Source organism: Rattus norvegicus, chromosome 3 (genome assembly GCF_036323735.1).
Source record: "Rattus norvegicus strain BN/NHsdMcwi chromosome 3, GRCr8, whole genome shotgun sequence".
Taxonomy (NCBI): domain Eukaryota; kingdom Metazoa; phylum Chordata; class Mammalia; order Rodentia; family Muridae; genus Rattus; species Rattus norvegicus.
In genome coordinates, this window is record NC_086021.1 from 85,627,031 (window position 1) to 85,699,119 (window position 72,089).

The 72,089-nt window shown below is 40.0% G+C and overlaps 1 protein-coding gene across 3 annotated transcripts; it reads left to right on the forward strand.

The window, feature by feature from the left end:
- The first annotated feature begins 9,859 nt into the window (after positions 1-9,859).
- Dnajc10 (DnaJ heat shock protein family (Hsp40) member C10) lies at positions 9,860-52,590 on the forward strand. 3 transcript variants are annotated; one of them, NM_001106486.2, is made up of 23 exons: positions 12,559-12,672; positions 14,013-14,363; positions 15,697-15,859; positions 17,684-17,734; positions 21,742-21,824; positions 22,074-22,205; positions 22,685-22,778; positions 23,704-23,781; positions 25,140-25,183; positions 29,365-29,502; positions 31,595-31,684; positions 32,916-33,029; positions 34,650-34,764; positions 39,489-39,616; positions 39,822-39,938; positions 42,925-43,026; positions 43,930-44,085; positions 45,296-45,429; positions 46,126-46,179; positions 46,386-46,533; positions 47,599-47,718; positions 48,992-49,096; positions 51,079-52,590. In NM_001106486.2, exons 2-23 carry the CDS (start codon positions 14,160-14,162, stop codon positions 51,088-51,090), a joined length of 2,382 nt encoding a protein of 793 aa, NP_001099956.2. In that variant the 5' UTR covers positions 12,559-12,672; positions 14,013-14,159; the 3' UTR covers positions 51,091-52,590. The 3 variants fall into 3 exon arrangements, with proteins under 3 accessions (XP_038960426.1, XP_063139350.1, NP_001099956.2); XM_039104498.2 differs by lacking the exon at positions 48,992-49,096 and having other exon boundaries at positions 9,860-12,672; XM_063283280.1 differs by lacking the exon at positions 51,079-52,590 and having other exon boundaries at positions 9,860-12,672; positions 48,992-49,564.
- Positions 52,591-72,089: the final 19,499 nt, after the last annotated feature.

The window sequence follows — 72,089 nt, forward strand, 5'->3', positions numbered from 1 at the left end:
AAGAACCAACTTTTGGTTCTGTTGATTCTTTCTATGGTCCTTTTTGTTTCTACTTGGTTGATTTCAGCTCTGAGTTTGATTATTTCCTGCCTTCTACTCCTCCTGGGTGTATTTGCTTCTTTTTGTTCTAGAGCTTTTAGGTGTGCTGTCAAGCTGCTGACATATGCTCTCTCCTGTTTCTTTCTGCAGGCACTCAGAGCTATGAGTTTTCCTCTTAGCACAGCTTTCATTGTGTCCCATAAGTTTGTGTAGGTTGTACCTTCATTTTCATTAAATTCTAAGAAGTCTTTAATTTCTTTCTTTATTTCTTCCTTGACCAGGTTATCATTGAGTAGAGCATTGTTCAACTTTCATGTATATGTGGGCATTCTTCCCTTATTGTCATTGAAGACCAGTTTTAGCCTGTGGTGGTCTGATAGGACGCATGGGATTATTTCTATCTTTCTGTATCTGTTGAGGCCTGCTTTATGACCGATTATATGGTCAATTTTGGAGAAAGTACCATGAGGTCGTGAGAAGAAGGTATATCCTTTTGTTTTAGGGTAGAATGTTCTAAAAATATCTGTTAAGTCCATTTGGTTCATGCCTTCTCTTAGTCTGTCTATGTCTCTGTTTAATTTGTTTCTATGATCTGTCCATTGATGTGAGTGGGGTGGTGAAATCTCCTACTATTATTTTGTGAGGTGCAATATGTGCTTTGAGCTTTAGTAAGGTTTCTTTTATGAATGTAGGTGCCCTTGCATTTGGAGCATAGATATTTAGGATTAAGAGTCCATCTTGGTGGATTTTTCCTTTGATGAATATGAAGTATCCTTCCTTATCTTTTTTAATGACTTTTGGTTGAAAGTCAATTTTATTTGATATTAGAATGACAACTCCAGCTTATTTCTTCAGGCCATTTGCTTGGAAAGTTGTTTTCCAGCCATTTACTCTGAGGTAGTATCTGTCTTTGTCTCTGAGGTGTGTTTCCTGAATGCAGCCAAATGCTGGGTCCTCTTTACGTATCCAGTCTGTTAGTGTATGTCTTTTTATTGGAGAATTGAGTCCGTTGATGTTGAGAGATATTAAGGAAGAGTGATTGGTGCTTCCTGTTATTTTCATTGTTAGAGGTGGAATTATGTTTGTTTGTCTCTCTTTTGGTTTCATGGAAAGGAAATTATATTCTTGCTTTCTGTACAGTGTAGTCTCTCTCCTTGTGTTAAAGTTTTCCATCTATTATCCTTTGTAGGACTGGATTTGTAGAAAGATATTGTGCAAATTTGGTTTTGTCATGGAATATCTTGGTTTCTCCATCTATGTTAATTGAAAGTTTTGCTGGATACTGTAACTTGGGCTGGCATTTGAGCTCTCTTAGGGTCTGTATGACATCTGTTCAGGATCTTCTGGCTTTCATAGTCTCTGGTGAGAAGTCTGGTGTGATTCTGAAAGGTCTGCCTTTATATGTCACTTGACCTTTTTCCTTGACCGCTTTTAACATTCTTTCTTTGTTTTGTGCATTTGGTGTTTTAACTTTTATGTGATGGGAGGAATTTCTCTTCTGGTCCAATCTATTTGGAGTTCTACGGGCTTCTTGTATGTTTATGGGCATCTCTTTCTTTAGGTTAGGGAAGTTTTCTTCTATAATTTTGTTGAATATATTTACTGGCCCTTTAAGTTGGGAATCTTCACTTTCTTTTATACCTATTATCCTTAGGTTTGATCTTATTTTGTCCTGAATTTCCTGTATGTTTCGGGCTAGGAGCTTTTTGCCTTTTACCTTTTCTTTGACAGTTGTGTCAATGTTTTCTATTGTATCTTCTGCCCCTGAGATTCTCTCTTCTTTTATATTCTGTTGGTGCTGCTTATATCTACAGCTCCTTCTCTTTTCCTTAGGTTTTCTATATCCAGGGTTGTCTCCCTTCTTTATTGTTTCTATTTCCATTTTCAATTCATTCACCTGTTTGGTTGTGTTTTCCTGTAATTCTTTCAGGGATTTTTATGTTTCCTCTCTAAGGGCTTCTTCTTGTTTAGTTTTGTTTTCCTGCATTTCTTTAAGGGGATTCTTTATGTCTTTCTTAAAGTCTTCCATCATTATCAAAAAAAGTGATTTTAAATCTAGATCTTGCTTTTCTGGTGTGTTTGGATATCCAGTATTTTCTTTGGTGGGAGTACTGGGCTCTGATGATGCCAAGTGTTCTTGGTTTCTGTTGTTCAGGTTCCTGCACTTGCCTCTAGCCATTGGGTTGTCTCTGGTGTTTGCTTGTCATGCTGTTTCTAAGAGTGACTTGGCCCTGCTGTATGCCTCTGTGTCAGCACTCCTGTAGAACTGTTTTCCTGTTTTCTCTCAGCCTTTCTTGAGAACAGGTGTTCTGATTTCAGGTGTGGCAGTACTTCTGGAGATTGTCTTGCAGCTCTGGGGGGGGGGGGCAGGAATCAAAGGGTCCTGCCTCTGATTGTTCCTGTAAGTCCTTGCACCCAGTGGGCACAGTTGGCACTATGCGATTCCCTCTTGGGTCTGGACTACGGGCAGAGGGTAGTTCCTCTGACTTCTCAGGAGTATCCACACTTCAGAGGGTCCAGCTCTCCCCCCCCACCATGGGATTTGGGTGCAGGGAGCTGTTTGGCCAGTTCAGTTTGGTCCTGGGCACAGACCAGAACCATGGGTACTGGTGACTGTCTGTTCCTATATTCCTGTGTCCAGAGGCACTGTGCAGTTTCCCCTTGGACCAGGGATGTGGGCAGAGGTGGCAGTCTGTCCTGCAGTCTCAGGATGTCTGCACTCCTGGGTGGTCAGCTCTCTTCCCCATGGGATTTTTGCATACTTTTAACATACATTTTTAAAGTCCTTTTAATCATGCTTAATTTCTCCATTTCCTTTTACCTGTTTTTTTTATTTGAAGACTTGTTCACGAAAAAAAGTAATTTTTTTTATTAACTTAAGTATTTCTTATTTACATTTCGAGTGTTATTCCCTTTCCCGGTTTCCGGGCAAACATCCCCCTAATCCCTCCCCCTCCCCTTCTTTATTGGTGTTCCCCTCCCCATCCTCCCCCCATTGCTGCCCTCCCCCCAACAATCTAGTTCACTGGGGGTTCAGTCTTAGCAGGACCCAGGGCTACCCCTTCCACTGGTGCTCTTACTAGAATATTCATTGCTTCCTATGAGGTCAGAGTCCAGGGTCAGTCCATGTATAGTCGAGAAAAAGTAATTCTTAATTGTATCAAAACACATGCAATTATTTCTTTTAGGTGACAATTTGATGGGATTAACAAATACTTAGAAAGCTGGTGGCAGCTGTTGTTTTTGGTGAAAGGATGTTTTCAGAGAAGATTGCCACGTGATTCTGCTAGAGTAGAGAAAGGCTGCCCTCTGTTAAGATGGCCGTGGTCCAATCAGCTAAGGACCTAGGTAGAATAAGCCCAAGAACTTATCTCTCTGCCTTGTAAAACTGTAAAACTGCAGACACACTCTCCCTCTGCCATAGGCATCACAGGTCCTGCATGTACATCCAGGGCTTCTGTCCATGCTTCAGACCTCCAGCTTGAGGCTGGCACTTCCACCACCAGCTTCCCTGGTTCTGCACCTTTAAGACTTAAATTGAACTATCTAGCAACAGTCTTCTCTGAAAACATCCTTAACACCCCAACAAAATCTGTCACCAGTTTCCTAAGTATCTGTTAGTTTCATCAAGTTAACATCTAAAGGTAATAATTGCAAAACCCTTATGTGTTTTGATGCAATTAAGAACTGTTTTTCCCTGTGAAGACATCCAACATGTAGGTAGGTAGTTATGAGTCCTCAAAAATCTCCATAATTAGATAAGACAGTTCCTCTAATAAATATTCTCATATTTGTTCATCTGTCCTCTTCTGTCTCAGCGAGAACCTGTAATGACCTCGCACACACAATGAGGTACGTGTATCATACTATCTTATAGCATAGTGCCTAATTCTTTAGTTCAGTCCTTCTTCACCTCTGATTTTAAATTGTCCTCCTTCGGGTTTTTAGAAGTAAGCCAATTTCCATTTATAGCTCATAGCTGCTCTCCTATTCATAGAAGCAACAGTATTTTCAATTTCTATGTGTGCAAGCTCCTTCTGCCCATGTTTGCCCTCTCTTTTATAACTATTTCACATTTGCATGTGCCCCTGAACCTCTTCTGAGTGGGAAACTAGCAACTTCCAGAGCTTTTCACCTGTGTAGCATTTTTTTTTTCTGAGCACTTCTCCGGAATGGGTCACAGTCTCTCTTTCCTGTCTGTTTCAGGTGACTGTGATGCATTGCCATCAGAAACACCAAAGTTCTTTACCACCCTCAACCCTAGGTGGAATGCAAACTTATTTGTTCTTGGGAAGACAATACAATCCCATGATTGATCTTATGGTCAGACCACAGTTCTATTGACAGTTCTATTAATTGCTTGTGAAAATGCAAATTGGTATAGCCACTCAGAGAACCGTTTACTACTTTTCTTTTAAAAACTAATTATGCATTTACCATATTATCGGCCACTTATTCCAGAGAAATGGACACCTATGCACACGTAAACACACTCTGCATCCTACTGCAAATGTTCAAAGCAATACTATTTGGCATAGTCCTAAACTGGAAACAATTAAGGTTGCAAGTTAATAGGAGGCAAGTTAAACAAACCATGATGCTATGTAACATTTTTTTTGTTTGTTTGTTTGTTTTTGTTTTTTTATTAACTTGAGTATTTCTTATATACATTTCGAGTGTTATTCCCTTTCCCGGTTTCCAGGCAAACATCCCCCTAGTCCCTCCCCCTCCCCTTCTTTACGGGTGTTCCCCTCCCCATCCTCCCCCCATTGCCGCCCTCCCCCCAACAATCTAGTTCCTATGTAACATTTTTAAACGATGAACCTGCAAAAATGTAGATCAACTGCAAAGGTTTTCTCCTGAGTTCAAGGAAATCTTAAAAGGTCACACAGTAGTTTAAGTAATGCTGTCAATGATGATATTGTAAAGATGGAAAAATAGTCATTCTTCCGGCGGTGGGGGTGGGGGAGGGATCAAGTGTGGGTAACGAGTGTAGGAGACCGCTATGGAGATGCTTTGGCATTGTGGCTGAAATGGTTACGCACAACTATACACTTGCTAAATATAAAGAAAGATAGAGGCTATGTGTCGATGTCAGTTTTCTGCTTCAATCTGGACCATAGTTATATAAAGCACAGCTATGAAAAAACCTGAGAGGAGCCTCAGAGGAACTCTCTGGACTATTTTCACCAAACATCTCTCAATGCATAACTGTTTTAAATTTTTTTAAATATGATAAATACACTTAATGGCCCTGTATCTACTTTTAGTTGAGTTTTAACATTTAAATCTTATTGCAACTTGGAATATAACTTAGTGTATAAAGTCAGTCTAGGCTAAGAAGATCCTCTCTCCCAAAATGTCTTACAAACCCTCTTTGTTTTTTAACGTTTACTAAATACAGTAGCATTTCCCTTTCCACAGAGCTAGATTGTTGCTCTCTTTCAATGTAAATTAATTTGCAAAGAAAGTTCTGTGTTAATAATTAGTTTTCTAACATATCCTCCTGCCTAGCAGACAAGAACTGTTCTTTGATATCTCGAAGCTGATGTCATCCTCGAATCTGTGGCAGAAGGCGCTGGCTCCGTGTACTATCCAACTGGTGGGAGGGTAGGGGTGACTTTAGGTACACAGTAAAACGTCATCACAGCAAGCAGGACAGCTGCTCTTAGGAGTTGTTCTTGAAGGTTGGCCTTTGGCTGGCATCCAGAAATTTAGCAGGTCAATAGTTTCCTCCCATTATAAAACAACTTTGAATGATAATACTCACCCTCTGCTCCTGAATTACACCAGGTGCGTTGAGCAGAATACCTATCTTCTTTCTGGGAGGCTAGGATATTGACAGCTGCTAAGGAGAGGATGATTTTGTGTCTAGCGTCAATAAAACCACAGGCATTTAGCCTTTAGTACATTTCCCTGGACACAACACATAGCACATATCAAAGCTGGTTTCTGCAGTGGGGAGCTCTGCACAACTCCACAGGGTTAGTACTTCCAGCCCTTAGACCGTGTCTCCTTCAAACTTTGCCCAGACTCCTTTGCCCTCGGATTTTGTCTTGTACTACTGTGTTATTTGTCTTGGCGGACTTCTGATCCAGATTACCTCCTGTGTTGGAATCCAAAGCGTATCACAACTGACTGAGATGAGTGCAAGAGGCTTACCCTCTGCTTTGCTTTGGTTTCCTCCTAAGTAGAACTGGCAACAGTTACTGGAGTGCCAGCTCAGCCAGTGAGCTCTCACTGCGTCCTGCCTGACACCTCAGACTCTCACTGCTTGGACCGCCTGAGGCGGATCATCACAACCACTGTTGGGTGGTTCATAACTGTCTGTGACTGCAGCAACTCCAGGGAGCCTTGACCTCTCTGTTCTCTGAGGTCACCTGCATATGTCCAAACACAGATGCACAAGCATGCACATAATATTTGGAAACAAGAAATAAACTCATTTTTTGGAAAAAAAATTGCCAATAACAGTGTTTACGTCAGAGGGCTGCTGTGATAATTAAGTGTATTAATGGAGGGGACATGTTTTAGGTAGTACCTGAGGCATATGAAGTATATGCAGTTTTAGCTATAATTGTCATTCACACTAAGAATGCAGAACATATAGACTGTACTCCCATTCCATCCCTTTGAGTGATAAGTCATTCAAAGTCTTCCTCTGAGTGGGAGGAATGGGATAATGACTCCAGAACGTACCCAATTCTGAATGTTCAAGTACTTCAAGGAACTCTTTTTATTAGAATCCCACATACTTTCCTCTCATTCTCTGAGCACGTCACCCTAAAATTCATCATATGGACCATACTGCTTCTGTCATTCATTTGTCATTTATTTTCGTCCTGATAATGTGCACTTTACTCAGCCTCAAACCATAGCTTTAGGAACAAAGGCTACTCGTCCTCTTTGTACAAACCAAATATTGATTCTTCATTCCACACTAATGCATGTGTTGAGTAGATGCCAAGCTCTCTTCTAATGAGGCTTTGGGGGGGAAAAGAAAACCAAATTTCTGATCTCAAAGAATCAGTACTGTAGACCAGCCAATAAGACGTTCTTGCGATATGTTGTCATTAGCACAACAATAAAAGATAAAGTGGTCAAGTACACTTTATTTCTTCCTACTGTGTACGTTCTGTAGTACACAGAAAATGTCTGCAGATGAAACATACTGAGTCTTGAATGATACAAAGTTCTGCAAATGAAACTAAAAATTAAAGGGAAGTATCCCTCTTGTTATAGTGTGTCTCATGCGTAAATGATGGAGTCATGATATTGAGATTTCATATTTATACTCAGACAACGAATGGCTTGGTCTCGCTAAAGTGGGTATCCTTCTTTTTAGTTATCTAAAATAAAGATATGTCTTTAAATATCTTCCACATTATAACCAATTTATTACCAAACCATCCATATCATTTTTCTCTCATTAAAAAAATTAAACATAGTAAAAATATACAGCATGATTTTTATATATATATATATGCACATATTTAAGGAGAGACACGGTTGACCAAGGACAAGTGCAGAAGGTCAGTGAATTGGCCCAGATGATAGATGAGTGAGTGCAGATGCAAATTAAATATTTATGTGCATATATGTGTATGTATATATGTATATATAATTTGGTTGTGTACATTTACTACATACAATAATTAAATTTATATATACATTTATATATTATATATACAGTACATGTATTAAATTAGCAGAGTCAATTAACATGTCATATATAAAATTTCTAATATATGAATAAAACTTAAAATGATATATATATAAAGTACACTAATTACTATAGCTGAGTCAGTTAACATTAATATATCCATCATCATCACCAGTCATAGTTGCTATGCACATATATGTGAGAACACAAAAATCTACTCTCAAGTTTAAGATATATATATAGATATAGATAGATAGATAGATAGATAGATAGATAGATAGATAGACAGACAGATAATCAACATTACATTATATCCCTAAAATATCTTATAACTGGGATTCATTCCTCTTGACCAACATCTCCTATTCTTTATACTGAGACCCTGTTCTTTATACCTGAGACCCTGTTCTTTATACTTGAGACTAGCTCAGTGGTAGAGCGCTTGCCTAGCAAGCGCAAGGCCCTGGGTTCGGTCCTCAGCTCCGAAAAAAAAAAATTAGGAGACTTTATAACTGTTCTTTCTTTTGCTTACATTATTTGAGATTCTACAGATGTGTATCCTCAAAGCAAGATAATTTCATTCAATACATATATATGTCTTCATAAATGGCAGAATGTGAGATCTTATTTTTTTCCTTTAGTCTGTTCATTTCTCTTCATCTGCACTGAGTCTGGATCAGTTCATTGATCTCTTGCAGTTGTCCTTAATCAATCACATCTCTCCTTAAATATGTTCTTCGCACTGTAGCTAAAATACTTTTTTTAATGCTTTGGTGCTGGAGAGATGGTACTGGTTATGAGTACTTGCTGCTCTTGCAGAGGATCTAGGTATGAATCTCAGCACCCACATCGCAACTCACAATAATTCCTAATTGCAGTCCCCGAGGATCTGACCTCCATGAGCATCCAGGACCCATGCTGTGTACACAGATATACACAGCCAACATTCATAGACATAAAATAATTTTTTAAAAATTTAATAACCTATCCTAAATAATTCAGACCGCCAAAATCCATTAAATGAAGCCCAATAAACACACTTGTAATTCAATTATTCAGGACACCTGCTGAAATTTTCCTCATAATTTAAATTTTATATTGATGTTTTTAAATCAATGGAGCTAAGGAGACTCGCCTGCATGAGGGATGGTGAAGGTGAGTTACTCGATCTTGTTACTTTCACCGTGAAGAAGGTATCGTTGCAAGATTATATATAGCCTAGCCCAGATTAGACCGGAATGGACTGAATAAAGCATCTTTCAAGGAAGCCATTCAGAATGTAGTAGGGAATCCAAGCTGGTTATAGGAGGGGGAGCCAAAATGAGTAAAGGGAAATGGGTAACATGGAGAAGCAAATGAATAGAGATCTCAAGGATAAGGCAAGCCAGGCTTTTCACCATCAGCCCAAACAGGCTACAGATTTGCAAAGGGGAAGATTACATAGAATGAATAAGATCTGTATCACATAGAATTACGTTGAAATTTAGAAGTACTGGTGTAACGCGATAATTTTATGCACATTAACATGAATACTTGTGTATGAATATATGGTCTCTAATAGTTTTGTAAACACAAACATGAATATGTGTGTATGAACATATGGTCACTGCCTCTGTCTACTAAGAAGCAATGAGTACTATGGTACTAAGGAGCAAGCCTTAGATCTTGTAATCAAATACCACCTTCAAAATAACCAAGACTTCTTGGACAAATAGCTCCTGTCAGTGCCAAAGCAGGAGGAGTCCTGAATGACCCTAGAACAATCTACTGTATACTAAAACATCTAAGCTTAAAGAATGGTGAGATTGGGGCTGGAGAGATGGCTCAGTGGTTAAGAGCACTGACTGCTCTTCCAGAGGTCCAGAGTTCAATTCCCAGCAACCACATGGTGGCTCACAACCATCTTGTAATGGGATCTGATGCCCTCTTCTGGTGTGTCTGAAGACAGCTACAGTGTACTTATATATAATAATAAATAAATAAATCTTGTTTAAAAATGGTGAGATTGGCAAGATAACACAAAAACCAATTTTTAAGAGTTTCAATTGGCCAGATATAAAACTACTTAAATTTCTAAATAAAGGAGAGTAACGGGTTTTATTAGCTTCATAAAACAGGAATCCATGAATCTTTAAGGATATAATGGATAAATTGAAAGCTTAACAAGAAGAATTTATTTCTCCAAGTAGCTCCCCACAAAGGACATCTTATTAAATAAAAACAATGTAATTTTACATGGGAAAAATCACATAAATCTTCATAATCAAGTTATCTAACACTACCAATAATGGGAGAAATAAAATTTTGAGACATTCTGACAAGATAGTGAGAATATAATGCCATTTGATACATGTCTGTCAAATGTACACACCAAAATTGAGTCATGAAGAATCTTCAGTCAAATAAAAATAGGAAGGAATCTATAACATAACTGGCCTGTATTCTATACAAGCTTAAGACCTTGAAATATAGGAAAATCTGGGAAAACATTCCTCATTAAGGAAGTCTAAAACACTATTGTGCTAAAAAGATAAAAAAAAAATAACTCCTTACTAGAACCTTCTACTGGGAAGTCTTACTGATAATTGGAAAAAACGGAACCTGACATTTGTGGACTAGACATTGATAATGTGTTGACAGTAACTTCCTGGTTTCTAAGGTTGTTCTTATAAAAGAAAGCATCCCATCTATGAAAAAATACACACTAGTTTTGGGAGGTCATGGGAGAAGTCAACTTACTTCCAAACTATCGAGAAAAAACATTTTTTGTACTACACGTTTAATTCCTTGTAACTTTGAGATCATTTTCAAATTAAGCAAAGTCATCTTTACATAAAACATTTTTCATCACTTAAAACTCTTCTTCAGCTTCCCATTGGAAAAGGGAGTGTGTTTTTAATTTATTTTTAAAGATTCATTTATTTTTATGTGCACAGGTGTTCTGCCTACTTGTCTGTGAAAGAGTAGTGCTAGATCCTCTGGAACTGCAGTTACAGACAGTTGTGGGCTGCCATGTAGGTGTTAGGAATTGAACTCAGGGAAGAACAGCCAGTAATCTTAACCACTGAGCCATACAAGGTCTTAAAATGAGCTTTAAGCCGAGGGATGGTCCTGTCTACTTTTTGGTTTGCTGCGGCCTGTGTTCTTTTTGTTTGTTTGTTTGTTTTTTTGTTTCACTATGTATTTTTCCTTCCTAATTACAGATAGTTTTGAATAACTAACAACAGGTTGATGTCCTTCCATTATCCAATTTCTTGAGGGCAGTTAGTGTTGGTATCAGGAATTACTTTCACCTCCAGCAGCCACACCATTTGGTAACTGTTGCCATAGCAACAGCCATACATCCCCAGTATTCCTTTGGCTTAACTCTCCAACCTGGGAGCAGTTACATCTTATTCCAAATAAAAGGCAGACATCTTCTGCCCTTTCTTTCTTTTCTTTTCTCTTCTTTCTCTCATCCTTCCCCTTGTATCATTCTCCCATTAAATCTCTCCATGTGGAACAGTGTTGGCTTGGTGTGCTTTATCCGAGCGCAGGTCGATATTTAAACAACAGTTAGTCTTTGCTCACGTTACCCACCAGGATGTATCCCAGGGAAGAGAAAATGGTTTGCATAGTGTTTTCAATTACTTGCCGCATGCTGCCTGTGTCTGTGTTCTCCCTGCTCTCCCTTTCCTAAGCATGTCTTCTTTGTGTCCTCCCTTCAGGGGTTGCAAATGATGTAAGACGGAGCTGCAGTTCCTCACAATAAAGCTTTAAGAAGCTTCCCTATCATCTAAAAGATAAAGTCGAAGTGTATTCACAATAGTAGCAAAAAATTACCATTGGCTTCCACTTGATTCTTCAGTTCTGTTTTGCTTTTAGATTTATTCTGAGCAATTTTGGTTCCCTGTGCCATAGTGAACGAGGCTGCTTAAGTGTCAATCTCATTTTCCTCAATATTTAGTTGCCCATTTATTTATCCATTTTGAAATCTGTACAGTAATCAGCAGTCTCTCCGGAGAGTATTTGTAGGACTGAGTTAAGGCATGTGTACTTCGGCCAGTTCCTGGTACAGGTTAACAGCTGCTACTTCAGGCTGTTTGATATTTTTGCCTTTGTTCGTTATACTTCCGTTTCTTACAATATGTTGATTTAGCAACCGGTCCTACAGCCATAAAATTATTAACTGATATCTGGTTTAGTACCCAAAGACTCATTACCAGTCTCTATGTATTTTAAATTACGACCATCAGGTTCCCTCGTTTCCTCTTCCAGGGACTTTTAATTGTGTCTACTTCAATGGTCAAAGTGTCATGACTCAAAAAAAAAAAAATGCAGCTTCTGTATCAAATTCAGTAAAGGAGAGGAGAAATGATTAGAAGGCGGATTCACAAGCCCAGAAATCCTGTAGAACGCTTCATGTTTGTTGATACGCAGAAGCTGTAAATAATTTTATTTCTAGGAAGGTTTTATTATTATTCTGTCCAGTCCCTTGCAAACGGGGTCAATTCAGGCGAGTTCTCCACTTTCTGCCAAATCTGCCCTTTCAAGGATACCCACCCTTTAACCAAACCTCTGGAGAGGACTCGCAAACCGGATCTCTCCACCCGGGTTTTCCCGTCGCCCTGGCAACGGGACCGGAAAGGGCGGGCTTCACACCCCTTCTTCCGCCAGCGGTTGACGACGGCCGCAAAATGTCTGTGGGCCGCGCTGCGGGATTCTTTTCTATCTCTGGCTAGGAGCGGGACCGGCAGCCGCACAGAAGGCCACGTCAGCCTAAGCGGTCCCACCCGTCCCACCCGGCTGGCCGCTGTCTGGCCTTTTCCTAGCCCCCTCCCGCCTTTCCCACAATGCCCCGCGTCAGGCCCCGCCCACCGGCGCGACGGGAGCGGCAGAATTGCAGCTGCGCGCGTTCGCAGTAGGCGTCCGGTCCTGCCGGCTCCGGGGCTAGGCGGCCTAAGGATGGGACAGTAGCTGAAGACGCCGAGGTGGGCGCGGGCCGGGCCCCACGCACCGCGGGGACATCAGGGAGAGAAGGCGCTAGATAGACCGCATCCCACCGCCTCGGTGCCCCATTGTACCGGGTTCTGACTGCCCGCTTCTGCTCTCCCTTTCTTACTCGGGTTCTCTCTCCCTGGTCCGATCTGTGACCTCTGACGCACCCTCGCCAGCCCGGTTCCCTCTGTCTTTCGCCTCTCCTCCATCCCGCTCTGGAGCGATGGCAGCATCCATCATTAACATTGAGTTTACCTGCAGCCTCACTGGCCCCGGTCTGTTCAGTTATTCCCAGGCTGCCTGAGAAACCCACCCTAAGCCTAGGGACACCTTATCCCAAAGTGCTCATTGAGATTTGTTCTTCATTTGTTTTCCTTCCTGATGGTTGTCAGTCTGGATATTTCTGTTTTTTTCTTTCCGTATATTTTACAAAGGTATTTGTAGGGCTGGGGAGGGGGGATGAAAAGGGGGAGGTAGAAGTGAGATGAGGCCTGTTCCCAGGTAAGGAGGGATACTTAGAAACATATCTGGACTTAAATGAAAAAAGTTAAAACTGAGAATGTTAGGGAAGTTAGATCTTTTTTTTTTTTCCCTCAAAGCATTTTAAGATATCAAAGAGTACTAGTTTAGCTGTAAGGTTAATGCTAGGGTTTTACCCTCAAGCGTGCCTGGTTCTTCTCGTCTTTGTTTTCCTATTTTTTGCTTACTCCAGACAGCTTTGCAGTGAAATTGCTCTGATTTGCAATTCTTCTTCCTTTTTTACTATAAAATAACTAATCTTGGTGCTAACACTTTAGGAAACTTGTGACTTTTTTACGTTATCTATCTTTATACTGATGTTCTTAAACAATTACGTGAAAGGTACAACCCTCTTGGAGAAGCTTCATGCTTCCTTTTAGTTCCTTCAAAGGCTTTCTCTGCAAATGAGATTAGATTTAAAAAGGGAAATTGAACAGCTTTCCAGGCCTGGAAGAGACTGAAAGGGAAGGGGAATTAGAGAAGGGTAACTTGCTGGGAGAAGAAGGAAATACTGCTGATTCTTATCCTGGTAGTATCTTATTGACCAGAGCCTTTCTGTCTCTGTCTGTCTCTCTCCCTCTGTGTGTGTGTGTGTGTGTGTGTGTGTGTGTGTGTGTGTGTGTGTTTATTGTAAGCTAGGTAGCTATCTACTACTAATTACCAATATAGAGGCAAGGATCCTGGAGAATAGGTGTTCAAAGCCAGTCACAGAGACCTTCAGTGCAGACTGTATTCCTGACCGTGTCACTTGGCAAATCCCGTTATAAATGTTCAGGTTGAAAAGTATTTTAACTGCCTGGTTTGCTCTCTCTAGGTTAACATTTCTGAGCTGTGTTCTGAGATGCTTGATTGACCCTTGAAGTAATGTGGACAGAGATTCTCACGTGTGTTTATTATAACCACCGGACCCAGCCTTGTATCTTAATGTTCACATAAGTCAGAGCTTGCATAAGAGAAGAGAATGGGAGTCTGGTTAAACAGAGATGAATTTATCAGAGACGTGAAGCGGATAAGTCTCTGTCTTCTAGTACTGTATGTGGTTATCGTGGTGGGCACGGATCAGAATTTTTACAGTTTACTTGGAGTGTCTAAAACTGCAAGCAGCAGAGAAATAAGACAAGCCTTTAAGAAATTAGCACTGAAGTTACATCCTGATAAAAACCCGGTAGGTAAAATTTCTCTTTTAAATACCTGATTACTTTGCCATATCTCTATTTTAATTATTTTTAAATGAGCATTTGATATGCTTACGCATAATGCCTAAAATTATGATTGGAAACTGTAGATATAATTCAGAAGTAGAGCCTAGCATGCACAAGGCTTAGGGGTCTGATCCCCACCACCTAAAACTAGTAATTCATCTGTCAAAGTAAAACCAGGAGAAGCAAAGCACAGTGATTTCTGTCGGTATCAAATTCGGTTACCTCTTCTCTGTAAGCTGATTCCCAGCAGTAGAGGCTCTCACCCCAAGGCCTATCTGTGAAGCGGTGCTCACACTAGAGTGAGTGAAGAACACTAAAGTGAGTGAAGAACAATAGAGACAAATCTGCCCTCAGGACTCATGTCCTGCAGATGTGACAACAGTAGCTAGTTACAGTGTGCTTTAACTTTCACTCTTTTGTGAAAGTTAAACTTTTGACTTACAAACTTATAAATGAAAACTTGAGAGCTCCAAATGGATTTCTAGTTGTAAATATTTGATTGTGTACCACGAATCTTTAAAAACAGATTAATTTTCAATGTTATGGAATTTAAGGGTTTTTTTTTCATTAATTTTTACCTTGTCATATGAAAGGACATGGAGATAATTTTTGAAGTAGAAATTTATAAATGAAATTATTTTGTTCAATTACATAATAATTACATTATAAACTCTTAGTTAATTATCTTTCCCAGACATCTATCTGTACTATATTAAAAGATCTGTATTATATTTAAAGATTTGTTCTTGTTGTTGTTTTACAAGTTTTGTCTTAAAATTTCCAAGTGTGATTTCCAGAAGCCAATTCTGGGAAACAGTAAAAAAGTAACATTTTTCAGTCCAGTTTTGAATTTTGTTGGTATTATTTCTTATTTAATAAACTGTTGCATTGAAAAACACATTTTATGTTGAGTCTCAACTGGGAACATCACCATTGTTACAGAAGTAACACATTTTGGAGTTAGCCTTCCAGGGGTTAGTTTTTTTCTTAGTTACAGTTTTTTTTCAGCATTTTCTACAAGATAATTATTGATCTTTACCCATTGATCTTATTTGGATACTTTATATAGAAATGAGAAACTGTGTTGCCAGAGCTGTCAAGCTTTTCCCGTTTTGAAAATCTGCTTCCTTAGAAGGACTTCCTTATTTCATCTTGATGATTCATGTTCTTTTTTCCCGCCCTGTGTTTTCTGCTGGTGTCTAGAATTCAGGAATCTCTGGGATCAATTAAAGCTATTTTGCTAAAAGGATTCAAATTGTGCATTTGAAGTAACTATAGCATCTCATTTTTTAACAGAATAACCCAAATGCACATGGTGATTTTTTAAAAATAAATAGAGCATATGAAGTACTCAAAGATGAAGATCTGCGGAAAAAGTATGACAAATACGGAGAAAAGGGCCTGGAAGATAATCAGGGAGGCCAGTACGAGAGCTGGAGCTACTACCGCTACGACTTCGGTAAGGCGGCATCACTCCTGCGCTCTGCACTGTCTCCCCTCACCTGTGCGGTAAGGCGGCATCACTCCTGCGCTCGGTGCTGTCTCCCTCACCTGAGCAGGACTTGACGCTCTGCACCTCCAAGCTGTCTCCCGGCCTGAAGCTTTTTTTTTTCTGGAGCTGGGGACCAAACCCAGGGCCTTTCACTTGCTAGGCAAGCGCTCTACCACTGACCTAAATCCCCAACCGAAGCTTTTCTTAATATGAGAAAAAGAAAGATTATTTTTGTTCTGCTATTTAGTTTATGTATTTCATGTATGTTTCTCTGATGAGTGTTTTCTAATATACTCTGAAGTTGAACTGAAAAGGAAGTGGGTTGGTATTCAGAAATTACTGTACGTAGATGAGAGTACATTGGTCAGATTATACTTAATATTCTTATGTATGGTTCCTGTTAATTTAGCAGTGTTTTGTGCTGTATGTTGCATTAGAAGTTAACTATTGAAGCTTTTCAAAACTTTGAAGAAGATTACATGTTCCAAGAAAGCTAAACTTTTTTAAGTATAATGGCAGCTTGTCTGGTAGAAGCCTTGTCCTCCTTTGTGGCTCCATTGTTGATCATGATTTTACATGGTGACAAGAATAAACAAAAAAGCAAGAGGAGAGGGGGGCACAAAGGAAAGAAGGGAAGGCGGAAGAAAAGATAGAGGTGTGGTCACAGAACCAGTGTTTCCTGTCGTCACTAGTTAGCTTCCAATGCAGGTAAGACCTGACGTGCTTTTATATCAGAATAAAGAAAATAGATTAAATTCTTATCTGCAGTTTACTCAAGACTTGATTTGCTTTTGAGAATATTTAAATATATTACCTACTGACTTTCTCCAGCTAGACCTGGTTTGCTACTTAAATAAAAGTTTATTGGAATACACTTCTACTTATTTGTTATATATGATCTATGACTTCTATAAGACTATAAGGGTAGAATTGAATGTTTAAATTAAAAACAAAAAACACCACAGAAACTTTGTCCTATAATGTCCTATAAAGTTCAAAATATTTATTTACAAGTGACCTCTGTAGAAAAAAAAAATGTGCTATTTGTACTTTATACCCATTGTTAATGTTACTTGGATATTAGGTAGTAATGAGGACTTTTCTCACATTGAGTTGAGCCACAGTAAATAAATTTATACTTACTACTAAGTATCTGCTTCTGCAGATTGTATAGGCATAGGATTTTAAGCAATATCACGTATTTTAAAGTGATACCCTAGATTAAATAGCATGTCATCTTGAGGAGAAGTTAGGTGAACGGTACATAAGAATTTGTGCTGTTTTTGCAATTTCTTTTTTAAAGGTTTATTTATTTATTTTTATGTATATGGGCCCACTGTCACGATCTTCAGACACACCGCAAGGGGGCATCGGATCCCATTACAGGTGCTGTGAGCCACCATGAAGTTGCTGGGAATTGAACTCAGGTTCTTTGGAAGAGCAGCCAGTCTTCTTAATCTCTAAGCCAACACTCCAGCCTGTTTTTACAACTTCTAATGAGTTTGTGGTTATTTTTAAAAGTAGCAAAACAAAGCAGGTGTTTCATATGGGATTGGAGAAGGTGATTGGGATCCTAATCCCTCCCTGTGGAGAAGTGCTCTCAGCCAGAGTCCTCGGTGGTTGTACTTGCCATTGCCTTTTCTCTCAATTGATGTGTAGTTTTCAAGTTTGAAATTCAGTGTAACTATCTGATTTTTTCGTATAGCTAAGGCAAGAGTGAATAATCTTTTATGTAGTGATTTGTTACAATGAAGTTTTAATTTTATGATTTTTATCCACTTTTAAAATTAGGTATTTACGATGATGATCCTGAGATCATAACATTAGAAAGAAGAGAATTTGGTAAGTTTATAGACTTTCTGAAAATACATTTATCTCTTACCCAAAACTCACAGGTCTAAATGTAATCAGCAGTTAGAAGAATATGACCTACATGATCCATTAAACTTTTCAGTGTTTCGAAATAAAAGCACCAGCATAGGGCTAGAGCAGCAATTCTCAGCCCGGGCGTAACAACATTTTTACAGGGGTCGCCTAAACCCATCTGTATATCAGATATCCACATAATTCACAGCAGCAACGAAAGAATTAAAATAATTGTATGGTTGGGAGTCACCACAGCATGAAAGATTGAAGGATGAGGAAGACCTACTGGCTAAAGAGCTCGCTCGGGGGTTAAGGGCCTTCTGCTCTTGCAGAGGACCTGGATCCAATTCCTAGCACCCACATGGTGTCTCAACCATTGCTAACTATAGTTTCAAGGATTTCAATGCTTTGCAGAACTATCACATACATCAAATAAAATTTTAAAAACTTTAATACTTCTTAGCCAGTACTTAGCAAGATGCCTAAATATGAATATCAAAAAATAAAAATAATGCACAGTTCAGGTTTAGATTCTAGATTATTCTAAGTTATTTTGTTGTAAACTTGCAACAACAAAAAAAGTGCTATTTCAGAACTTTTGATTCTTACCTTTTACATAAGTGGTTATTGTGGAAGAGGTTGAGTGTTCTATGTGATGGGTGGTAAAATGTCCTACTCTCTGCTCATCAAACTTTAGACCCTTCTGTACAGCTGTATGATCTTTTCTGCCTTGTGTGTGTTGTGTGTGTGCCTGGTGTGTATCTATGTATGTGTGTGTGTTCTATGTTTATGTGTGCCTGGTATGTATATATGTATGTGTGTATTCTATGTTTATATATGCCTGGTGTGTGTGTGGGTGTGTGTGTGTGTGTGTGCGTGTGCGCGCGCACATGTACATGCATGCACATGGGTTTGGGTTTGTGTGTCTGGAATTGACCCTAGAGCCTCAAGCACGCTAGGCAAGTACTCTACTTCTTCTGTTCTACTTCAAAATGAGTTGTACCCAGGAGAATTCCAGTTCTAGTTTGCTATATTATAATCATACTTAACTCTAAAACAAAATGCTAGTTACAAAAATATATATGTGTTTTGTGTTATTATAAAAGGTGTACAGTTATTAGATTTTTAAGTAGAGTTCCTTCTAAGCAAAGATTGTCTCTTTTACTTTTTTATTATAGGTAAATTCTAATTTAAAGTGTGGCTAACTATTTAATATGGTGCCATTTATAAATTATATATATATGAATATTTCAACATTTTTCCTACAAAAGAAATGGGAGAACTCAATTTGTTGCCAGATAAAACTAATACCTGTATCACACTGTATGTGGTTATGAGGCTCTGTAACTTTTTCTATGTGGTTCTTAGTCTGACTCATCTCATCTATAAGTGTTACCTTGTGGATCATTTGTGGTAAGGAAACAGGAGATCGCATATAGAATTAGAGGAACTGATCCAGACCTGCAACTGACTGCTCTGTGAGACCACCAAGAATCAGACTTTACTAAGATTTATATTGCAAATGAATTTATAATTTTTCAGATGTCACTGCCTCCTAATTAGGTCACTTAGAACCCCAAATGATAATTTTAAATTCAGCCATGAAACCCTAGAGATAATTCAGTGATAGTTAACTAATACTAGCTCTGTTCCTCACGTCAGTAGATTGTGTTAAGGTGATCCTGACATTTTAGTTCAAGAAGTGGAGAGAAGATGACAAATGTGGGTTATAGAGACTATTCCATGTTTCCTATTGGTTTGAGTTATTTAATCTTTCAATAAATAGAATTGTTTTTTAAATGATGTGTGTATTCTTAGTGACTTCTGGGATGTCCCCAGTACTCTCAAATCAGTTCTATTTAGATAGAACAGAAATGGTCACATGCTGTGCTGTGGTCATGCCCTAGTTCATCTCTACTTGCAGAACCCTTCCTCAGTCCCATTAAGTCCTTTTATACTTCTGGCTGATTAGTCCATTGAAATCTCACCCTTTCTTGCCCCTCGGGCATCTCTTCTAGCATTGGCCAGTACTGGCTGAGTTCCTCTGACCCATGTATTGACATTGGATTCCCTTACTATACCTGCCTCAGGCCTTCAACATAGGTCTTTATTTTGTCCCGTTTCCAGTTGTTAGTACTGAGAAAAGTATCCTAAATCACACAGTTCACTTTTACCAGGAAAGGAACCCCCAGATGTCCGACGTGAGTCCAGTGGAGATAGTAGTGTTCGTCAGCTCTTGATTTCAAACCCGTCAGGCTCTTTCCTTCTGTGAGGAGTCCTAGTTTCCGTTAAGCATAAGCATGTTATCTTTTTCTCTGTCACAGTCCAACAGTACATCGGTTGTGATCAAGTTCTAGGCCAAGTAAGGCCACAGTTCAGCATCCTTTTGAAGATGGCTCAAGAAAGAGGAACTTAATATAGTGCTATATTTTCTGTACTAGTAGAAGCTATGGTACAGATATTATTAGATATTCTGGCTTTGCGATTTTAAAAAATATGCATTTTTAAATATTCTTGTTCTGTTTTCAGTTACTGAGTTAATATAGAAGCATTTCATTGTACTATTTTACTATACTTTTTTTTTTAAACCTTTCTTTTTTTTTTTTTTTTTTTTGGTTCTTTTTTTTTTTTCGGAGCTGGGGACCGAACCCAGGGCCTTGCGCTTCCTAGGCAAGCGCTCTACCACTGAGCTAAATTCCCAGGCCCTATTTTACTATACTTTTAAAAATATTTTTAGCCCAGCACAATGGTCAATCCTGTGGGCCCAGCTTCTTAGGAAGCTGAGGCAGAAGGACTAAGTTCCTGCCCAGATTAGACAGCATAGCAAAACTATATTTGTTTCTAAATCTAAGTAAATAAATGAAAGTGTATTTTTCATCTTACTACTCCATAGGCCGTGAGAACTGAGGAAGTACTTATTGCCAGGATTAGAAGTGTTTCTGACTCAGGGATACACACAGCAGTAGATGCTCTTTCTCGTGTATTTATAATTCATAGGGTGATCTCTTTCTATTGAGGTTTTCATTAACTCTGGTGAAGACTTTCCCTAAATTAATACCAGTTGCTGGTCTAAGCCAACATAACATTTGTTGAGATCATCTAAGTAGTTTAACACATCTTCAACTTTGCTAAAGAATGACTGAGGAAAGTCCTGTTATGCACTCTCACCTGCAATGTGTAGATGAACTGTTTATCCACAGAAATGCCTTGCCACTGAAATGTGTTTCTGCGTGGTTTCAACTAACCAGTCAGCTAAGCAAAATAAGCATGGTACATATTTCCTAAGAGTTAGGATTTATGAACATTTTATTTTAATGTTTATTCAAATCACTGACAGCTTACTTGAGTATTAAATGCTATGAAGACTCTTAAAGCAAATCACCCTCACATTTTTTCTGGATACTAGAGTGATCCTTGCTTAAAATCGTAAGGTTTGTCATCATCATGTCATTCTATAGTTCTATGCCACTGGCTAGGTATTACATGTTGCTCAAATCTATGTTAGGAAAAATATGTACTGATATTTTAAGATGCGGAATTCTTTACCTTGCATTCTTCAGTAACATGCTTTCAAAGGTAAAGATCTTATTTAGGAAAAGGATTTAATTTTATCACTGTAATCTTTACTCTGTTATACAGGTCACTAGCACACACCATTCATTTCAGTACTCCCAGCCAGAGGCAGGAGGATCCCTGTGAGTTCAAGTCAAGCCTGGTCTTTATAGCAAGTTCTAGGCTACCAGGGTTATACAGTAAGACCCTGCCTACAAGGCTGCTACTCATTCAAGTATAGACTTAGGAGAGGTTTGTAAAAGTTACATGGCCTTGATGTTTGAAAAAAATACTACTAGGGAAACCACAGAAATAAGGGCAGTGTGGACTATTTAGGACTGATTTTGTTTTTCATTCTGATCTTAGCAAAATGGTCTGTGATTGAAATATGCTGTAACCCTCAGTAAACCGTATGGCTTATGTGCTTTCAGATGCTGCTGTCAACTCGGGAGAACTGTGGTTTGTAAACTTTTACTCCCCGGGATGTTCGCATTGCCATGATTTAGCCCCCACTGTACGTATGTTTAATGTCCAGCTATTAAAGCCTTTTTCCTAGTTGATGTATTATTTGTGCTTCCTTTTTCTCTTATTGTAGTATGTTGGAAGTTATTTTGTATTAGTAACTGACTATGAAATCACTATCAAATACTTTTCCCATATATTTTATTTAGTAAAACTCTCCTCCTTTAAAATTATATAAAGTGAGGTATGTTCTAGAGAAGAAACATTACCGAGAAACACTTGTTTTCTTTTTCTATTATAGTGGAGAGAATTTGCTAAAGAAGTGGATGGATTGCTTCGAATCGGAGCTGTCAACTGTGGTGATGACCGGATGCTTTGCCGAATGAAAGGAGTCAACAGTTACCCCAGCCTCTTCATCTTTAGGTCTGGAATGGTAAGGGATGTCTGTGTTTTTAAGATTTGTGAAACTTTATAACCAGCTAAATACTAGAGAAAACAATATGTAAACTTTTAGTCTGTTTTCTGCTTTTTCTTCTTTTAGGAGCTAATTTATAATAAACTTTTTTTATTACTTTATGAAACTTTTTAAGGACCATCAGTTCCTGTCATAGAGGTTATTTAATGCGCATACCATGTTTTATGGTTTGTGATGTATTTTAGGCACTGTCTCGTGGGATAGAAAGCTCTAATCTCTTCCCCAATTTCCGTTGATGAAACTGAAGCTAAAATTGTTACAAATGGTACAAAAGAGTATTCTGTATGGTCTGTACTGTCAAAGCTCTCTTAAGTATTATTTGTAAATACACTGTAATTTAAAAATAGAACTTCCTGCATTATTCAGAATCTTAAGTACAGGTATTTGGTAGACTTTCGCAATGAAAGAGTTAAAGATGTTTTTATGAAAACCAACAGGCTGCAGTGAAGTACAACGGGGATAGGTCAAAGGAGAGCTTAGTGAGCTTCGCCATGCAGCACGTCAGGACCACAGTGACAGAGCTGTCAACAGGTGAGGTGTTCCTAACCGTGGGGTTTTCTGTGATGTTTTGAAATCAGTGCTTTGAATTTACAATGCTAGTTGTACAATAGGGTCACGGTAATGCTGTTTTGAAGTATCTTTATCTGTGCTTCCTAGAAAGGAAGTGTGTCACCGCTCAGGTTCCTGATGACTTATACTTGAACAGGCTGGTTGGGTTTACATAAGGACTACTGCAGATCAGGCGTAGAGGGCTGTGAGCTGGAGGAAATGGCATCCTTAAAACAGCTGACTCAGCAGTGAGGCAGCGCCTGCTTCCACGGCCACTGGCAAAAAGTTCATTTAAAGTTCAAAACCATTTCCAGTGGTAGATTTTAATTCACCAAGTGATTTTAGATTGTCTATTTGAAGTGTCCATGAGACACTTGCTAGCTAGAAGAATGTCTTACTCATTTGGCACCAGCTGTGGTTTAGGAACTGTTCTGCACTGTGTTTGCCGGGAGAGCATGCGAGCCCACTTCACTTCAGCAAGCAAGATGCTAGTAAGCAGCTGAAATGCAGTCCGGTGACTCACGCTTAGAAACTATCGTAAAGGATATGGAGTAAGCCAGGGTTGGAAAAGAAAGGCTACAATATACTTCCTTAGAGAAAACATAACTAGTGTCCCATTGCATTGAGTAGGAAAGCCTCAGAGAACACTGGGTGTTTGGAAATTGTCAATTCTTTCCAAATCTAATGGAGAGCAATGGAATGCAGTGACCGTGTGTGGAAGAACTGCTGGCCAATAGACAGGCAAAGCGAAGGTTAAAAGGGACTTTTCTTATGTTTGAATTTTCTTAGTAATTGTTGTCTTAAAAATAGTAATATTTAGAGGGGACTGGAAGTAGTTAAGTTTGGAAAGAAAGAAATACCAATTTGGAAGAGTTAGATGTACTCATAAATTTTACTTTCTTTAAAGGAAATTTTGTTAATGCCATAGAAACTGCCTTTGCTGCTGGTATTGGCTGGCTGATCACATTCTGTTTTAAAGGAGAAGGTAATTTTGTCTTTTTGTTAGAATAAAAACACTAACATCTAAATTTAGAGGATAATTTATGCTGCCGAACTTGATTTTTATTATGTCAGTAATCAGTTATTTCAAAGTATAATTTAAGCTTCAGAAGCATTTACTTAATAAATGTGTCTTTACACATAACAATGAAATTAGTAATATGTAAATGTATCTTTATAACTTCCTGTTTAGTGGACGGGTTTTTCAGCCTAGTTATTCTCAGGATGCATTGTACCTCAAATAGCCAAAGATAAACTGGGCACTGTCCAAAGTAATTAATTGTATCAGCTACAATTGCTTCCAAAATAGTTTTTAGAAATTTAGATTCTGAAAGTTACATATATAAAATTGTGTCTGCCTCATTATTGATAATAGATAGTCTCATTTCTAAGGGTCTTTGTGAGTTGTTTAAAATTCAGTGTCCTGCATACCACACGAGTAAGATCAGTGAACAGTAGTTCCAAATATTACAAAACAGCCCCATTGTTAGTACTTTTTGCGTCTGATCCCAATGTGTGCATTCTTCTTACTCATCACCTTTTTACTTTTGTGTCCATTGCTGGGGATATATTGTTTTACGACTAAAAAAAGCCATTCACCCATCCAAGACCTATGTTAGGAAAACATGGCCTTGAAACCCAGGGGTTCTCAACCTTCCTAGTGCTGTGACTATTTAAGTTCCTTGTGTCTTGGTGATTCCAACCATACAATTAGTTCTTGCTACTCATAACTTTAACTTTACTACTGTTATGAATGGTAATGTAAATATCTGATATGCAAGATGTCTGACAGGTCACAACCCACAGGTTGAGAACCACCAGTCTAGCCAGTGCCAAATGCTGGTTCTTCTGTCTACACATGAGCTTTTGAAGCATTCTAACATGTTATCATTCATCTCTAGCCTCTGACATGCCACAGTTCCCTATCTTCCAAATCTTACCTCATTATGTCCTCTTCATATTTAACAACATATTATATATATGCCTGTTAAGATTAAAATTTATTGTATTATGAGGATTCTATATATACCTTTTCAAATGTTTCCAGTACATTCTTTCAGGTCATGAGGGGTTTTTTTGGCCAAAAGAGATGTGCTGAGAGAGTAAGCCCTTAGAGAAGTAGTGGCTGCTCTTCTGTGTGGCTGGAAATCCTGAGGCATTCCAGGGAGGGAATGAAAGATTGTATGAGAGACAGAGGCAGACTGCTTGATGACCGCAGTCTGCTTGCTGGGCCTGTCAGCCTTTACCAAGGCAGCTCAGTTACCTGCCCTAGAAACATGTGGTTGTTCAGGGGAAGCATCCTAATTAAAACTAAAATAGCCTCATAAATTTTCTTCCCTTCAGATTGTTTGACACCACAGACACGACTCCGGCTTAGTGGCATGTTGGTAAGCATCCATCCTTTTGGTTAAACTGGAACATGTAAAAGTGTAACTAGAAATTGACACCAAGCATCTTTACAGTTTCATGATCACTTTATCCTACTCATATGTGATCTTATTTTTTGATAGATGATTAGCTCTGCATCTTTCTAAATGTTAGCTATGCTCAGTCACTGTTAACAAGCTCACCTCTCTAAGTCTCCCATGTTTATTATTGTCTATGAATTAATCCAGTTATATGCTAACATTTTTGTTATTTCCAAACCTTAGATTTTGTTGTCTTAGTTTTTAGCCTGTTGTAAGTAGCCTTCTCCGTACTCCCTATATTGTGCTGTAAATTATTCTTATCCTTTTAGTAATACTAAAGCTCCCACTGTGGTCTGGGAGACTGTCAGTTGTAAAAGCTGGAAAAGTATATAATACTGATACTGACATTGACTGGGTGTGATTTTTAGACATAGTAGATCAAATTTGTGAAGTTCGCACCTGACTCATTTCTGTACTGTTTAACTTGATAGATGGACATATTAAAACAACTAAAATTGATTTTAATATGTATTACATATATCTATTACATATGTGTATGCATGTATGTAGGATAGTCATCTGTTATTTAAAGATTAAGGATAATGTACTAAGGAATATATTAGGCAATTTCATCATTGTAAGGCATCATAGATTTTACTAAGACAAGCCTAGCGTGTTTAGAGTGCCTAAAACCTAGCTCTTATAGGATAGCCCATTGCTTCTAGGCTATAAAACTCTGTAGCATCTTACAATGCTGGAAATATAGGAGGGGACAGCACATTACTAAGTATGTGTGTATAAACACAGAATATGATAAAAATGTAGTGTGAAAACTAAGAATTGGTGGACCTCTACAAAGCATGTACCATGGATGGTATTTTTGTGATTGCAGGTTGCTCTTGGGGAATGAGTGGTGAGCTGCTGTGCAGGCCTGAGCCCACATTATTACTGTAGTCTTTATATACATTATACACTTGGGCCACACCAAGTTTGTGAATGCATGTTTTTTTCTTCAGTAATTATCTTAGTTAACTAAAGGGCTCCTGCTCCTGCTGAGGGACTGGGTCATCTATACCATCTCCTACAGGATGAAATCTAAAGGCAGCAGCTTTTTCCTAACTCTCTAGCTCCCAAATAACTCAGAGACCTGTTGATTTGTTCAACAATCTTTAAGCACAATAGCTGAGATATCTGCTCTCTAGCTACTTGCCAGCCACAGGCCTCAAGTTACTTGCATTTAGTCTCTCCTGTGCTCCCTCTGCTGTAGCTGTCTGTGACTGCTCCTCATTCATGACCTCATGGTGACTATATTCTTCTTCCTCTACTTCGTGGCTCTTCTGAACCTTGGCCTGCCTAGTGGCCAACTCCCTTCTCTCTGGCTCTGCGCCCTACCCCTGAGATTGGAATTCCAGTCTTCCTCTCCCTTCTGACCAGTTTTTTATTAACCAATCAGAGACAATTGGGGAGCATTCGTTACATCACATTACTACAGAAGATTCTTCAATATTCATGACAAGGCCCATGTCCAGACTGGGACTCTAACTAGATCTCAGGGCATAGAAATCAGCATCTGAATATACAGTGCACAAGACCAATCAAACCCCAACAGTCTCCCATCTCCATCTCCTGTCCCACTGGTGGGTCTTGATTGACAGTAGTATGCAGGGAATCACTCTTATGAAAGCAGTAATACCCTTTTGGGTATTATGTCTATGACAGTCCATTAATTGTATTCCTGTATTCATCATAGATTTACTTTTAAGTAGATAATAATATGCCATGAGCATCCTTCTCTTTTAATGGAAGCCATTTGTGGTAAGTGTCCACATTTTTTTTTTAACAGAGTTTATTAAAGTCTATAGAAAGTTTGGCAAAAACTTTGACTGAATTGAAGGTTTCTGTTTTTTTCTTCCACATTTTCCTTTTATCAGCTGCAAATTCTTTAAGCTGTAGAATTGCTGTTCCCTTGCAGTCTTCCAGGATGACTGTCAGTACCATGAGGACTTATGCGTACATGGCTGTTCTTTGTTAGAGGCAACACGATCATTATAACCATTTGATAGCCGTTTGTATATTTGGGTGTTTCCTTAAAAAATGGCTTTGGCTAATATTAAAATCACAAACAATGTATTTGTTTCCATATTTCACTTTGAAATTAGGCTATTGCTCTTTCAAGATTATTTTAAAATCAGTTAAGGATCTTAAAAAAAAAAAAATGCCAAAAGCACATCTAGATCAGTTAGAGTAAACTATTTGAAGGCGAGGTGTGAACATCAGTGTCTTTGACTGGTTTGATTGTTATAACCTTTGGTCATCAGAAGAGCTACTGGCCTCTACATGTCCTCCATGGAACTCTGTAGTTTTAGCGTCAGGGATGTACTGTCCTTGAAACCCTGTTGGAAACGCTTGTCTTTCTCTCCCTTTCAAAGAGATTTTCACCTTTTCAAGTAGGTCTTAATGCATTAGTACATAGCTGTTTGACAGTCTTAGGTGATTTCATGACATTCATTTGGTGCCTGCATAGCTTTGGTGTTTACTAATACTTTCTAGTGTTTCTTTTTCTTGATTTTCTCGACTTTAAAGCTTTTCATGTTTTACCTGTTTTCTACTTGTTTGATATTTTATTTAGTTTTATGCTTTATTTACTTCTTTCTGTCTTCTTAGGGTTCAATTTGTTCTAAAATTGTTGAAATAGATAAATCATTAATAGGCCTCATTTTCTAATATTTAGACTATAAATTACCACAAATTACAGCTTTAACACATACCAAATTTTATTACATAGTATTTTTATTATCAATTGAAATAATTTCTAACTTTATCATAGACTATTTAGTACTATGCTTAATGTCTACAAATTTTTTGAAGCTTCACGTTATTTTTGGCTATGTTAAATGAACATGGTTTTAGTATATTTAAGCGACATTGAGATGTGTTTATGGCCTAATACCTACTTTTATAAATATTCGTGCACCTCTATAAGATGAACTGAGGTGCATGTGTGTGTGAATGAAGTTATCATCAAGTCTAGATTTACCTTTCCTTGTAAGAGTATCATACCTCCTACTAATACTGTGGACTTTGCTACGTCTCCCTTTTGTTTTGCTAAGTTTTTCTTATGTTTTGAGTCTTATAAGAATACAAATTTGAATTGTTGACTTTCTTTGTAACTTGTATACCATAAGGTTACAAGTGTCTAACATCCATTTTCTTAGACAAGGTAGGAGACCTTGAGTGTAAATTCTTTCCTTACCTCTTACAACTTTGCTGCCATCTGCGTTCGTCGTAGGTGGGTTTCCATAAGTCTTCCATGTAGTAAATTAAGCATAGTTTTACATGTATGTGTATCAGGACTTGGTGCTGGTGATGAATCCAGGGTTTGGAGTATGCTGGATAGATCCCCAGTCCAAGTAAATTGTGTATCTTACGTGTACAATTTAAGTTTTACTTACAGATGCTCACATATAATTCCATCTGCTTTTAAGGTATTTATCACTAATTTGCTGGTTTTGTTACCACATAGGTACAATTTTCTTGCTTTGCTTTTACATTATTGGACTTTGTGAGCCTGTAGGTTAATTTTTTTCAACTTGTTAGCCATTATTTCAATTGTTGCTTATTTCCTGTTCTTTTGTCTTCCTGGACTCCCATAGATGTTATTCTATGTTTTGTCAGCTTGACTAGTCTAGAAAGTTTCTTGACATTTCAAGAAATGTCTTTTCATGTAGGATTTTGGTGCTCATTACAGGAGCTCAGCCAGCAACAAGTGAGCACTGTCACTGTGCTGATTTATTACCTCATATCGGCGCAGAGAGCACCGAGGAGCTTCATGATCATGGAAGGGCAGTTGTAGTGTAGCTCCATACACAAGTCACGGTTTAGGCTTTTTATATCTGAGACAATTGAACAGCCTAGTTTTAAATAACAGTGTCGAATGTAGTTCTTGTAGGTATGCACAAAAAATGCAAAAGTAGATGTTTATTATAGTAGGTGTTTGATATTGAGGAAACTACATTTTATTGTCTGAGGCTATAGAAGAGAGGACTGTTTTTGAAGTGGTAACGTAATGGAAAAGCTGAGTTTTAAGTAAAGGCAAGTCTCAGAGAGCTTTTTCTTGTCCTTACATCACGGCATTTTCCCTTCCTCCCACTTTCCCTAAGGATGGCCTTGTTAACGTGGGATGGGTGGACTGTGACACACAGGACAGCCTCTGCAAGAGCCTGGACGCCACAGCCAGCACTACTGCCTATTTCCCTCCTGGAGCCACTTTGAATAACAAAGAAAAATCCAGTGTTTTGGTACGTATGACTTTAAGGGAATTCCTTTGGGTACAGTTGGACACAAGCACATACTGGAAGGTGGAGCAGTAACGTTTCATGAACGATGTAGAAGGAAATTAATCAGTTTATACCATTTGATTATGGGGCATTTCATGACTTGGCATAGTTTCTAGGTGTTTCTTATTTAGTTTAAAAAATACATTTTAGGGATTGTTTTCAAAGCAGCATTTACATAACCTTTCAGACTGTTACATTTCGAAATGACAGAAATGGAGCACATTTTCATTGCTTTCATGTAACTGTAGTCTTCATGTGTAATCTGTATCGTCAGATGTGGCTGGGACTGGGATAGCCTGTTTTTCTTTTTAGTGTTCCTCCCATCCATTCTTTCCCCCAGTTGCTCCCCTGCCCTCACACCCTCGAGAGCTCTCTAATGCCTCTTGCCGTAATTTGCTTACGTGTGACGCCATTGTCTTCTCCTGCATTGTTGTAATACTTACTACAAGCGTGAGCTTATTTGCTGCTAAATGCTGAGCACATGGCATGTATGTGTATGGTCCCTGTAATGTCACATACGTACACATAGATGTTTGCGTATGTACATATAGGTTCCAGCAATATGGAAAATGAAATGGATATGTACAGATATGATTTTTTTATAAATAGGATCATATAGTGAAGAGTTTTTAATCACTGTATCAGAAAACGGTTTTATTATATTTGTAGTATTTTAATTATTCATTTATACATTAATTTATTTTAAAATGTCCATTCTTTTAGAAGTAATTGCTAAATGTAACTACTGGCTATGGCATACTTATTTAATGCTCCTCTTTGGGACATATTTGTGTATTTCCTGGTTATAAGCAGTGTTGTACGCTTGCATATTCATCTTGTGTATTTCTTCGGTTATCTGTTTGAAATGAGGCAGTTGTGGCAGTTTCCCCACTTCATATTATCAGGTTACAGAGCCAACTCCCTAGCCAAGAAATTATTTCCTATAGCCATATTTGTGCCTCAATTATTTATTATAAAAGCACATTTAAGAAACTGAGAAAAAAAATGTGAGTTTTTGCTCGTGGTGTTAAGAGTTACATTTCTATTCATTGTTTATTTGCATGCCTAGCACTAGTACAGTGTAGATCTCATGACAGTTCTGCAGGTTTGAGGGAAGTCTAGTAAGTTAAGTAATATTTGAATTTTTTAACATAAATGGTTTATAGCTATGAAGATATATACTAAATCCTATGGTTAATAGCCTATACGTTTTCTTGCTGCATTTTTTATAGTAGCATATGCTTCATGTAAGGACAGCACAGAGTCCTAGTATGCTGAGGATAAAATACAGGCAGTAAAAGTATATCTGATGGGAGGTGTGCTTCTTCTGAGCATTGGTGTTTTCAGACATGTTTGAAGAAATATTTGTCTATGTATTTTACTCTTAAAAACCCCACCTATATGATTTGGTTTCTGAAAACACAATCATTTTTCAGCTCTCAGTCCTTATAGATAGAAATACTGTAATATCAGAAACGTTCTAATATTAAACATCCTGCGAGATTGTATAGCATGGGCATTGTGTAAAATATGGCTGAAACTGAAATTAAGCAAGTGTATTTTCCTAATGACTTAGAATTCACTTCACATTACAGAGAGGATTAAAACGGAAAGGTTCACTTACTGAATTAACATCTCATAATTCTTTTACATCCTTATTTATATACAAAGCATAGGGGGCTGGCAAGATGTTTCAATAAAGATGCTGGCTTGCACAAGCCTGGTGACCTGAGTTGCTGAGTGGAGCCCACATAAAGGCAGTAGAACACAGCCGGCTCCATGATGTCCTCTGACCCCTCTGTGCATGTGTGGTATGCATGTATGCACATGCACACTAACAGACTTTTTAAATTAAAAAAAAACAAGTCCAGTTATACAGTATTTTTAGTAATTATCAAAATATGCTGTACTTTTAAAGTAGAATAATTTGAAAAAGCACTTAACGTACATGATTGTTTTCTTAAAGCTTACTCTGTAAAAATTGAAATAAGATGTCAAATATACTAAATGAGTATTTACTTAAAAAGTTTACAGTGTGGTTTCCTTGTTCTAGTTTCTTAATTCTCTGGATGCTAAGGAAATATACATGGAAATCATACATAATCTTCCAGACTTTGAACTTCTTTCAGCAAATAAACTAGAGGTAATGTTTTCACAATAAGTGTTGGTAACATTGCATGTCTTAATATTTTCGCTATATTTGGTTTATTGCTAGAAAGACTCACATAGTACTTTCAAAGTTCTATATTTTAGTTAGTTCTGGGTTCAGTTCTGATTACTGATGTTTCTAATTAAAAAGATCTCAGTGTCCTGAGTCTGAGCTCCAGAAAGGGCCAGAAAGGCAAGGTGCATTTAACAGAGCAACCTTGGTCTGATTTCAGCTCTACTTTCTTCTTTTTTTTTTTTTTTTTTTAATTATATTTCTTTACTTACATTTTAAACGTTATTCCCCTTCCCGGTCTCCTGTCCATAAGTCCCCATTCCCCCTTCTCCCCCATATGGGTATTCCCCCCATACATCCCCTTATTACCCCCCCATATTCCCCTGCGCTGGAGGTCCAACCTTGGCAGGACCAAGAGCTTTCCCTTCCCCTGGTGCCTCACAAGGCTATACTCTGCTACATATGCAGTTGGAGCCCTGGGTCAGTCATGTATAGTCTTTCGGTAGTGGTTTAGTCCTTGGAAGCTCTGGCATTGTTGTTCTTATGGGGTTGCAAGCTCCTTTAACTCTTTCAATACTTCCTCTAATTCCCCCCAAGGGGATCCTGTTCTCAGTTCAGTGGTTTGCTGCTAGCATTGACCTCTATATTGGACATGATCTGGATGTTTCTCTCAGGAGAGATCTATATCCGGTCCCTTTCAGCATGCATTTTCTAGCTTCATCAATCTTATCTAGTTTTTGTGGCTGTATATATATATATGGGCTACTTTCTTCTTATACAGCTTCGCTCTGGGATTTTGGGAGCATCTTCTCATAGTATTACAAATGAGCAGTTAGTAGTAGTCAGTCACATGATTCTGTTCATCGTTTAACTCTGGATTTCATATTTTTACAAAATATATTATTTAGCCTAAAAAGAAATCTGACTTCTCCACCCCTACCTCAAATATTAAAGTTATATTATTTTCTTAAACCACCGCTGCATTAACAACCATTGCGTTGTTTTTATAACTCAGTGGCCCACCTCTTATCATGTGCTTTACGTAGCATTATTATTAGTGACTGCAAAATAAGAGTATAGCTGATTTTAAATTTAGCTGAGACTTGAACTAATGGATAGGGTGACTAAACTTTATTTTGTCTAAGAAATAAACATTAGATCTTTAGAATTATAGTCATACTTGCTGATACTGTGTTTTCTGTCTCACTTCAAGGATCGTTTGGCACATCATCGCTGGCTTGTATTTTTTCATTTTGGAAAAAATGAAAATGCAAATGATCCTGAATTGAAAAAACTGAAAACTCTACTTAAAAATGAACATATTCAAGTAAGGGAAAAAAAACTATACTTTGTGTAACTAGTGTGCCTCCTACTTATCTGTTATTTGTCAGTATGGCTGAAGTTTGTCAACTTTTTTTCTTTTCAAAACCAACTGTAATGTCTGGAGATATATTTGGTTAGTTAGCATGCATGGGGCTCTAAATATGATTTCCCAGTAGTGTATAAACCTGCCAGTAGCACAAATTTGAAATCCCTGTGGAAGCAGTTGGATCAGAAGTTCAGTGTCCTCCTCAACTCCTTAGGGGCCAGCCTGAACCACATAACACTCGGTGGTCCTTGAAGACATGTTTAGCTTTCCTATTGCTATCCTGTGGTACGTAGACTCACTGCAGTAGGCTTTGTCCCTGGCTTTTGGTCTGTTAGTTAATATTTTCATTTACTTCGTTTCAGGGAACCAGGGCCTGGCAGTAGCACTGCCTGTCCTGGAGCTTATCCCTCCTCACTCCTGACTTGGAGGCTGGGCCCGCATGCCCAGTTTCAGAGCATTTCCACTTCCCTATACATTTCTTAAGAGACCCATTGATTATTTTGTTTGTTCTCCGTTGTTTGACTTGATTTCCACTTTTATTTCATGTAGTCTTAGTTGATGGATGTGATTTTAGTTGTTTTAGTTGATATTTGCTTGTGACTTACATGGTTTGTTGTAGTGCTCTTATAAAGGATACTTCTTAGTAGCACCCACTAAGTCACAATGGTTGTGAATATAGTCCTACATACATAAGTGGATGTGGAAGCTAGAAGTCAACCTGTGTCCTCTTCAGTCACTGCCGACCTAATTTCTGAAGTGGTATCCCTCACTGAACCTCAAGTTTGCTGGTTGAGGTAGGCCGGCTGGCCTGCATGCCCCAGCAGTCCCCTTCCCTGCCTTTCCATCACGGAGATTATGGGTGCAAATTACTGTGCTCAGATCATGGGAGTATAATATAATTACATTATTTCTTTTCTTTTTCTTTCCTCCCTCCAAACATTCCCATATGCTCCTCCTTGCTGTTTTTCAAACTCATGGCCCCTGTGTTGTTTCTAACGCGACTACTGGTTACTGAACTCGGGTGCACATGGTTGCATAGCAAGCAGTTTCCTGCAAGAGCTACTTCTTGGGCCCCTGAATGTTAATGGCTTCAGGTCTCTACTCTCTCCAATCCTGGCTCATTCCCCTTCCTGCCCAGATGTTTGTCCATCCAATTGTTATTCTTTAATGACTCTTAGCTCAAATGCTGTACCCCTCTCCCTTAGTTTATCATTTGCTTGTGTTACTCATGCTATTTTCTCTGACACTGGGAACATCATCCTTTTTCATCATTTTTGAAGTGCCCCGGTTGTAAAGTTACCTTTGCTTTGCCACAGAATGTAGTAGCCCCTACATTCTTTTCAAGAATATATTTATTAAGAAGTTCACATTTTCTTAGAAATTTCCTGAGGCTTCTGAACTCTTTAGGGAGCATTCTTTATTGAGTTCAATATTAAATGTAAAGGAACCATCTCTGTTCCCTTCATTTTATAACCTATTGACTTCTAGTAATAAACATACCATTTGGGAATACTTATCTTGGTGAGTATTTGAAAGTATACAAAGTGCTTCTGTTTAATTCAGTGTTCTTCTCTTCAGGTTGGAAGGTTTGACTGCTCTTCTGCACCAGGCATCTGCTCTGATCTTTATGTTTTCCAGTCTTGTCTAGCAGTGTTTAAAGGACAAGGAACCAAAGAATATGAAATTCATCACGGTAAGTCTGTTAGTGACTTTTCTCTTGCTGTTATCAAACACCATGACCAGGGCACCTTTGGGAGGAGGGTTTATGGTTCCAGAGGAATAGAGTCCTCGTCACTGCAGGTAACAGCAACGGCAGGCATGGCGACAGGAGCGGCGGAGAGCTCACATCTTGTACTTCCAGCAGGAAACAGTACAAACTGAGATTAGCATGAGGCTTTGAACTCTCCTGGTCCATGCCAGTGGCACATTTCCTCCAAGAAGGTCACATTCCTAAGCCCCACTAAAGAGCACAACCAACTGGGGACGACCATCCATGACAGTGAAAGTAGGAAAAATTACAGAAATTCATCTTGACTCAAACAGAAATACTTAACTGTGGTTTTTATTTTGTGGACACAATTATTGTCAAAAATTTATTCCCACTAACAAATATAGGGAGAGACACTTTTAATTATATATAGACATTTTATTATGCTTATTCTTCTTATAAAAATCTTGTTTAACATTTTTGATAACTATTTTAGCAAAAATCCAAGGGTGACACATCACTGTGTGGGAATTAGCTTATCGTCAAAGCAAGCAGCCCCTGCGAGTTCTATCACCATACCATGCCTGCTACTGCTTTGTTTCTTGAATTCAGAATTATGTCTCTGATGTCCTGAAAGACATGCATGTAAATGGGTAACAGATACCAATTCGATGCCTCCTACTTGAGCTTTACCTTATGGAACTGCTTCAGGTATGAAGTTACAGAATTGTAAGATATGAAGCAGTCTACTGCTATAAACAGACACCATTTCCAAGGCACCTTAGAAGAAAGTATTGGCTTGTTCACAATTCTAAGGGTTGGTTCATGACCATCATGGAGGGTGGCAGGTAGGTAGTCGTGGTGTTAGAACAGAATCTGAGAGCTCACATCTACTCCCCACAGGCTTCAGGAAGAGAGAAGAATGAGGTTGGGCCTGGGCTGGGCATTTCCAACTTCAAACTCCATCTCAGTGACACACCTCCAACAAGGCCATTCCTCCTAATCCTTCCCAAACAGTTCATCCACTGCAAAGTAAATATTCAAATGTGAGCCTGTGGGAGCCATTGTCATTCAAACCACAAAAGAAGTGCTCTCAAGAAGTTTGCATGGCAGTGTGATAGGGACAAGAGAAAGATCTCTAAGGAAAATAGGAAAAGTGTTTAGTGGCCACTTTATATAAATCTCAACAAGACCAAAAGTATTTGTCAGTAGCATATCAAGTGACAATATCTGAATTGAGCACAAACTGTTCACCTACTAAAAGCAAATACAGAAATAAAAAAGAGTAGGGCCCTTTAGGCTAAAGCAGCACTTCTCAACCTGTGGGTCGTGGGACCTTTGGCAAATTTCTATCTAAAAATATTTACATTACAGTAGCAGAATTACAGTTATGACGTAGCAACAAAAATAATTTTATGGTTGGGAGTCACCACATCACAAGGACATATATTAAAGGGTTGTTGCATTAGGAAGGTTGAGAACTGGACTAAAGGAAGTGTGTGAACAGAAATACAGTAAGATGACCCTGACTACCAGTACTGTTTACACTCGGATAAGGGCTTCGTACAGGGAAGCTCTTGACTCCTTCACAGCTTCCAGTGAAAGGAAACCTGTGTCTTGCTCTAGAACCACGCGTGGCTTGGGACTCTGAGCTGTGTTAGAGCCTCACAGCAAGACAGGTTTTACTGTGAGCCATGCTAGCCTGAGGCTCACTGTACCTCAGGCTCAAACTACCCGTGCACTTCCTCTTCCTCTGCCCTCTTTCTGCCCTGGCCTCTGCAGATTTGCAGCAGCGTGCCCAGGTTGTAGTTACATGTTATCTCTGAAGTGTTCCTCATAACTTCTCCACATGTCTCCAGTCCATCATCACTTTGTCTGCAGTCGCGTCCTGCTTGTTTGCACTTAGTACCTAGCACACCATTTTCCTGCCACCGCCCTGCCTTTTGAGTCTTCTGGAGAGTGAACTTCACACTCCTTACTATGGCAACAATGGCACTGTCTATTTCGCTCACTCTTCTGTCTCCAGCACTTCAAGTAATGCCAGATACATAGTAGGAGCTCTGTAAAGAACTGTTAAATGAACGGGGTACTTTCATTTCTGTTTCTGCCTGTTTTCTTAGCCTCATCCCCCACCTCTGCTCCATCAAATACTAGCTTCAAGTCCTTTTGAATCCTTGGGCATGCCATGTTCTCGGAGTCCTTTATGCCTTCACACATGAACCTACCTTTGAAATTATAAAGATTCCTTCCTATTCCTCCAGATAGTCAGCAAACTCCAAATTACCCTTCAGAACTTACCCTTCTTCCCTAAGAAGTACACTCAATCTATAAGCTCTTCTTTTTGTGTTGATAAGAACTATAACATACTTTGCACTCAGCGCCTTTGTGTTCTATGTATAATACACAAAATAGGAAGGGAAGTGAGCTCCTTTTAACCCGTGCCCTAAAGAGTTTTATAGACTCGGAGAGAAATGGACAGTTTGTAAATGTTTGAGTGTGATGACATCTGTTACCCAAATAACAACTGTTTGGTGGTTGGGAGTATGAGAACAGGTTATCTTAGTTTTTGTGATAGCACAGTCAGGTAGATGAAGGCTGTCTGAAGGCTAGGCTGTAGCTACCACATGACGATTCAGCATGGCGCTTGGGATCATGGACAAGCTTCATGTGGCAGGCAGCCTTGGTTGGTTTTGTGGCTCTGTAGGATGGTTACAGTGTGGACGCTAAATAATCCCAGAATAAGTAATCTGAAAATGAGAAAGCAGCCAGAAGTAGCAGTGACTTTTGTAACCTGATAGCATATAAGATCATAGTCACACATCCCACTAGTCACATAGACCAACTCTTGGACATGAAGTAAATGTCACTGGGCTATCTTGAAAAGAAACTGGCTATCACTAAGTAAGTGCACTTACAAAACATCTGAGGCACAACAGTGTTGGGAGTTTAGAGGAAACTCTGAAAGCGATCTCCCATTAAGATGTAAAGTATAAACAATGGTTACCCAGAAGAGGAGTTAAAACACATTCCAAGTTACCCAGTAGACTTACTCACAGGCCTGAAATAATAGAGCCCTGTTGATCTTAAGCCAGCAGGACTTTTTTTCCTTTTTTTTTTTTTCTTTTTTTCCCGGAGCTGGGGACTGAACCCAGGGCCTTGCGGTTGCTAGGCAAGCGCTCTACCACTGAGCTAAATCCCCAACCCCAAACCAGCAGGACTTTAAAGACGAGAAAGCTCATTCTTGAGAGAAAATAAAGATGCAGATTATCTGTGATTTTTCTGGGAAAAGGAATTGGAATTTTATCCTGAGGGACAGTAGAGAGATAAGTCACTGGCTGCCCAGATTGGGTGGGAATCAAAATTGGACGGAAAAGTCAGGCAGAGGCTGGTTAGTCATTGACAGTGACTATAGAAAATGCCATAGGTAAGTGATGGTAACCAAGAAAAATAATGAAGGTCAGTAGGCCAGTTTAAACCTTTTAGAAGCTCGGTGTAATTTGGTTATTGATAGGATAGGTTATTGATAAGAGAGAGGAGTCATGCAATTCTAATTTTATTTAATGAACTGTACTTTGAATAATTGGATCTTTTTGTGAGGAAGAGGATACTAAATTGAGTTGACCAGAAGTAGAATGTGCAGGTCACAGTTGAATATACACTTTGACCTCAAGAAATTTAAGCCAAAAATGAAGATAGTAAGTTGTGTATTAATGGCTAGGGCCTGAGTGAGTGAATGTTAGTGTGAGTAAAGAAAAAGAATCAGTGATCAGGATCACCTTTCAGGGTAGTCAGAAAAGGAAAGCGTGTGAAACAGTTCAAGAACAGGACTTACGAAAACGGGCAGGAGAGTATAATATCATACGTGTGTCACTCTCAATGTAAATAGTGCCAGCTGACTTCTGTTGCCATAACTTTAAAAGGAGGAGTTTCTCTCTTTCTGCTTGCCATGACAGTATGAGTGTCTGACTCACATCGCTCAGTCAGTAAGTCAGAGACACTTGGAAAAATAGTTAAGAAAGGTCTGCCAAGCCAAGGAACATGTACTTCTTTAGACTGTGGCAGGTCATTAAAAGCATTTAAGGTTTTTTGGTTGGTTGGTTGGTTGGTTGGTTTTTTTTTTTAAGGGTGACTGTAGTAGCGATAGGAAAATGGGCTCATTCAGGGAAGCTGAGGCCAGAAATCCTAGTGTAGCTGTTGGAGTTGGCCAGACTGAGCTTCAGCAGTAACAGTAGGCATGATGCTGGGGCAGGAAATGCAATAAACCAATCACACAAGAATCATACCCTAGAGTCCCTCTGGGAAGTCTCATTTAGGCACATGAGTAATACTATGACAAGTCAAAGAATATGAGAAAAGAAACCCGTGGTTGGGAAGAGAATGACCTATTATAATTCAAATACGTTATGTTTCAAACATCAAGTACATGGTAATAGAGTTTGGATTCAAGAGAATACTGAAGTGCTTGTTGTACTTCTGATGGTGAGAAAGCGTGCCATAGAGGCCTTATCATTTAACTAGTCCAATGAACATACAGTAGATGGGGATTCCCGGAACAGCAAGCCAAGGTGAAGGTAGAGAACACAGAAATCTCACCAAAGCCATTGCGTTCATAGGCCCTTCTTTCTTTCTTGAATATTTCAAATATAAAAATTGGAATGTTTCTATAGATACAAAAGACACCACATGTTTTAATTTTTCTCAATCTATAGGAAAGAAGATTCTATACGATATACTTGCTTTTGCCAAAGAAAGTGTTAATTCGCACGTTACCACACTTGGACCTCAGAACTTCCCTGCAAGTGACAAAGAACCGTGGCTTGTTGACTTCTTTGCCCCTGTGAGTTATTTTTATCTGTCAAGTTTCCAAAAGCCGTTTTCTTGACAACATGAACGCTAGTACTACAGTTGTTCCTGCTTCTCCTTACGGGCTCTCCCGGGATAGTGTTAGGCAGCACACCCACTGGACTGTGTGTCAGTAGTAGACGCAGTGCGACTCTTCACCGTCTCAGTCTTGCTGCTCATCCCTATTCCTCTCTTCCCAGTGGTGTCCGCCATGCCGTGCGCTTTTGCCAGAGTTACGGAAAGCATCAACACTGCTCTATGGTCAGCTCAAAGTTGGTACCCTAGACTGCACAATTCATGAAGGACTCTGCAACATGGTAAATAAAACAGCTTTTCAGATGCATGCCCATTTATAGCTGTAATGTTGAAATAATCTCAACAAAACACTAAATTGTAGTTGAATTGTAAATATATAGAAGGTTGATGGTGTACAAGATTTTGTTCACCAGACTCCAGCATCTATTTGACTCCATAAAATACTTATATAAATTTCTATTTTCTCTGTCTTTGTACTTTTGTAACATACATTTAAGTTTTTACAGTCTGTATGATTATTTAGATTTCTTGATACTCGTCAGCTTAGAGTAGTTGATTTGACCAGACAGGATATCCAATTTAGAAGAAGTGAAAGTGACAGTGCTTATGCAGGTGACAACATCTTATATTTTAAATATGCTCTGGTACTTGTGAATGGGATGTGAAACTTTCTAGTGTTAGTGTAAGAATAGTCTAGAAACACGAGATTGTATAGATGATGTAAGTGTAGAGGTCTTAGTTAGGGTTTCCATTGCTAAAGACACCATAACCAAGACAACTCTTATAAGGGTCATCATATATTTGGGGCTGACTTACAGGTTCAGAGGTTCAGTCCATTCTCATCAAGGCAGGAGCATGGCAGCGTGCAGGCAAACACGGTGCTGGAGAAGGAGCCAAGAGTTGTACATCTTGATCTGAAGGCAGCTAGGAGGATGGTCTCAAAGCCTACCCCAACCCCACAATTACACACTTCCTCCAGTAAATCCACACCTCCTAACAGTGCCACTCCCCAGGCCAAGCATATTCAAACACATGAGTCTATGGAGGCCAAACATAGTCAAACTGCTACAGCCACCATGACTGGATGGTGATTATAGCTGTGTAACTACATAAAAGTTTATATCCTTTCTATGAGTGGTTTAACTCAAAAACTAAAATGTTAAAGACAAAGATGGTGAGGAAAACAAAGCCTGTTTTTAATGCAGACTAGAAGAGTGGACATGTTTGGTTTCACTAGTCAAGAAAATACAAACCCCATTAAATTTTTGATATCTTTCCTACCGAAATTTATCAAATTGACAAAAAAAAAAAAAAAGAGCAGTGTAATAATATTTAGAAATGGTATAGTGAAATACCAGAGCATCTACAAATAAGCCAGGTGAGGGGTGTAACTCAGTGATACAGGACGTTTTCCATGTTTAAGGCCTGGGTTCAAAACCTTGCCCTGAAAAAGAAATCTTCACCAGCGTGAGTAAATCCTAGAAGACTCAGGGTAAAAAGAAATCTTCACCAGCTGAGTAAATCCTAGAAGACTCAGTGTACAATGAGCAATAAGGGTTCTCAGAGTCGGAGAAAAGACTTTAAATATTCAAAGCGGTGCAGTGTGCTGCTTTAAGACAGTGTCCATGTGGGGCAGCTTAGACCCCAGTGAATTGGACACGCGCCAGCACAGCAGATTAGGAAGGAGTCGGACCAAGGGAGACAGTGTCAGCAACAAACAGGCATGGCCACACCTACTGGTTGTTACATATAAGGAGCAGATATGTAGGTAGTTATGAGATTACTCTTGGTTTCGGTGTGTTTGAAATTAAAAGTAAGTTGGGTTGGGGCAGGGGATATGTTTGTGTATTTTAAAGAAACAAATAAAATGGGTCATTGGTGTCTAATGCCCTTTATGTGACTTGGAAAGTAGGTGACAATCATAGATGCAAACATCATGAGTAACAGTAGTTAATTTTAATCCCTTTAGTTTTCCCACATTTTCTCAAGTAAGTACATTATCAACAGTTAAAGTATAAGGGATAAAAATAAGCATCACATTCACCTGATGGAAGGCCAGGATTCCCCTCTTACGTGCCTCCTACAGTTGGTTCCTCATGACCAAGTCACTTACTCCTCAGGAGCTCAGTAGCCTGGTCTGTAAAGTAGGTTTTGGGTTTGTTTGTTTTGTTTTGTTTTGTTTTGTTTTTTAAAAAAGGGTTTGTTTTTCAAGACAGGTTTTCTCTGTGTATCCCTGGCTGTCCTGGAACTCACTCTGTAGACTGGGCTGGCCTCAAACTCAGATATCCGCCTGCTTCTACCTCCTAAGTGCTAGGATTAAAGGTGTGCATCACCACCACCAAGCTAGGTTTTGTCATTGTAACTGAGTAAAACTGCTCTGAGGAATGAATGAGAGGTTCAGTGTGGCTAGACTAACTCAAAAGATAATAAGAACTTGTAGACTTTTACCTAGTCTCTGTTAACCTAATAAATGTTTTGAATTCACACATTTTCAAAACTTCACAATATGCAAAATTTCCCATTTACTAATGAGTTAGACAAGGAAATCACCTCATTACTTTAAAAATTACATCTTTCAGGGCTGATGCCCATGTTAACTGTGAGGAGGGAATTAAATATTTTATACTGTGAGAACTGTCTTGAGTAAAGAATAAAAAGTAATCATTTTCTTAGAGCCTGACTCATAATTCTTTAATATAAAATATAGTCGTGGTCATTTGTTCTTCTATTTTCTGTTGCTGATTGCCCTCTGGGATGATTATTACTGTCACTAGAGGAAGTGACTGCTGTGTCTTCCCCCTCCTCTTCCCTCCTACTCTGAAGAGAGCAAAAAGATGAAGTGCACGCTGCGCAGTCACTCTGGCTCCCTTCCCACGTTCTAGTGCCATTGGGTTAGTGATTAACTCCATCAGCACAAGCCTTAGCGCATTGTCCTTGCTAAACTTGTCTAATCCACCGAGAAGATAGCAGTGGATTTACAGTCTTGTAAAAGGGTGCTAGACATGGCCCAACAGTGTGAGCATTTGCTGATCTTACCAAGGACCCAGGTTCTGTCCCTGCACCCACATGGTGAAAACAGCGTCCATTAGTCCAGTTCCAAGGGATTAGATACTGTCTTCTCACCCCCAACACCAAGAAACACATAATATGCATACATACGTTCAGGCAAAACACCCATACATATAAAATAGAAAATAAATCTATAAAAAGCAAGCTGTTACAAAATTGAAACTAATAAGTATGCGAATCTCTTCTTCCTCCTCCCAGTATAACATCCAAGCTTATCCAACAACAGTGGTGTTCAACCAGTCCAGTGTTCATGAGTATGAAGGACATCATTCTGCGGAACAGATCCTGGAGTTCATAGAGGTATTTTAAATCCTAGGCTATGGCTAGAAACCTGTATGTATCCTTTGGACAACAGTTTGTATTAGGACTTATTCTTTGTGCCAGGAGATAGATTTCTGAAAACTTTTTTTTTTTTTTAAGCCTTTGTTTTATTACTTACTGTGGTGTTTTGTACATGGAAGATATTGCTGTTGAATATGTGAAATTACAATTTTCCATGAAGCCTGTCACCCTTTTCCTGTTTTCTTTCACTGCATTCACAGCATCAAGGCCAGGCATCCTGCACTGAGCTTGTGCACTGTTAGCACAGAAGGGCCTGCTTTCATTCAGTCTTGACTTCTGAAGGAGTTGGAATTGTAGCTCATTGTTCTTCACTCGTGTCCATTCTCCCGTGTCCTGTTCATCTGTCCTCCACAGTAAAATGTTGTATTGTTTTGTTCTGATTGCTGTCCTAGTGAAACTCATGTTACTAGTACTTGATTCAGGCTGAGGCGCTATGAAAACTGCCTTGGAATATGCATCCTCTAGAAAGGTGTATAGCATCTCCATTTAAATATCAAAAATAGTTATAGGCTTTATGTTAGTCATTAAATGGTGATTTCTAAACACATATTCTTGCTATCTTAACAGACAATGGGGCCTATGTAGGAGTGATCTGGATTACTCCTAGAACTTGATTGTATGATCTATTCACAGTCTCTTCCAGGATACCTTTCTCCAGCTTACAATGGTTTTAAAGCAGTGGAAAAATATACCTTTTAAGAACACTGATTGGCAAAAGCCTAACTTGATAGTAGATTTCTTTTAAATATCTGTGTCTTCTGATTTCTCTAAAATAGGAACTTTCTAAATGATAGGTCCAACAACTTGCCAGAAATACATGAAAAACTTGGTGTGTGTAATGATAGTCTTTTTATTTTTTAGGATCTCAGAAACCCTTCCGTGGTCTCTCTTACACCCACCACTTTCAATGAACTAGTTAAACAGAGAAAACATGACGAAGTCTGGATGGTTGATTTCTATTCTCCATGGTGTCATCCCTGTCAGGTCTTAATGCCAGAGTGGAAACGCATGGCCCGGGTACAGTAACATATTACTTACATCTTAGACCTACCGAGAATGTTTGCTTAGCAGCTACTGAAACCGAGGGGATAAACCTGTGCTAGACAACATACACACCCTTAGTGAATCTTTAAGACGACACACTGCCCCCACCCACTCACTGCACTGCCTAATACACTTGACCAAAGTGCTGGCAGTGCCAACCCTGAGGGCATCTTCATTTTCTGTCTACATTTTCTATTATTTTACTTTTAGAGCTTACAGATACTGTTTCCTCACAATATTGGGTCCTTAAAATAGCTTCGTAGGTAGGCATGGTGGCGAATCCTGATAATACTAGCATTCAGATGCTGAGACAGGGAGGATCGGGAGTCCAAGAGTATCCTGGGCCACCAAGCTCCAGACTCTCCAAAACAAACAAGCAAAAATGAAACAAAATAGAAAATAACCTCAAATAGTAAAACATATTTCCTGTAAACAGGCAGTGCTATAAGATACTGAATGAAGGCACATTTAAAATACTGAATCAGACAAAGCTTGCCTTCATTAGAAAAAAAATATTTAAAAAAAAATACTGATTATATTTTGGTTGCTATTGTTTTTTGTTGTTGTTGTCTTTTTGTTTTGTTTTTTGTTTTGTGAGACAGGGTTTCCCTGTATAACCCTGGCTGACTATCCTAGAACACACTCTGTAGACCAGGCCAACCTTGAACTCACGAGACCCACCTGCACTCAGGAGTCAAAGACTTATGTCACCACAGCCTATGTATTAACCTACATAGTAAACGAGTAGAACCAGTTATTTCATCTGCAATAACTATGGGAAGTTCTTAATTACAAAGTTACGGCATTCAAATTCATTAGTTTAAGTGGCATATTTTAAATCCTTAACCATTGTTCCCTGATACTGATAATTATAAAATACCCATTTTTACAATGACTATTTAACATGTATGAAGGTTGCAGTGAGGGCTAGATAGTTGAGTTAACAGTTAGGATTACTGACTGCTCTTGCAGAAAACCTGTTTGGTTCCAAGCACTCTCCACCATCATTAACTCCAGATCCAGGGATTCCAGGGCCTTCTTTTGGCTTCCAAGGGCAGTGCATACACATCGTGCATGTACGAGTAGACAAAGAATTCATACACATAAGTAGTTGTTTTTTAATTGTGAGTTATAGAGGTGATTTTAATCATTGACCCATGTGTTGACTTCTGTTCTTTTATAGACGTTAACTGGATTGATCAATGTAGGCAGTGTGGACTGCCAACAGTATCATTCTTTTTGTACTCAAGAAAATGTCCAGAGATACCCTGAGATAAGATTTTATCCCCAAAAGTCAAGTAGAGCTTATCAGTATCAGTAAGTATTCTGTCGCCTTTGAAGATGTCGATTATACTCATTCGGTTATACAGTTAACATTTAAGTAGGCCAACAGATATGTCTTGGGAGGCCACCACTGGATGGATGGTCCCTCAGAAGATGAGGGTACTGGACAGTAAAACTAGTTATGAAGTTCTAGTCAAGAAGCTGTGAGAGGAAGAACTAGTGTTTAAGTCTTTACTTGGCCCTAAGTCCTAGCCAGACCTTACCTACATTGTTCATAGTAGTCTTTATACTTAGGGGTATAATCTCCTACCATTGCTGGGACTAACCCATCAGACTTGGAGCTCACCCGCTACGGTTGGGGGCTGAGATTTGAACCCAGAACTATCCTTGTGTCCACGTGTTCCATACTACGTAGGTATTGCAAAGAAACAGCATGCAATTGTAACTAAGTGAAACTCGAGACATGAGTTTCTCTATAAACAGTAAAAGAATCTGCTGTGGGGAAATCACAAAACCCATACAGTCCTGGGTACTTAAGGGTAGGGAAAGATCCAGAGACTCCAGAAAAATATATAGTCCTATAACTCTTACTTACTTTGTGTAGAGATACAAGGAAACATTAACCCGTCGAGCTATTTTTTAAATTTCTACAGTAAGACTGTTTCTTGACCATATTCAGTAATAGAAAATACTCTTTACAACTTGATTTTTTTCTTCTTCTTCTTTCAGTAGTTACAATGGCTGGAATAGGGATGCTTATTCCCTGAGAAGCTGGGGTCTCGGGTGAGTAAGATGCACATTATCATATAACACTGATTCCAAGCTGTTTGTCTTCTTATGTGCGTAGTGAGGACTCCGGCATTTAAAATACATGGAAAAGGATGGCACTTATCAAAAATAGAGCCTTTCTAACGTAGGACTGCTTGCGGTATTGCCATAGGATGCTTGCTTTGCTTCTGTATAATACATGTTTGATTCCCTTACCGCAGGTTTTTACCCCAAGCATCCATAGATTTAACACCTCAGACATTCAACGAAAAAGTTCTACAAGGGAAAACTCACTGGGTGATTGATTTCTATGCTCCTTGGTGTGGACCTTGCCAGAATTTTGCTCCCGAGTTTGAACTCTTGGCTAGGGTAAGTATTGTTGTCTAGTTAAATAAAATTTACACACATGTATGTTTTAACAGTTGGTTAAAACATGGTAAACTAATTAATTTAGTTCTAAAAAAATTTCTCTTAGTTTTTTTTTTTTTTAATGTGTTTCTATAATTATTATCTGTCTTTCTTGAGATAGATTTCTCTTTATAACTCTGGCTGACCCGAAATTCCCTATGTAGACCAGGCCAGCCTCAAACTGCTTGCCTTTTCCTGGAAAGTGCTAGTATTAAAAGCGTTTACTGACAGATTACAAGTGTCTGCTTGTCTTTATGTACGTTGTTATTCCTGTAGTTGGACTGCTCACCTAAGTTAGCCTCCCTGTTTGTTTATTCCAGTAGCCATAGAAACCAGAGGAAGGCAGAGGAAGGACACCTTGGCTGTCCTAGAGCTGGAGAGAGTACCCTAAGTCAGGAGAGGAGCCTGGCGGTAGGAAGAGGGGAGACACGGGACAGCAGAACTTTGTGAGAGATAGGTGAAGCAGAGGGAACTGACCATACAGCTAGCTTCCGCCTTGAATGACCGACCACAAAGGAAAGAGATTCCCATGCCTTATGTATAGGTGTTCATGAGGCACTCACAAAGAGCAGTCCGGTAGAGTAGATTACCTCCTCAGCACAGGATTATATAGAGCCCACTGAGAGACTGTCGGCCATGAAGAACCCAAAGGTGGGACTAGTGCAATGTCAGGGGTCCAGGCTAGTTGAGAGTGCTGGTCTTCTCATACGATCACCCTCCTCCTCAGCTTCCTCCAGCTTTCCCCCAATTCAACCACAGGGCTCAGCAGCTTCTGTCCATTGGGTGGGTGTAAATATCTGCATCTGGCTCTTTGAGCTCTTGTTGGGTCTAGAAAAACTTTATATAAATATATAAAGATTAGAAATATATTGTGGGGGGTTGGGGATTTGGCTCAGTGGTAGAGAGAGCGCTTGCCTAGGAAGCACAAGGTCCTGGGTTCGATCCCCAGCCCCGAAAAAAAGAAAAAAAAAAGAAATATATTGTGGAAAAGTGGCAAGCTCTGTGAATTGTTGTTTTGTTTTTCAGATGATCAAAGGGAAAGTAAAAGCTGGGAAAGTGGACTGTCAGGCTTACCCCCAAACGTGCCAGAAAGCTGGCATCAGAGCCTACCCCAGTGTCAAACTGTACCTCTATGAAAGAGCAAAGGTGCGTGCAGTCTCTAACTCTGCCTTCCTCCAGTAGCCCAGCCCAGAATGGTGTGTGGGAGGAAGATTTTGTCTAGTTTCCGGTTTCTCCCTTCATCTTCTAAAAATATGTCTTACTGAGATGTCGTCTTTTCTGGTATACCAAAGGATCTTAAAAGACTTTCTGGTCTGTGTGCTCTCAGTTGCCTTATAGACTTTGTGCTCCATGAACAGGAAGAAACAAAACCAAACATTAGTACACATTGTGTCTATGAATTCAAAGTTCTATGCAATTTTATATATTTTCTATTTTTTAATATAATAATGCTTTTTAAATGTTCCCTTCTAAAAAAAGTTGAAAGACATTAGTTTATAAATACTTTGAAATACACTTAGTAACAGCATTTTTGAGGGATGCTTACTAAGGGCTTAGATTATAAGTGGGGACTTTTGCTTTGGGTAAAATTGTTTGGGGGCCCTACTACTGATATGCCCTTTTCATGGTTTTTTTGGTTTTTTATTTGTTTGTTTATTTGTTTGTTGGTTGTTGGTTGGGTTTGGTTTTTGTTTGTGTTAGGTAACTTGCTTTGAGGAGCTGGCTGGCATTGGCCTCTCAGATATATCCACCTGCCTCTGAGTATTAGGATTTCATGCTTTACAGTGCCTGGCTCTGTTAGATTTTTCAATGAAAGAAACCAGAGCTCTACCAAGGTCTCAGTCAGCCAGGGTCTGTGATCACTGGTTCAAAAGTGGCATCTTTCAGCTGATACAGTTGTTAACAGAAAGCACATCAGATCTGTCCAGTCCTCCCAGGTACAATACAATGCTTTTGAACAGATCTAAGATATCTTAGCATGAATATTGACCCTTTTAAGAGAAATGAAGACACATTTTGCCTACTAAAATATTTTGTAAGAAAAGAACTGGGACGTGAGCTGATGGCATCCTTTCCTTCATGGCGTTCTTTAGTACTTTGTAGTACTAAAGGCTAAACACACAAGGGCAATGCTCTACTGCCAAGCACCCCACGTCAGTCTGGTACACACATGCACCCCACCACAGAGAATCTTTGAAACAGTGATGCGTTTTCCCAGAGACCGTTTTGTGAACATGCAGTATCATTCTTTCTAGTGTGGGTTAGCTACTTTCGTAGCATTATGCACTTGAAGAAACAGGAAATTTAAACGGCTTTGGAACAAAAGAACTTTAAGGCCTAAGTAAGCAAGCTTCTTGTGTGGAAATGTCATGTTTTGATTAAAATATCTAAAAGATAACATGAGTGTTTTTAATTTTAGAAAAGTATTTGGGAAGAGCAAATAAATTCCAGAGATGCAAAAACTATTGCTGCCTTAATTTATGGAAAATTGGAAACGTTCCAAAGCCAAGTAAAGAGAAATAAGGTGAGAGCCAAGCCTACAAGTGAGTGGCAGGCTGCCAAGATAATGTTCTCAGTGTGCATTCCATGCAAAAATGAATATTCAGAGACATTCTCACTTTGGAGAAATACAGCAGCCAACGTGATAGACTCTAGATAATGGAATGCTTGGAAATTTGTGTACTCACCAGTTAACAAAAAAAAACCCTTAGACTCCAGTGTATAGAGCAGCATCACTCATACAGCAAAATAGGGAAAGACAGCCACCCACCAACGGAGTGGATAAGCAAAAGTGGTGCACTGATACTGTGGAGTCTTGTTAAGGTAAAAAGCGAAAGCATCCATACTGCACGGTAAAGTTTTAGGAAAAAAAGCTTAGTAAACCGGGCAGTGGTGTACACCCTGGTCTACAGAGCAAGTTCCAGGATAGCCAGGTATTATACTGAGAAACCCAGTCTTAGAAACGAAAAAAGAAAAAAGAAAAAGAAGAAGAAGGAAAAGAAAGGAAGGAGGGAAGGGAGGGAGGAAGGAAGGAAGGGAGGGAGGAAGGAAGGGAGGGAGGGAGGGAGGGAGGGAGGGAGGGAGGGAGGGAGGGAGGGAGGAAATGTGCTTAATGGAATGGAGCTAGTCACAAAGACCACATAGAGCATGGTTCTATACATGTAAAATGTTAGAAGGCAGGTTAGTGGGTGCCAAGACAGGGTGAGGCTGGAAACGGCAGTGACTACTTAAGAGTGTGAAGGAGTCTGGCTCTGAAGTACAGGAAATGTTGTGAAAGTAGGTGTATAACTCTGAGTCTCCCCGGGGCTTGTACTGTGCATTTTCTAGCTTTAGTAGTGAAATACGCGAGCTGGGTTTGGTGGTGCACATCTTTAATGTCAGCACTTGGAGGTAGAGACGGGCGTGAGTTTGATGCTAGCCTGGTCTGTGTACTAAGTTCCAAACTAGGCAGGAGTACTGTCTCCAAAATATTTTCTTAAAAGAAAATATACGGTAATGTAATTTAAAATAGTGGTGTGGTTAATAGTTATCTAAATCTTGTTTAGTGTAAGTAAAATACTGAATTAATAGCAGTAAATATTCTGGAACCTAAACATATTTTAGAAAGCAAGGTTTCCTTTGTGCTTGGTATAGATGGACTGTTTAAACCTTAATCCTGTTCCTGAATTTGTCTGTACGCATCGGCACCACAGTGTCCTTCCAGTGGCTCTTCTGAACCCAAGCTATTTGATCTCTCCTCAGTCCCTTCTCATGTGTGTGGGAGCTGCTGAGTAGAATCTAATCCAGGCAACCGCGCATAGCCTCTGCAGAGTCTCAGGCCTTACAGAAACTCGTTCTGTGGAGCAGTGAACGGGAGCCCTAAGTGGAGAAAGGCTGATGGCCTGTTTCCCAAACATTTCTCCACATCTGAGGGGATCCATGTCTCCTTAGCAGATACAGTATATTCTCCTAGTGTTTGACTTATTTTAGACCTTATGATTTCATCCAAGTTAAATATCTTTAAATGTGTTATTACTCATGAATCAAAATGCTATAGTTGAAATTAAGGTAGAGAACATGCCGTATTGTCACTCAGTGTCTTGACACCTTTGCTGCCACCGTGTAAACTACTGTGACAGGAGCAACTTAGGATAAAATAGCTTCTGACTCACAGTTCAAGAAGCCCATTCTCCTGCGGGGTGGTCGGGAGGCAGGTGCTTGGGTGTCTGGTCATGCCACACCCACAGTGAGGAGACTGATGAACTCGTGCTGCTGCTCAGTGCCTTCCTCACTCTTACACAGTCGGGGTCCCTGCCAGAAAATGGGGTGGCTCCCACAGGAGTTCCAGAGATCCCGTCAAGTTGACAGTAACCATCTCACTTAGGATGAAAACTGACACTTCAATTGTTAATCAAGCAAAGAATGTTTGATACTCTATTAAGTAAGAACATTGAGTATGTATAAGAAAGTAAAATATTGATTAATTTATAATACCTTTCTCTTTTAATCACCTTTATATTAATACAGGATGAGCTCTGATGATATTGAAGAAAAAAGAATTATAAGGAAAAGAATCTGGAAAATGGCATCAGAGGATCCCTTTCCCAAGTCAAGCTGCTCTTGAGGAAGCAGGTGCACATGACCTGGGACAGGAGACACCTGTGCAGTGCTGCACCTGCAGATGCTTCCTGTGGAGAGCCAGGTGGCCAGTGGGACTGGCGTCCACATAGGGTTCTTTGTTGTGTCTTTGTTGTTGTTGTTGTTAATCCTTTTAGAAATACAAACATCAGTCTTAGCTCAGGGCCATATAGAAATGTTCCACAGGCCAAGGGCAGCCCAGGGACTAGTTTGCTGACCACAGAACTGATGTTTGGACACCTGGCCCTGCATGTGGGTCTGTCTTCATACTGTACAAAGTGGACTTGGGTTTTTACTTGTAATTTTGCGATAGGCCTGAAAACAAGTGACTTGGTTTTCAGTCACCCCTTCTAAGAATTCTGTCTATGACCATGTATTTTATTTTGACTATTTTCACAAATGGGAAAATAAAAATGTACCCAGTTTTCCTACTATGTACTACTGTATAGACAGGTTTTCTTGTAAGAGTTGAAGAGCTATTCTTAATTTATCACCACAGTAAGTGTAAAAATCCTGTAAACTGCGGTCCCAAGAACAAGGTAAGAAGTATTTACAGCAGTTAGTGGGCTGTGTGGATGTCACAGGGCTGACCCCTGAGCCCTAAGCTTAGAGTGCACACCTTCATGTCTTTGCTTTCATAAGTGTCCCTGCTAATGGTGTCATTTGTGTTGTTTGACGTGTCTTCCTGATATTGACGGATTTCCCTTCAGGGTTCTTCGTTTGGATCACTCACACTGATTTTTTTCCCCCTGTAGCTATGGTTTTTTTCTTTGTCCAATGTTCACTATTCCAATAGGAACGGTAATTAGATTTATTTTAAATGGCTCATGATGATGCTGTTACTCAGTTACTGTCTTTTTCAGTAAAGCATTGCCAGAACAACTACAGTTATTTTTACTAAAATCAAGCACATGATGGACTCTTCCCATTTCTCAGTTGTTTGGACTTAAAGGGTCATAGGTTTCTCCTTCAACTCCAAAAGCAGAGTGACCTCTGGTTCAGTTCTCTCCCCCAGTGTGTGGGATGATCAGAGGATGCCAGTGAATAAAATCAAATTATTTTTTCTAAAACTCTTTTGAAGATGATTGTTGTGTTTACCTGCTCCCTAGTCTGTCTGCATGAAGGTTATGCCGTAGGTTTGAGTTGGGAAAGCAGTGCACTTTATTGTTTGTTGGGACCTCATTCAAATTCTCCTGGGTTTTATTACATTTTAACTCCCTGGCTCAGACTCTGCTGTACTTGTGAGCACACACTGTTTGAATCATGACTGATAATGGCAAGAGCCTTTCATTTATTAAACTTCGAAAGCCTAGAACTTCTTTTTAAAGTGGCTTGTTTATGCAAAATTCCACAAGTGGAATGCCCAAAGATGTCTTACTCAATAAAAGTATACTAATTTAACATACTAGTTACTTGTACACTGCTGTACTGGGCAACAGAGGGGTGTGTGAATGGAGCCTACAGACTGCACTCCTGTCGCAAAACCATAGCTAGTGGATAGGTATTCCTATAGTTATTTCCTATACTTTCTGGTAAACATCTTATAGGCAGTACATTAACCAGTAGGTACGACTTTGCTTAAGCTGTATGCCTATGGAATGTGTGCTGAACGTAGGACCTGCCGCTGGACATTAGGTCACTTTGTTACTACAGTGGCTGACGTCAGGTTCATGTTGTACCTTTACAGCAGTCTTAGAACTCCCAAAACTGACTGGCAAGTTGCTATTTAAGTGGGATACGTACACCTAAGGAGTATCACATGTAGAATGCAGCAAACTCCATTCCTGTGTGCAGCTCCTCCTAGCAGAACACAGCAAACCTGGGAGACAGGCTGTGCACAGCCAATTAGAACTTGTACTGGATACTTGGGCCTTACCATCTTTTTAGTCAGAGTGTACTGCTGTAGGGACTGGGGAGATGGTTCGTTGGGTGAAGCCCTTTGCATGCAAGCGTAAGGATCTGAGAATGCAGTAAAGCCGGGTGAGATGGTAGTGTATCCATGTCCCTGTTCTTCCTGCCCTCTAGCCATGCCTTTATAATTCCTGCCAAATCAGAGCTTAGCGTGGCTTTTCCCACAGATGTGTATGTATGTTTTAATTAACCACAAGTATATTCTAACTTTAATTCAAACTACTGTGCTAATTTATGATAAGAATTATTGAGCAAATTATCATTTCATATAAGATGGTCCAAATAGAGATACTTCATCATAGAAATAGAAGTAGAAAATTCCAAAATGCATATCACTCTGAGAAGAATTAAAAAAAAAAAAAGAGTGACTTGGTGAAAGAATAAAACTGGAAAATACCACAAAATCTGACTTCAAAATATACTATAAAATCACAGTAATGAGAACAGGATTCTGCCAACATTAAAAACTGGCAGGTCAGCGGAAGAGAGGGCTCTGAAATTAAACTATACTCATGGACAATTGATTTTCAACTACGACTCCACAAGAGCATACAGTGGAGAGAAGAGTGTCTCCAGTAAACCCTAGCAAAACTGAAGACACATGCAGAAGTAGCCTTGGATTTTGTAGTTACTGTAAGGAGATATATAGGGAACACTTCAAGATAGTAGTATAGCAATGACTTTAAGGACACCAAAAGCACAGACACAAACAGATGAAATTCTACTAAAAACCTGCATGGCAAAGGAAAAAATTCAGAGAACACCTTATAGCATATGGAAGTACAAACATCATGTATGATATTGATGTCCAGATTGTAAAGAAAAGTTCAAAGTAAGATGAAAAATATAACCTGTCTGTGTAGTCAACAATAAGAACTGCTCAGGCTGGCGAGATGACTCAGAGGGTAAGAGCACTGACTCCACTTCCAGAGGTCCTGAGTTCAATTCCCAGCAACCACATGGTGGCTCACAATTATCTGTAATGGGATCCGATGCCCTCTTTTGGTGTCTGAAAACAGCTACAGTTCACTATATAAATAAAATAAATAAATCTTTAAAAAAAAAAAAAAAAAGCTGCTCAACCTCACTGATGAAGACACGCAACCCCAAGCCAGAGATCATGGTGGCACACAGCGTCCTCCTGTTCAGGGGCCGTCATCACCAAGAAACGTAAGTGCTGTGGCCCATGACAGAACTGGAGTACACTCTAAGTGAAATAAAGTGAAATAAAGCAGGCACAGAGAAATACCACCTCCTACTGAAAAGGAAGCCTCTGGAAGAGAAGAAGTGGCCACCAGGCCACCGCAAACCAAAGGGATGGAGAAGCAGAAGTGGCCACTGCCACCACAAACCAAAGGAAGACCAAGAGAAGTAAAATCAGGGCTGGTCAAACTGTGCCCTACAAAAGAGCAGCTGAGATGGCTATGAGGAGTTAAAGGCACCTGCTGTGAACCTGTCCCCTGCCCAGCTCCCCACCCTCACCCCAACAACCTGAACTCAATCCCCAGGACCCATGTGGCGGAAGGAAAGAACCAACTCCCTTCAGTTGTCTCTCTGGCTTCTCCATGTGTGAATGCTCACACACAAACACGAAATAAGTGTGGTTTGGGGTTTCATTTTGTTTAATTTAGTCTGTAATGCACTTCAGTGCACTAAAGGGCAGGAAACCGACACACAGGGATGCTTACTGTTTGGAGAGAGAGTAGCCCATTACTTGACTTACAGGAGAATGGTGTACTGTGTACCTTGTATCTAACAAGCATGCTGTGCCCAGAAAAGCGTAAATGCCACAATAAAAGTATATCAGTGACGATTCCTGTTTAATTAGTACCCCTCACAATGCCTAAGAATACTGTAATCGGTGTTTTTAAGATGTTTATTAGTAAACCCCATGAAACCACACCTACTCTACTCCTTTGAAAAGAACTGTTTTCCTTCTGCCTCAGACAGGCTTCCTGTGGGTGGCACCAGTAGGTGGCAGTGAAAGATAAGAAGAAACTTCACCTATGGGGGGTGGGAGGAGTCTTTCCTACTTCATGCTGTGCTGTGGAGTCAGACCCTCAGTGCATTGTTTTTTAGCTGAAAGGATCCTGAACACAAGTGTTGACCAGTGAAACTGCAAGCAAGCTGGAGTTTGTGATCCCATGTAACATGAGTAACAGTGGACAGGCTGGCATCACAGAGGCAATGGCCACTGTAGAGCGCAAGGCTCGGTACACGCAATGAAGCATAGCAGACTCCCATTGAAGAACACGGCCTCCTGCCTCAAAAGATTTAAAAGTCATCAAAGTGTACTGATGCTTTTCTCAAAATTCTCAGAGTTTTCTGTGCTTCCTAAGGTTCCTTTAAGCTCACAGCATCCTCATTCTCAGTTTTAAAGGACAGTTGCTTAAAAAGGGAGTTCCTGTCTTGTGACCCAATTCCTTGGTGAGTTTGGTAATTTTGCTAACTTTATCTGTCTGTACCATGACTACTTAATTTGCTAAGTAGAAAAAATACATTTTTTAATGTACAGACAAAAACCAAAATGTAGAAATTTTATGAAACAGAAAAAATTTTTTTAATCATTTCATCCAAATATACTGTGTGGTCTTGTTGGGTCTGATTTGGGCACACACACACACACACACACACGCACACGGGACTGCCGATATAGCTCATAGCTCAGTGGTAGAACATTAACTGAGCAGGTAAAAGGCCCTAGGATAGACAAAAGAAAAAGATGGAAGGCAAGGTGGAGGACCAGGAATAAGGAAGGAGAGGGAAAAAAAAAGAAACAAGAAAATTAGAACAGGTATTTGATAAGGGTATTTTTTAAGTACGCTGATTTTTTTATGATAACAATGTCCAATATTTGCTTCAAAATATAGAGATACAGAGGAAACAAAATGGGTAAGGGTGAGTGTCTTAGTTCGGATTTTATTGCTATGAACAGACACCATGACCAAGGCAACTCTTGAGAAAGGGACAACATTTCATTGGGGCTGGCTTTCAGGCTCGGAGGTTCAGTCCATTATCATCATGGCGGGATGGCAGCATTCAGGCAGGCATGGTGCAGGAAGAGCTGAGAGTGTCACATTTTCCTCTGAAGGCTGCTAGCAGACAGCTAGGATGAGACTCTTAAAGCCCACACCCACAGTGACACAGTTACTTCAACAGGGCCACACCTTCTAATAGTGCCACTCCCTGGACCAAGCATATACAAACCATCACAGTGAGTCAGATGGGGATTGATGCACTGCTTTGAAATATTCCATAACAAAGGTTTTGTATTAACCAAATCCAATGGCCAAGAAGCACTTAAAGAATTGCTCAATACCCTTGGTTTTCAGGAGAGTGCAAATTAGATTCTATCTTACATTCAAGCAGAATGGCTACGATCAAAAACTCAAGTGACAGCACATGCTGGAAAGGATGTGGAACAAGGGGAGCTCTCCTCTATTGCTGATGGGGGTACAAATTTATACAACCACTTTGGAAATCAATGTGATTTCTTTAAAAATTGGAAATAGTTCTACCTTAAGACCCAGCTATACCACTCCTGGGCATATGCCCAGAAGATGCTTCACCATGCCACAAGGACACAAGCTCCACTATGTTCATGAAACTTTATTCATAATAGCCAGAAACTGGACACAACCTAGATGTCCCTCAACCAAATAATGGATAAAGAAAATGTACATTTACAAAACAGAATACTTCTCAGCTATTACAAAGACATGCTTTGTGGGCAAATGAATAGAACTAGAAAATACCCTGAGTTAGGTAACCCTGACCCAGAAAGACACCTGTGGAAGGTACTTAAAGTGGATATTAGTCATAAAGTACAGGATACCCAGGATACACGCCAAAGACCCAAAGAAGCTAAACAAGAAGGAAGACCCACAGGAAGATGCTTGAATCTCTTAGAAAAAGGGATAAATAGTCATAGGAAGTAGATGGAGGGAGGGAATGGGACAGGAGAGGGGTTGGGAAGGGGGCAAGGGGTTCAGGATCAGGTGTCGGGAGAGACAGGAGAGAGGGCCAGGAGAATGAATGGAAATCTATAGCTGTGGGGTTTGGGGGAGGAACATCTCTAGGACATGCCAGAGACCTGGAGTGGGGGAGGCTCCCAGGAGTCTATGCAGGTGACCTTAGCTGAGACTCAGAGCACCGGGGGCGTGGAACCTAAAGAAGCTACCTCCTATAGGCAGGTAGGATCCCCAGAGGCAGGATAAGGACACCAACCCATCCATAAAACTCTCGACCCAAACAGTACTCTTCACGATAGCCACAAATAACTCAAAAATACCTTGGTGTGACTCTAACCAAGAAAGTAAAAGACCTGTGTGACAAGAACTTCAAGTCTCTGAAGAAAGAAATTGAAGATATCAGAAGGTGGAAAGACCTCCCATGCGCATGGATTCAACATAGTAAAAATGGCCCACTTATCAAAAGCAATCTACAGATTCAAAGCATTTCCCACTAAAATTCCAACATGGTTCTACACAGACCTTGAAAGAACAATTCTTAACCTCATATGGAAATCAAAACAACCCAGGATAGCTAAAACGACCCTGAACAATAAAAATCTTCGTGAAGAATCACCATCCCTGACCCCAAGCTGTACCACAGAGCAATAATGGTAAAAGTAAAAGCATGGTATTGGTATAGAACAGACAGGTGGATCAATGGATGGAATCAAAGATCCAGAAATAAACCCACACACCTATGAACACGATTTTTGACAAAGAAGCCAAACCATACAATGGAAAAGGGAGGATGTCTTCAACAAATGGTGCTGGTCTAACTGGATGTCTGCAAGTAGAAGATTGCAAATAGATCCACATTTATCACCCTGCACAAAACTCAACTCTAAGTGAAACAGAGACCTCAACATAAGACTAGACACGCTTAATCTAACAGAACAGAAAGAGGTAAATAGCCTTGAACTCGTCAGAACAGGAGACAACTTTCTAAACAGAACACCAATGGCTCAGGCACTGAGGCCAAGAATTAATAAACAGGACCTCGTGAGACTGACAAGCTCCTGTAAAGGCAAAGGACACAGTCGTCAGGACAAAGACAAGGGGAAGAAAGAATGGGGATTTGACTTACATGAGGGGGGACTGGGAGGAGAGGAAGGAATGATATTGGGTTATAAAGGGAATAAGTAAGTTTAAATAAATAACATGGACATGAAAAAACTTTGAACCCAAAAATTGTCCTTTCTACAAGAAATGCAGGCACAAAGATGGAGTACAGACTGAGGGAATGGCCAACCAACAACTGGCCCAATTTGAGATCCTTCCCATGGGTAAGGACTTACACTGTGACACCCTTACACTATTAATGATACTCTGCTATGCTTGCAGACAGGAACCTAGCTTGCAGACAAGAACCTAGTATCTTATGGAACGGCCTCATCCAGCATCTTATGGAAACAGATGCAAAGACCCACAGCCAAACATTAGGCAGAGCTCGGAGAGTCATGTGAAAGAGGGGTGGAGGGGATTGAATGAGCTGGAGAGGTCAATGACCTACACAGCTGATGAACCTGGGCCCGTGGGGCCTCACACAGACTGAGCCAACCAAAGAACATGCAGCAGCTGGACCTAAGTCTCCTATGCATGTGTAGCAGATTGCAGCTTGGTCTTCATGAGGGTCCCCTAACAATTGGCATAGAAGAGGTCTCTTACTCTGTTGCCTGCCTTTGGATCCCTTACCCTAGCTGGGCTGCCTCAGTGGAAGAGGATGTGCTTAGTCTTGATGAGGCTTAATGTATCAGGGTGGGTTGGTACCCATTGGGGATTTCCCCTTCTGAGGAGAAAGGGAGGAGATTATGATGGGAGAAGGGTTGGGAGGGTGGGAGTGAGAGGAGAGGAGGGAGGGGAGCTGCAATCAGGTAAATAAATAAATAAATAACATAGGAGGAAACAAATGAAGCATTAATAATAGTTTCCCAGTAAATCAATTCACTAAATTAGAAGTCACTGGATGAAAATAGATTTGTCTGGAGTGAGGAAAATCCTTTTATTATTCTTTTTTTTCCCTTTTCAAGTTATAGTGCAGGTTGGCCTCAAACTCAAAATCCTCCTGCCTCAGCTTCCTGAGTGCTAGGACTACAGGTTTATCCCATTAGACCTGGTTTCCATCATTACTGTTACCTATATTAATGTTACCTATATTGAGATTTCTCAGGAGCCTAGAACAGCTCTCAAGATTCGTTTGCATATGCCAGCTATGAGACATAAAAGTTTATATGGTGGTTTGTCCAGAAGCACTCTTACCTAGACCCTGATGCCCCAAGTTAGGGGTATAAACTAAGTCCTAATCAGTGTAAAAATATAAAAGGAAAAAGAAGTTAGTTAGTTAGTTAGTTAGTTAGTTAGTTAGTTAGTTTCAGAAAGGTAAAATTAAAGATTCAAGTCCTGAATATTTTGCTTTAATGTTTTCTGTAGTAACAGTTTTGGAATGTTGGTTTCCTTAAAGCACATAAATAAGAATGTTTTCGTTTTAATCCCAGTCATGGGAGATGGGGCTGCTTCAGACTGTCCACAGCAGCTGACTGTGATTTACCTTGTGCTCTAGAAGGGGTGTGATTTTTGCAAGCTACAGGTAGTTTCTGCAACTGTGTGATATTTGGAGTTTTAGGGACTTCTCAGAGGGTGGATGAATGCTAGGGCCACAGAGGCAGTGTGGGTTGCCGGGTGCTTGTTGGTTGGTGTTAGTTGGTGTTGGCCTCAGTTTGTTAAGTAGTCATGCACATAGAAAAAAAGCAAGAACTAAATATTCTGATAGGAAAGATCAAACTTGTGCCAAGGAACTCAATGCCCCTAATCAGCAGGAAATACTCTAACAATAAAGTCACCCATTTCTGAGCCCTGACTTTATTCAGAGAGCCCTTTCTTTTCCTCTCTATCCTCTTTTCTCTCTTATCCAGTGTCAGGGGGTTGAAAAGGTGGGAGGAAAGGGGGTAGAGAAGGGTTGAAAAGAAAACCCACAGAGTAGCAAAAAAGACCAGTAACAGTTTTCAGATTTTACAGCAGCCTACATATTGTTTTTAGAAATTGAGGTCTGAATGTTAGTGTCTTTTTTCCCCACTGTACACGCTCACGCACACATTCACCCCCACGCATGCACCAGATCCATCCACTGAAATCCTGACACCCCAGTGACAGACACTCTTAAGAGGTGGGGTTGGGAGAGGTGGCTAGTTCATGACGTAGAAGGAGAATGCTAGCCTACACCCAGTTAGAAGGTTCCATCTGCAATATAAACCAGGAAACGGATCCTTGTCAGATGCTAAGCCTGCCCATACCTTGATCTTGAACATTTGTCGTCTAAAACTCAGAAAAATCATCCTGCTGTTTACAAGCCACTGCTCTGTGCTTATCACAGCAGCTTAACACCACAGTGGGAGTTCCAGCTTAGATGGGGAGCAGCAGTCTCGGGGAGGCCAGAATAAGCAGGCCCTAGAGATCCATGACTTGAAGGTTTGTTTCATAACTTCAATTTCGTCTGGTCAGGTGTTCCCTTCTGCAAAACAGCCATTGATACATATGTGGGAAATTTTCTTTCTTTTTTTCCCTTTCACTAAAAGAGTATTTTAATTTGTTTGACCCATCTCTAATTTCCTGAGTGCACAACTAATAAATGACCATGGGCTTGTTACAAAATTCAACACAGGGGGATTGGAGGGATGGCTTGGTGGTTAAGGCTGCTGTCTGCTCTTCTAGAGACAGGTTCAATTCCCAGCCCCTACCTGGCAGCTCACAACTGTCAGTAACTCCAGTCCTTTAGAATCCAACCCTTCTGTTAGCCTCTGTAGGTACTGCACGGCCTTTAAGATGCAATGCAAGACATTCATGCAGGCAAAACGCCCATAAAATAAAATAAAAAGAAAATCAAAACAATTAAAACAGACTTCAGCATAAGATGTAAAATAAAAACAACCCAAGAGGCCCTCAGTTCTCAGATTCCTACCTACAACCTAAAACATTGGCAAGACTCTCTTTACATACGTACAGTAACTACGAGGATTGAAGAAACACAGAGAAATGGTTAGGTTTGAAATTTTTTTTTCTGTATTTATGGTTTATGCCAGGAATCCTGGCTCTTGGAAAGGATTTGGCTGCAGATTGAGGCCAGGCTGGGTGACAATAGTTTTCAAGCCAGTTTGGGCTACTATGTGAAAATCTGTCTCACATAATCAGAACAAGTAAAAAGTAACCTTTTGTAACTTGAACCTTCTTCTAACATGGTGTCTTGAAGGCTCCAAATCACTACAACCGAAAACACGAACATTTCCCCTGCTCTTCCATAATATTTTAATAACAGCATATAAAGTGAACCTAATATAATTTAGGCATTTATTAGTAAGCATTTAGGTAGGGTTTTTCCTCCCTGAAAAAACCAGGAATATCATATTCATTGTTCGAATATATACCATGCTGTGTTCATGTACTATGGTGTTTTGTGTGTGTGTGGTGTGTGGTGTGTGGTGTGTGTGTGTGTGTGTGCGTGCGTGTGTGTGTGTGTGTGTGTGTGTGTGTGTGTGTAGAATTTAATATTGTCTAAGTGTCCTTCAAACAGGACTGTGTTTATTTCTGGAACAGTCTAAAGTGTGACAACATATATTTCTTACTCATTCAATATCATAGTACTAATATCTTCCATGTTTCCCATAGTATTGGTCAAAATATTTCAATGATCCTTCGATTTGTCAGTCATTCCATATATTTACTAGTCATTACCCTTTCTTCTCTGAATTGTCTAGTTTTCCCCAACTTTTCTATTCACCTATTAATATGCTACATTAGTACATTAGCACATTAATCCTAAAACCTTCATTCATACCTTCCAGGGTGACTCACCCAGAGAAAGCCAGGGACAGGGGTGACTCAGAGAAGCAGATCACAGCCTTCTCATCAGGAAAGGTTGAAGAACTACATCTGGTTTGCAGAAGCAGCAAGCATCACTTGCAGAAATATCCTCGTTTACGCTAAGAGCAGCAGTAGAAAAGTATAAAATTTTTGTGAAATATTTGCTAAGTGTCACTGTCTCTAACACATTTTGGAGTTTTTGTTATTTTATTGACAAATGTTGATATTACATAGATATGAATTTTCATATATCTGAAATATATGGTGTTGAACTTTACAGACCAAAGAATTATTTTGAAAAGCAACACTGGAAAAAACGCCAGCTAGGAGCAGCTGGGATCAGAGTGAATAAACATAGCTCTCTTTGCTTGGCCATTAACGTCTCCTTCAATCGTATGTAACTTCACGAAGTCAATTTTAGCTCAGCTGATCACATGGATATGAAGGGTGAGGCCTCTTCTTGCAGGAACTATGGACTTGGCACGCTAAGCCAAGCTGCAACAACATACCAATCACATGCTCATTGTTGTAGTCTGTTTTGTCAGGCCTGGGATGTGTGTGAGAAAGTGCTGGGCCTGGAGAGGTGGCTCAGTAGTTAAGAGCACTTGCTGTTCCTAAGGAGGACCTGGGTTCAGTTCCTAGCTCTTATCATGGAGGCTCAAACCTCCGCTTCTAGGGAAGTCAACACCCTTTTATGACCTCTGGAGGCACCAGGCACATACATAAAATAAGTCTTTTAAAAACTGTTTTTAAAAGAGAAAAGGATGTGGGTCTATTTTCTTATCTATTTCTTCCCTGGTTATAGGTTCTGCCCAAACGTGGCATTCTAAGTTCAATCCCAGGAACCCACATCAGAGTGGAAGGAAGAGGCTTCCTGTGGCCTGTGGCATGCACTCCTCCACACATCTCATGTACACACACTCTCGTAAAATAAGTGAGAACCATAATGTGTTTTGTGTCAAATAAAGCCTTTAAGTTGGAAAAAATAAGTGAGAAAACTAGAGTAAAAACAGTATTCGTAAAAGCTATATACTTTAGAAAACGCCAAGAAAGTAACAGTGGAGTTGAAATAGATCCCTCAAAAGGGACATCCGCATGGGTAGCAGTAATGCGTTCTAAAGAGATGGCCATGTCTGTTATTCAGTTCCAGGAAACAGAGGAAGGCATTTAATCTTACAGACATCCTTATCTCGGAGTAAAGCCAAAGAATTTTCTTACTGCAAGATATTTACTAGTTTTTGAAAATGGGAAACTTCTGGGGACTTAAAGGTGACTTGACAAATTAGTTTTCTTATAACACACAGAGTTAACTTTTGCTATTTAATTTTAGGAAAACTACCCACCAGTGACCAACCTCCGTAACTGTTTCATCTTGAAAAACTCAAACTTACACCACTAAGCTGCAAGTCCTTTTCCCCTTGGCACCAGTTCCTGGAGATTGCTGTTCTATGCCTCTAACTTTTAGCTAATCTAGATGTCACATATAAACGAAACCATTGGGTCCTTTGTGCCTGGGTTACTTCATTTAGCATAGTGTCCTCGGTGTTCGGAATGCCGCAGTGTAGCACCTGTCCAGAATGATCCTGTTAAAGGCTGAGAAACAGCCAGTGATGTATATACAACACATGACGGTAACCATTCATCTGTCGATTGGCCCTCGGGTACCACAGTTGGAGCCAGGGTGATAATGTTGCTGTGAACAAGGTCTTCAAGACCTTGTTTACGGTTCTTTGGGACATATTTATGGGAGTGAAATTGCTGCGTTAGAGAGTAACTCTTTTTTTAAATTGTAGGAGGAACCACCATACTCTTGTCCGTATAGCTGCACTATTTCACAGTTCCATTACCCAGGTAACAGACTCCCAAATTCTCCGCATCCTCACCCAGTTGGTGGATTTGGGGGTTGCTTGTAGTAACCATCCCATAAGTCCATTCATATGTACATGGTTAGGACTGACCACTCAAGATTGACTAAACAACAAGAGAGCTGGTCCCTGGAGAAAACTGCTTCTCCCTCTCTGGGCAGCCATTGACTGCCTGTCGCTCTTCGTCTAGGAGTTCGATATCCATAGTTTGGGTCTCTATTGCTAAGATAAAGCACCATTGTCAAAAACAAACTAGGAAGGGAAGAATTAACTTGGCTCATGCATCCTGGTTACAGACTTTTGAGAGAAGCCAAGGCAGTAATCAGGGAAGGAGCCCTAATCAAAGGCTATGGAAGGGTGCTGCTTTCTGGCTTGATCAGCCTTCTTTTCTACAGAACGAAGGACCACAAGCCCAGGAGTGTCCCAGTCACCATGGGCTAAGTCCTTCCCATCAATCACTGATTAGGAAACCGCCCTTACAGGCCTGTCTGCCTAAACCCCGGCCTTACAGTAGAACCTTCTCCTTAGCTGAGGGTCCCTCCTCTCAGATAACTCTAGCTCTGTCAAGATAACATGAAACTAGCCAGGACAGGGTCCTTGTGGGATTCCCTCATCTGTGCACATCAACCCACGTTGTCATTTTGCAGGCTTGGTTTAGGCAACTACGATTGTGAGATCTCACGGGTGCAGCTTCCCCATCTTGTCTCTAAGACACCATCTTGCCCCAGAATCTTAACCTTCTGTCTCTTCCAGCCTTTTACCCCACCCCACCAACCTCAAAGAAACACCCCAAGTCTTACTTACAGAAGGTGCATTGCAGATCCATGAATTGGATTTGGGTACCCAGTCTCTGCATTTTATGGATCATGAGAACTGCACTTACCTGTGGCTATAAGGCTAAGCAGGAGAAGCAGTTGGGAATTGTATCAGTTTAGGAAGAAGGCAGGAGTAGGCTCTCCTCTTGAGTCTGTGAGCTTTTCAGTCAAGAGTGTGCAATCCCTTCCTGTTAAGCTGTATTTAAATCTAATAGACAACTACGGGCTACTTCTAACATAGAAGGGCCACCATTGTGTCACTGGGGACATCTTTCTAGGCTGGTCATTGTGGTTAGTAGACTTTGCAGCTGGATAGAACTACTGATGGATTTTTATCTATCGTCAGCTTTCATGGCACCTTCAGGTACTACAAGAGCTAGTCCTCAGGAATGAGGCTTTAAGATCTGTTTAAACTTCATTCCTCCATATCCTATGTCCAAAATGTGTGCTGTCTTCAACAGTGGGATACAGTCAGTAGCAATAGGGTCTAACCAAGGCAACCAAGGGCAATGGCGATAGCCTATATTGTTTTGGGAGTCTCTTGAATGCTCTCTGACCAACAACTGGAAAGGAAGTTTCTCATGCCTGGCACAGTGGTTCTGTTAGATAGTCCATCTTGTGGGTTTTGTTTGTTTGTTTGTTTTTGCTGAAAACATCCTTTTTGAGAAAAGATCTCACTGTGCAGCACTGTGCATCCACGTGTGTGTGGATGTTGTTCATCTGGTACCCGACTCCTTAAACTGCATCCTATATTGTAGAGCCTCCATTGATGCTTTACTTAGCCTACAATGATCCGTGAACTTCTAAAGATACTTAACTCTCAACCACCTGACTTAGAAATCACACACACACACACACACACACACACACACACACACACATTTGTTCAGTCTTGTGTTAGCCCCTGACTTTTACACACTCACACACATCATTTTCTCTCAAGCTAGACTGTTAGATCTTCAAGAGTAGGAGAAGTTTGTTTTATACAGACAGAATGTTGCCGAGGTCTATCCATGAAATGTACGCATTTCATTTACATGGCTGAAGGCAAAAATTGAGATGTTTACAACACACATGTTTCTTTCATGCAGATCTGAACATTAGTTAGATGTGCTTAAATCTCCTAGATAAAATGTGGCAATAGGCACTGGCTTTTGTAACTTCTTTTCTCTTTTCTTGAAGAAGATGACAGAAGCTGACCTTCCAGTACAGAAATCATTCACCACACCGCTGGTCCGTCTCACTGAAGCTAAGCGCACATGTTTTCAGAGACCATCCCTGCCTTGTGTTGTCTTAGTTTCCCAAGCTCCAGGTTCCTCTCCCCCTCCTACCCCCACTCTTTTCCCCTTTGTTCATTCTTCTAATAGTTAAAGCTTGATGACTTAGTTTCAAATAAACACTTTAATAGTTCTTCATTTACGATAAAGTATGAACTATATAAATTCAGAGAAAAAAAAACCCACACCGAGATTTACCCTACATGAAATGTGTTCCCTCAGAAGTTGGGCAATTCATCCATTACAGGCTTGAGCCATAAAATTGGAATCCAAGCAGTAATTCTCCAATTAAAGAAACTCTGGGCCCTGGGCTTCAGTTCTCCTGAATCATAACTAGTTGGCAACACAGCTGTCCTGCATTGGTGTGAATAAGCCTTAACATAAAAACTCTTCACCCAGCCTGAAAAGTGAGAAAATACGGGAGAAATATATTCCGGTGGACATTTATACACAACATTTTGCATACCATTTTGGTCAAATTGGTCTCAAATGAGTTACTGTGAAGTGAAATTTAGAAAAGAAAAAAACAACCATATAAACATCTTGAACTGTAACAGGTCAGCCCTACTAGAAATCAGTGTGTGTTCTGATGCAAGGCTGGGAAATAGATTTGTCCATGATGATTATGCAGCTGGTCATAAAACAGTGTCCACAGAGACAGCAGTCCTGTGCCTTGGCTTCCAAATATTCTCCACAATGGCCTCCTCTGTGGACTCCAGCCACAAACATGCTTGCTTATTGTGCCGCTCACTTTCCTTTAACAAATCTAGCATTCTGGTGTATAAGCTGTGCAAAAAATGTGTCAAAGAAAACAAAGATGTCAATAAGATGAAAAAAATAAAAAAACAACCCCAGGAATTTTGTGGTTTCTTTTTTTTTTAAGATTTATTTATTCATTTATTATATATAAGTACGCTGTAGCTGTCTTCAAACACACCAGAAGAGGGCATCGGATCTCTTTACAGATGGTTGTGAGTCACCATGTGGTTGCTGGGAATTGAACTCACGACCTCTGGAAGAGCAGTCGGGGCTCTTAACCGCTGAGCCATCTCTCCAGCCCAATTTTGTGGTTTCTAATGTTCTAAAATTTTCTATTTAGAAGAAGTTGTTTCAATTTGTTCCAGAGTGCGTATTGAATTAACGCTCAAATATCAAAATTGCATTTCAAAAAAATGAACATTTAAAGACTGTAAATTACGTTTGTGTTGTATAAAGTACTGAGCATATGAGTTTTAAATTGAATTCTAGACAACAGAACATTCAAGGGAACCAGAGAACCAGATGCTACAACTTTTCTAAGTTCCAGCCTGGTTACTCGCCTGGTTCCCCTGCCCCAGACTGTGTGAAGTATGAAAGCTAGGTGCTGTCTTCTTCACTTTCTAGGTCATGGACTCAAAACTCAATAGCTTTTAGGAAAATAAATGAATGAAAGAAAAATATGCGTACAGAGCAACAGCCTCCCAAACGCACACACGGCCTCTCGCTCAGTTGTGCTGCACCCATGCACAGGTCTCCGTGGTCCGGGACGCATCGGCTGAACTGCACATTCAGTTTGAATCAAGAAGATTACAGCAATGTAGTGGGCTATTATTATGAAAGGTTCCAGGGATTGTGGAATGGAATAAGATGTTGAACTCAAAGCAAAAAATAAAAATTCAATTTTTATTTCAGTCTCTTTCTGACCAGGAGGATTTTTATTATATTTGCCAAAGACCTTAATAGAATCAAGTGATTTCCTTTTTAGCTGCCTGTTCGGTTCCTCACGTTAATGCCACCAAAGTGTCGGACCAAAGATTTATTGTTTAACTTATCTCATTTGTACTAACAAATTCCAGACTTCTTACTATACATGATTTACCTAAATCACAGGCCAGTTTCTTATCGTCCAGTATATTTTTTTAGTCTCCTGATCTTTTGTCCAGTTCCATGAATGTGGCCAGAGTCCTTACAAGCAGCAGGTATCAAGTTCCATTGCCACATGGGACCTAGACAAGATCTCTGAGTCCCAAAACCTCATTCTGAGTGCTATCAATGCTGTAGTCCCCAGGACCGAAGATGCACATCTTCTATAGCTGGGGAAAGTCTACCTCACCCCACAATTCCAAAACAGGGGGAACAGTATGAAAACCCCCATAACCTTCCAAAACAAAAGAACATACTGGGGACTAAACTCAAACTCACGAGCCTGTGGGGGAACATTGCACATCCAAACCGCAATGGTTACGAAAGCAAAGGTGACAGGTGAGACTGCACCAAATGTAAGAGTCTGCCCAGCACAGGAAATAAGCACAAACTTAACTAACGATCCAAAGAAAGGACTAAAGAACACTTGAGCTTTCCGTCTGACAAGAAACTCACATCCAGAATATAAACCGAACAGCAAAACCTGAAGAATCCCATTTCAAAGTGAGCTGCAAATCTGAACAGACATTTATCCAAAGAAGGCGTGCAGACAGCCCATGCGTAATTGTCCCGTCTCACAAATCATTAGGGATATGTGACTCCGAATCACAATGCCCCACCCCAGCTGTCATCATGGAAACAAAACCTGAATGCTGAAGAGGATGTAGGTAAACGTAGCCATTTTTGACATAGTGAAGCTATAAATTAGTTCAGCCCTGTGAAAGCCAGAATAGCAATGCCTCGAAAATACAAACTCTGGGCAATCACAGAGACTGAGACAAGGAATAGCTCACTTCTTGGACTGGACGTCCTTGAAGGACTACTGTGGTCTGTGATGCCACTGAAGCCCATGTGTGAGTCAGTGGTTCTGAAGCAACCAGGGACCAGGTTGACGTCCAAGTCCCATGTTACCATCCAGATGTCCATGGTCTCTTTCTCAGCCTGAGGCCATGTTGGTGTGCATAGACCATACTGTCACCTGGGCCATATAGACATGCGTGCACATAGACGTTGATGTCCAGGGTCCAGGCAACCACTGAGGGTTTTGTCTAGGTCTGTGGTCCTACTACAGCTGGGTGACTTGTTCATGGTCTGTGCTGTCACCAGAAAGCATGTGGAAGCCCTTGATCTGTGCCCCCACTGACAGAAGAGAGCAAGGAAGCTACTTTGGCAGTGAGATAGAGAGGTATGGAAGGCTTCTGTGACAAACCCTAGCCCCTCAACATCCCCCTCCCAAGCAGCCTACATAGGAAGCCACTGAAGAGACCTCTTTAAAACTGTGATAAGGGTGCTGAAGCGTAGCTCTCCACAGTTGATGGCTTTTGGCAAGAGTGCAGGAGGAAAATGACTCGATTCTGTTTAGGGGGCAGGCCACTGAGAGTTTGACCATGCTCCAATGAGTATAGAGATAACAGAAATAAAACTTTATTTTATTTTTATTTTATTAGGTGGTGGTGGAGTCACAAGGGTAGAAGTTGAGGATGCAAAAGAACTGGGAAGTTAATATGGTGAGGATATAGGATGTGAAATTCCCAAATATATAAAAGTATTGTGTTGAAAAAGAAAGCACTCAGCTGCCTATGTTTCCAGCCATTCCACCAATGGATACGTAGATGCACAGGAGATGAAATAAGTGTGCCAAAAGATACATGTCTATGGGGGCTGGGGATTTAGCTCAGTGGTAGAGCACTTACCTAGGAAGCGCAAGGCCCTGGGTTCGGTCCCCAGCTCCGAAAAAAAGAACCAAAAAAAAAAAAAAAAAAAAAAAGATACATGTCTATGTTTGTTACAGCATTGCTTATAGGTGAGTAGCCTAGCAGCCCAGTAGTGAATGGATGAAGAAATGGGACATGTGTGTATCTTCTTCAGCCATAGAAAAGATCGGAATCTTGTCATCTGCAGAAACATGGACAGACCATGGCATTGTGTTAAGTGACATAAGTCAGACACAGAGGAAGACCACATTTTCCCATCACTTACTTGTGCAAACTAACAGATTAATCTCATGGCGTGGAGTGCAAGAGTGGTCCTCACACAGTGGACAAGGGAGACAGAGAGGACTGAAATAACATCACCAAAAGCATGCGACAGGTATTTCTTTTGTATAGCATAGTGCACAATCTATTAAAGTGACCGATGATATATTTTTAAATGACCAGGAAAAGAGTAAAATGCCTGCACATAAAAACAATTCCTGTTTGATTTTAAAGCATTAGGAGGTCGTATTCCTAAATGCCTGCTTACCACTCTAACAATGATGGGACCTGGGAGAATGGGGCCAAATGAGGCAGACCAAAGACTCATGCAGTAGTCGACTTTAACCAGAGCATCAGTTTATACTCTAAGGGTTAAGTAGTCACATCAGTAAAGTGGCCAATCACAAAGACAAGCCACACACAGTGGACAAGCCATACCCAGCAAAAGAAAAAAAAAAAACAAAAAACAAAAAAAAAAAAAACCTCACAAACAACCCACCCATCCACTCACCCCCAAAACACCATGTTTTTCCTTAGAGTCAGATAAACAAAAAACAATACCCAGCTGTGATGGATAATCTGAGGTAAACTCACTCCCATCCACTACACCTGGGAGGAGCACAAAAACACATTCCAAGAACAAGTCTGTGTTTTAAAGAAGCTAAGGTCACAAGACCCTAGTTTTCTCACAAACACTCAGAATTCTCCCCAGAGGACCCCATTCTTGCACAGTGTTCTGGCACTAATTACCCTGATCTGACCTTCAATTCTTTTACATCTAAGCACATGTGCGCACATGCACCGTGTGTGTGTGTGTGCTCGTTTTTGGATGATAGTGCACACATATGGAGCTCTCGTGGGACTTGATTCTCTTCTGCTCCGTGGGTCTTGGGGTTTAAGCTCCAATCCTCAGGCTTGGCAGTCAGCACCGTTGCCCACTAAGCCATTTCTCCTACTACTTCATCATGATTAATTTACATCGTATTTATGTGCACCCCATAGATAATATCTTAACTTTTTAAAACAGAAAACCGTCTATCATTCCCTACCTCAGTTCACTGTTAAAGCTCAAACAACCTCACAATCTCATTGCCACTCACATTTTCGCCAAGCTCGGCTGAGAGGAAGGCTTCTGGACAGAGGACCGCAGGGCCCACAGTCCACTCTATTCTCTAAATAGCCTAGAATGTTTTCGCAGATGAAGCCAGACCAGCAGAGGACCACAAACTGGACCACATCTTCTGCAGCCCCCACCCCCACTGGGAGAGCCTTTCACTGAATTTGGCCTTGGTGTTTGTTATACGTTATGAAACAGTGTGGGATGTTATTAAAAATGGGCCTGTGAAAATCTGTCAGATTTATTGGAAAATAGTGTCCTCTGTATCACATAGTAACTTCTTTGTGGGATTTACAGAAAAATTTCTTCCTGGTCCCCTAACCAGAAATAATTATGCTTCTCTTGAGTAACTGGCTTGTTTTTATCTCCTCAACACTGAAGCGTGTCATGGATCATTTTCCCCTCTCGGCTTTGTCTGCCAAGAATCTTAAAGGCAAATTTGTGGTCAATGTCTAGCAAAACCGCAGGCAGGACCTTACAGTTTCTACTCTGTGTATGACTCGTACTTCCAGATTCATTGTTGAGGCAGAAAAGCATCACAGAGGCAACAGGCCTGAGTTTTGAGCTCTAGGCCTCTAATACTTAAAAGTTGTGTGGTCCTTATCACAGATCCATGCCCAGTCCGCCCGTGGAATGAAAATACTAACACCTCCTCCTGGGGCTAGCATTAGGACTCAATAGATTCATACACACAAGAAGCTTAAAACAGGGCCCACCATACAGCAAGAAAATACATTTATGTGCTGCCATTATTCTCAGCTGTTTTTACTTTACATTACATTTACTTTATCACTGTTTTTGTTTTTACATTAGCCTACTCCCAGCACCCATATGGTGGCTTACACATTCAAAACTCCATTTCCAGGACCAATGTTCTCTTCTGATCTTCACATGCACCAGACATGCAAGTGGCACACATACATACAGCAGGCAAAACACATACATGCATAAAGTAAAAAGAGGTAATTCTTTTTTGTTTCTGTTCCTTTTTTTCCAAAATAATACTTTTATTGGTTATATGGAAATTTCATATTATGCACCCCAATCACACTCACTTTCTAGTCTTCCCAGGTTTGTTCCCCAATTACATATATATATATATATATATATATATATATATATATATATATATTCCAGCATAGCCACATTATCTAGATCAGTAGTGGTTTTCAA

Excerpts from the sequence above, each read along its gene's own strand:
- Dnajc10 (XM_063283280.1), top strand. The coding sequence starts at position 14,160 with ATGGGAGTCTGGTTAAACAGAGATGAATTTATCAGAGACGTGAAGCGG. Across the intron at positions 23,782-25,139 it reads ATTCTGTTTTAAAGGAGAAG|ATTGTTTGACACCACAGACA; the intron begins GTAATTTTGTCT and ends TCTTCCCTTCAG. Across the intron at positions 47,719-48,991 it reads ACCTCTATGAAAGAGCAAAG|AAAAGTATTTGGGAAGAGCA; the intron begins GTGCGTGCAGTC and ends TTTTAATTTTAG.